Here is a 72,089-nt window from a genome sequence, read left to right as displayed (position 1 = left end):
TAGGTTGGTAGACACAATTATCCGCAAAATAATCGTGTACTAGACGTCTATGTCATTCTTCACGATCTTTGTTCAACGCCGCACGCCTGGTTGGTAGTGGAGCTGGCTCTGTCGGTAACATGTTCGTAGCATATCGGAACATCATACCCACGAACATATCATCCGCGTCGATATCATGATTGTATGGATGGAACGGATCAAAATGATCTATTTTTTAATTAAATAGAGTATTAGAAAACAAAATGAAATTGAAAAAAATAGGAATTGTTGAAAGAGTTTGTTGAGTTTTGTAGGTAAAATGAAGATAAAATTTTGTGTATTTATATTAATAGAGTTTTTTTTTTGGTTATTTGTGACCGTTTGGAAACGGTCGAAAATATGACCGTTCAAATCAAAATGGAAGATTTAGAGGGTGTTTTAACGCCGTTATTTGTGGTCCACGTCAAAAAACGCCTTTAGGCGGTGCCCGCTCCCACCCATCTAATACTATATGGAATATACGAACACGTGATAATTGTTTAATGACTGGTGCTGGTGCTCCCTCAAACACGGCACACTTCCCCAATTGTACGAAACTCGACGGATCTTCGGTCTTCACCAACCGGGGCTCCACACCCGACGCCACTCCCATCTCCTGAGTTGCCGCCGCTTTCTGCTCCACAACCGATGAACTCTCTTTCTCTCGTTCCTTTCTCCTCCTCCTGCAACTCTTCTACCCTACCAAAACTCAAACCTTTGTACACACTTCATCATCACCCTTACATAAACATCAACCAGGTCATCTCTCTCTCTCTCTCTCTCTCTCAGTTTATTTTGTTGTTGTTGGTGCTTGATTTGAGTTCTGAAACCCTAGCTATGTCCGTGTGTATCCGTTTGGGTTTTTCTTTCTATAGAAGCGGAGAATCAGAAATGGAAGATGAAGGGCGGAGTTAATTCACGATGCACCGTTCGTCGTTGCTATCGGCGTATGTGGGCTCAACTCGTGTAGGAACACTTTAGGGTTTGTTGTGGAGATCTGGATACCAACTTGGATCGTGAGAACACTTTCCGAACTGATATTTCTACCCTATGTCTGGGTTGCAAGAAATTCAGCCTAGGATAATCCAAGTGGACACTTACGATTTTAGGCACAGAAATCGTAAGCCAATTTGCTAGAAAGATTCTGTGAAAGTTTGAAGAAAACGAGAGCTAATTTTCGGATCTAACTTCACAAAAGGAAGAGTCGTTTATATAATAAACGAAAATAGGGTTTCATTAGGGTTGGGCCGTCATTAGTTGCTTTTGAAGCAAGTCAGGGTAATCCGGATTAATGAGGATTTAGGGATACCAAAACTAACGAGTTTCGTTAGTTTTACCATAATCACCCCAGCCAGGGGCTCTTCCCCTTGGACCCCGCTAGGGGCGCCGCCCCTTTGGAAACCCCGGACCCAGGGGCGCTGCCCCCGGACCCCCGACTTGTCGTCGAACCGGCTTCTAATTCGATCTTATACATGCGTGCACCCCGCACCAACCCGTACATATATTAGAGTACAAATTACGAAGCCCTTAGCTCACATGTTAGTTCCAGTTACATAAAATGACATTGTGACACTAAAATCACCAACAACTCGTTGGTATTTCCTCTCCCTGTAAGTCCCAATGACGAGGAAGATGGTGAGTCGGTGATCGATTCAGCTGATGCAAGATTCGCTGTCATGGGGATTATAAGCTTCATCCCTTCAACCGGATGGTGAGCATTACGACCTTTCTCTTGATTCCACTGCTTGATTAAGAGTTCATACTCTGTACATGATATTTTTTTGTGTTTGTTTTTGATGATTGATCGTTGTGTCTTATTGTTTGTAGAGTTGGGTTTTTGCTTGGATGGATACCGGCGATAAACGTTATGCTGTATATGCCATCATTTACTTGGCTCCATACTTAAGGTTCTTAAACTTGTCATTTACTCTTTGATTTTGTTGATTTTGAATTGAATTGCTTCATATCATTCAGAAGTGTTAATTGTTATCGATTGATATTGAGTATTTCATTCCTTTTTTTTATCAATAAAGTATCTATATTCTACAAATCCTTTTGTTGTTATCCATTTTCTGTTGGGATTAAAGATAAGATGAGTACAGATTCAATAACCATGTTGGTTGTGATTGTAGGACACACTTATCATGTCATCTGATGAAAGCTGGTTACCTATCGCAAGCATTCTTCTTTGCATTCTTCACATTCAGGTAAAAGCTCTTCAAGCTCATAGTCTCCAATCACCGTAACTACATCTCTGCCATGTTCATACTTTATAGAGCTGATAATTATACGATTGGCAGTTAGAAGCAAGCATCAAGAATGGAGATCTTCAGGGATTCCAATTATTTAATGGAGCTTCAAGGAACAAAATTCCAGAGAAAGATGTGAGAATCTCAGAACAGGTACTAACTAACTACCTGATTAATTTAATTTCAAATATTGGCGATGGGGTGAAAAGTTTTTGGTTAATTAGGGGAGAAGAAAAGATGAACAAAAGTTACTTTCTTCAAACGATGAATCAAGAAATATGATTAGTGGTTGGGGAATTCCTAAAAAGCCTGCTCAAAAAGCTGATCATTTGGATGAAGAGGGAGATGAAGGGAAAAGGCATTAGATCAGATGATTGTTTGAAGAATCAATCATTTAGGTAACATTTTATTGATCTCACCAATAGATATAAGTGGTTGTGAAAGAGTGTTTTAGTTTTCCACATTTTTTGAAAATGGTGTTGATTGCTCTCAAACTTCAATCATTATAACATTTACAATTCGAGACATGAACAAAGTTGTGTTATTTTTTTCTTATCAGGAACTTTAGATCTACCACTGTGAAAATAATTTTTTGATATTATTTTCATTCGTTTGTTTTTTATGTTGATTTTTCTTAACTTTTATCTACTTCTATCAGAACTTTAATTTGTAAAGTCTTTTTCACAATATGGAATGATTATTTCCCATAAAGTCTAAAAATGCCATATTTTAATATATAAACAAGGGGTAATGTCACTTTTTTTTGTACTTAGTTACTGTGAACTATTTAGACCTTATTTACATGATTGTTTAAGTTTTAGCAATATGGTTTCTAACAGTAGGTGTTTTACTGGTTAGTGCCTTTTCTTAAATGACATGTCATCCCAAGCTTGAAAAAAGATAAGTAACTTGAGCAAAATTTGTTACATGGCATTCATGTGGCATCCATGTCAGCTTTAATGCTTTATTTAAACAACTCTTTACAAAGGTGTTAGGCATTGGAATCGCCCAATTTTTCTTGATGATCACGTGGACCTTGTGGATACCCTCATTGGGAAAGTACATGTTCATTAACAAACAATTTCAACTAAGTAGGTTGAATAGCATCCAAAAACTTGAAAAAGACAATTTGTGAAAATTCTATATAGTTTTGAGAAAACTAAATTGTTCAGCAAACAAACATTTCTATTAAATAAACATACGATCGAAATGATCCAAACATGTTAATGTTATAGATATTAGTCTACACAAATTTTATGTACTTGGGCTCATGTAGTATCACATCTCTTCTTGTATAGCTGTCAGGCCCATTTATCTTGTAATTGTATATTCATATCCTTCTAAAGTTCTAATGAGAATCTAGTAATTTATTGGAAAATAGATTTTGTAAAATGGTATTAGTGTTGTAAAAAAAACCGCTTCCTTGCTCTTTGTTTATAAAAGAGCAATGATTTGACATATTTGCTCTTATATGTTGAAGCCATCATCTTGACCACTTCATCACCATCTCTTCCGTTGGTGCTTATGACGACCCTTAGCCGTGAATTCTCTATGACAGGTGTGGGCGTTCTTAATAACTTCCTCGACATTGCCGTCACTAAAAGACGCCATACATAAATTACTTTTTTTTAACAAGACTAAAGGAATAAACATTTTTAAGTGAAACGAAGGGTGTGAGTGAGGAAAAAACGTGCTCGTAGCCATAAATCGGAAATTTTATTACCATTGTCAACGATAATGTGTTTGTTTAACTTGCTCAAATTGAAAAAAAAAGGATATCGGTAGGAGTGTAAGGATATGGTTAACTAGTAAAAGCAGTATTTGTATTTTGCAATCGAGAACCGAACACATGGTGAGTTATTGGTGACAGGAGGAAGCGACTATGAGCCTGTTGGCAATGGGCAAGGCGGGGCGGTCTACTGATGTTGTGTCATGCTCATGATGGAAAGGGTGACTAAGACCGTGGGTAATAATTGTTGTTTTGGTTGGGGTTGTTTTGTCTATGCACACAACCACCCATATCGCGCCTAGTTTGCCTATCGTGACTATGGGAAGAGGATCTAATAATGTAAGTGGTGGTGTTACTATGTTGGTTATTAGTGTGTAGTGATGTGATGGCAACAGTGGTGATTAAGGTGGTCGGGTTATTAGAGGCGAATTTAGCCTTGTGGGTTTCTTCTAAATTTATGTTGGATTTAGCTTCATAAAACGGTGGTAAGGGTCAGACTGCTGGATCAAAGTGACAAACTCATAAAGGGTATAAAAGGTTCGGTGAGACCAAATACTAGTTTAAGCATGAGACGATGTTGGAAACCGGTGCACCAAGGTTCTCAAGTTGTTCAAACAAAATTTTAGCTCTATCAAATATGAAGAGAAGTTGGAAAATTATTCGAGACGGGTATTTGTGAATTGATGTTCAAGATAAACGACTCTGGATTTTTGTTATCTCAAAAGATATTGAAAAGACAATCACATGATTGCTTGGCAACAAAATCAAGTGTGTGATTAGTTTGGAGAAGATCAATGGATATTGTAACATCTCAAAAATCACAGTAAATTTAAACTTTTCAAAACAACTCATTTACTAAAAGAAGTGTTTCCAAAACATTATTTAAAATCAGAGTCTCCCAAGATCCAATCAGTAGTAAAACCAAGGATGTGTACGATCACGCCTTCGCCTTGCCACAACCATCTGAAGCACCTGAAACAATAAACCGAAACTGTAAGCACGAATCTTAGTGAGTTCCCCCAAAGTACCAACACAAACAGATAACATATACAAATAACAACATGTGTTGAGTCCACAACTAAAAGACTGAATTACCCTTGAGCCCACAGTATGAGTCTGGCTTTCCTATCGGACCCACAACTCATATCCGGCTTGCTCCTGAGCCCACAACATAAGTCTGGCTTGCCCTCGGGGCCCACAGCTTATGTCTGGCTTGCTCCTGAGCCCACAACATAAGTCTGGCTTGCCCTCGGGGCCCACAACTTATGCCTGGCTTGCTCCCTAGCCCCATAAGTCATCAGACTGGAATACCAATAAACAGCAGGCCCACTAAGTCATCGGACTGGAATACCCTCAAGCACTCAGTACGAGTCTATCATACCAACCGGTCCTCAGATCATATTTGGAATGCTACTGAGCCCTTAGTATGAGTTTGGCATGCCCTACCCGTCCCTCAGCTCATATCTGGAATGCTCCAGGGTTTGTTGGCTACAACACAAAGCAGTACAACCTCAACCCAACACAATATGTCGACATATAACAGATACAAACATATAAATATAATCATGCAGATAGAATCACATGTAGTCCTACATATCTACCAGACTAGCATATGCATAGTTAGCATATAACCGTGCAGGTCTAACTCATACTCATGAGGATACCGACCTAACGGATCTACACAACATAATATCATACTATCATAAAACAGGATATCCAATCCACTGGGCCGGCCTTGGTGCCCCCGACCCGTAAGTACAGTGAAGAAAACTTACCTCACAGTCTAAACAGTAGCTGATGGGGTCTCGACTCTGAATCTCAGCTCTAACCGTCACCTATCCAACCAAATGACAAATTCTCAATCACAATCCAAAATAACCAAAATACCCTTAAGTCCAATTTGGTAAACCTTGGTCAAAGTCAAATTCAAAGTCAACGGTCCATAAAGACCATATCCAACCTCACGTTGTGGCCAGACATTGTTCACGTCGTGACAACTCGATCCGATTCCCACTCGACTCGATCCAACCTAGTCAACTCAGTCAAAGAAACCACCTGAACTGGCATCACGACGTGAGCACCCATTCTCACGTCATGAGCCCCAAGGATTCTAACAGAAGTGGGGATTCTTCGAACCTCACGTCGTGAGATCTTACCTCTCACATCGTGAGAGCAGTCTGAAGCTAAAAGCTGCCATTTTAAGCCCTTATTCCATTAAGACCTTGAATCCATCTCATCTAGAAGTTAAAGGGGACCCTTAAGGTCTATAAAAATGTTTCCTTTATGGACATGCATGCACCAAGCATGATTCATCCATTTTCTAGGTTAAAAGTGAAGAAATGAGCTTCAATCTTTCATTCATGCCTAAAATCCATACCAACTTTCAGATCTGAACAAGATTATGATCTAGGGACTCTTAGAATCCATAAAGTTGCCAACTTTATGGATTCCCAACACTCTAACTCATAAGATCTTGGATAAATATGCATAAAACTTTAGATCTAGAAATAATGAAACATAAAGCTTGGATCTTGATTACTCACATTGGTCCAGAAGTGTGGCTAAAGGTTGCAAATGAAGCTTTCAAGATGCAACTATGCTTCCATGGTGTTCTCCTCTTCTTCAAACCTCCAAAACTCCATAAAAAGTTCAAGAAGCACAAGGAGAGGCTAGGGTTAGAGTTTTACCGAGTTAAGGGATGAATGAGGCTGGTTTGGAACCCTAAAATGAGGTTTATGGGGTTTAAATACGATGGAAACCCTAAAAGATTGTGGACTTGGGCTGCAACGTACCTCACGTCGTAAGACATTATTTCTCACGCCGTGAGCTCAGTTTAAATCATCATTTCTGTTTAATCACTTCTCACATCGTGAGCTCCAACTGCTCACGTCGTGAGATCAGTTTTCCCCCAAATCCTTTCCAACTTCGAACAATCATAACTTATTTGTTTCAACTCTGATTTCGACGATCTTTATATCCACATAAAGGTGTTGAGAATCTCTACAACCATATCAACTCTCCTTTTCCTTGAAATTTACCAAACTTAAACCCAAAATTTATAAAAGGCTCGAACTATCACTTTGCGGTTATACCCTTGGGCTCCAAAGCACCAATCGAACTCTCGGATCGCCTAATATACATTACCCACATCTAAAAAGGATCTAAATCTCCCTTTCCCCCAAAGCCCTAAGCCTTATGATGATCGATCTTCGGGTCACGACCCCGAATTAGGAAACGATTCAGAACAGGGTGTTACAGATATTGTACCATAGATCTCCTGTAGGACCATATCATCAAGTCGGTGACAATATTACTTAACGGCGGAGGGAGCGTTGGGTGGAAACGAGAGTAATAATATGGATAAGGAATTGGTATGCATGACAGTGGATTTTAAAGCGTTCTGACCATGACGTGTAGCAACATGTCTCCATCGCTAATGTGATCGAGATAACGTTCTAGATATTAGAAACGGTAATGGTAAGGCGAAGCAATTTTCAGCCATGAAAGATTATGAGGTGGAGAAGGGAGGTTAGGTTATGCAGAAGGTGGTTGGAGGAAGAAATACGGTGATTGCTATGACAGGGTTGAGGGTGCCATGATGAGAAAGGCAAGTAACGATGGTAGTTGTTGAGAGAGAGCCTGCGTGAGGGAAACAACACTGCTGCTTGGACGCTGAGTAGGTAACGAAACCGACCAAGGGTATCATCCACCCCTAACCACTATTTCCATCAGGAGAGAAGATGCAACTGTCATGAGAGAGAGAGAGAGAGAGAGAGAGAGACTGAGAGACTGGTGTTGTCGGGCGTTGCCTCTGTGGTTGTACGTTGGAAACATACGAATGGGCCAAATCTCACCTGGGAAACGGAGAGTGACATGATGAGTCGCTACCCGCATTTGTTTGCTGATGTGTGATTCCGGGGACGGAATCATCCTAAGGGGGAGAGAATTGTAATGCCCGTGTTTCTAGGCTAGGCATTAATATTGACATTATAGTCTAGGTTAACCTTTGTAACTCATTTTGAAGAAATGAAAAGGAATTATGTGAATATTATGTGTTTTATGCTTAATTATTAGGGTTTAATTAATAAAGAATAAAAATGAGCGTCAAAAATAAATATTAGATAAAGCCGATATCTATTAAGAAACTTGTAGTGGGCGTGACAAGGATTACGGATATATAAAGAATACCGAAATCCGAGTTATAACGAAGAAGTTATGACCTGTCGAAGTTTCGCGACAAAACCGGCACGGTGCCGAATGTCGTAAAAAGTGAGTTTTTGATAAACTACTTTTTGGCCTTAGTGATCTAAACGAAACTCGTAGTGTTCGTTAAACCGAGAGTAGGTATAAAAAGAACGCCCAAATCTGACTTCGTATGAGGAAGTTATGATTTTTCGAAGTTTCAGCTTAGCAGTAGACAGCTAAAAACTCGAAAGATCGAGTGATTTTTAGCCGACACGACCTAAACGAGAATCGAAGGTCTCGTCAATAGTAGCACAACGTTAAAAAAGACAGACGAAAACCGACGTCGGATGAAGAAGTTATGAATTTTTAACGGATTTCCTGTCCCGGTTTGTTAAAAATAATAATATAAGAATTAATGTCAAAATTAACCTACAAAGTCTAAACGAAAGTTGTAGAGCGTAATTTTACCTACGCGTGCATATAAAGAACGTCAAAAACGGAGCTCGTATGCAAAAGTTATGGATTTTAGAAGTTTTGACGCGAAAATCGAGAAATAATGTCAAAAACGAGGAATCTCGCATATGTGGACTTCGGCCACGTGTCCTCGCCTAGCATCCAACACGTGTCCGAAATTATGCAGAGTCATCCGATCTCGTGAGTCATCCGAACCGGAGAGCTAATCCGAAGTGGTCCACTAGGAGTCCGACGTGTGTCCCTTATCACGTATCCGAGTCTCGCAGGAGGTGCCACGTCCGAAGCCTCGGACTAGACCGCGGTCCAATCAGGAGGCGACACCGAGCCCCTCGCATGCGCAGACCATGTTCGAGCCACCTGCGCACCCTCGCCCAGCTGCTGCCGCGTGTCTCGCCTGCTGACTCCTCCCTTCAAAGCCGACCTCGGACCTCCTATAAATAGAGGGCTTGCGAGCCTTCTCGGATACATTTGGAAAATCACCATCTTTCACCCCTTTCTTCATATTTTCTTTATATTAACATCCCCCAAAGCCCCGGTATCGATTATAACCCCCGGAATACGCCACGAAGTGCCCTAGAAGCCCGGGAAATTTATCTTTTCGGTTTCGAAGCCCGACCCTTGCAAAGCCCGGTTTCTGAATAAAACTCCTCGTTTTATTAGAAACGAACGTCTTAGGAAACGAATTGCTGCCCGATTTTCATCAAATCAAGTGAGTGTACAGTCACCTTCATCTCACACCTAGATATGAAGTATTTTCTATAAAATACGTGCTACGTGTAATTATATTAATTGTTTAATTGAGGTGACTATTGAATTGATGTTTTATACAAGTTTTAAACTGTATATGTATTTTTATCTACAAATATGTTAGGTAAAACATTGGTAGATAGTTGACGTGTGATGAGATAAAATGATGAGAGGCCTCGATGTGATTTGTGATGATTGTGAGATGAGTGTCTTCCATATTTTAGACACAAGCACTAGTTTATTTTAGGAAAGATGCCTAAAATGCTTTTATGTGCTAAATGTTATATGTTTGCCATATATGCCATTATTAGTTCGGATCTATGGTCTGTTGCCGACCGGATCTGGAAACCTTATGTGTGTAGAATTCTAAGCGTATGACTACGAGATTAGAACTAACATGTAAACATTTCGGAGTGGTAAGGGAATTTAAATACCTATCGAGGATAAAGACCTAAATTCGCCTTATTCGGTATATATATTGTAATGGCAAGAACTCGTAGTGGAGTTGCAAATGCAAACGGAAACAGGAATCAACAACCTCAACCTCAAGTAGTTGAGCAAGTACCTGTTGTAGGAGCTGCACCTGAGCCAATGACGATGGCTGGGGTACAAGCAATGATGCAGATGATGTTAGATCGCCAGATGGAGGAGACAAGGCGATTACTACAACATAATAGGGAAGAAGCTACGATACCTGTTGAACAACCCATATTGAATGAAGGGCAATCAGTAGGAGGGAACTACAGTGGGACTCTTGGTCAAGCCAACCCACCCATAGTTAGACAAAACAACCAGGATGGAGGAGTTGATGGACGCGGATGCAAATACAAAGATTTCATGGCATCTAAACCACCATGTCTATCTGGAAGTCCGACACCGGTGGAAGTCATGAATTGGATCTCCGAAATGGAGACGATGTTTGAAAGTTGTGAGTGCAGCAACAAACAAAAGACCGCACTTGCAATTCCTCTGTTAAAGTCTGGTGTATTGAGCTAGTGGAAGTTACTAGTTGACTCGATGCCCAAGGGAGAAGCTAGCAAGATGTCTTGGGAAGACTTTGTGGTACAACTGAAATTGCAATACTGCTCTGAGCAGGATCTTCTGGAAATTAATAATGAGTTCCAGAATTTAAAGAAGGGAAAGATGAGCGTTACTGAATACGCTGCTAGTTTTACGGAAAAGATGAAGCTCGTTCCTCATCTAGTTCCAACTGAACTCTCTAAGGTCAACAAGTTTGCCCTCGGATTACCAGCGGACTTTGGTCCGATGGTTAAGCAAACAACCACTTTGAAAGCCGCCATCTGGGCTGCTAAGAATGTTGAGATTCAGATCAAAGAGAAGGGTCTGGAGAGGGCAGAAGTTGGCGAAAAGAGAAAATTTGATGGAACTTCAGGTTCCAATAAAAAGAACAAGTTCTCGAAGACTGATTCGAGAAAATTCGGAGGAGGAGCCGAAGTGAAATGGTGTGAGAAGTGCAAGAAAAAGCACTCTGGGAAATGTAGTGAGGGGGTGACTTGCTACAAATGTGGAAAGACTGGGCATTATGCCAACGTGTGTCCGTCCGACAAGAGGGTATGTTTTGAGTGCCATGAAGAAGGGCATATTTTTAAAGACTGTCCGAAGAGGAAGGATGCAGCAAAGCCCAATCTTCCACCAAAGCCGAAGGCGAGAGCCTTTCAGATGACACTTGAAGCTGCGAAAGAAGAAACCGATGTCGCTTCAGGTACCTTTCTCGTAAACGAATTGCCTACCCAAATTTTGTTTGATTCTGGAGCCAATTACTCCTTTATTTCGCTTGAATTTGGTAGAAAACTAGCTTTTCCTGTAGATAGACTAGTTAATGCTATAATAGTCGAGATTGCTAGTGGCAAGTTTGTACCTGTTAGCCATCGTATGAAAAACATCCTCATTGACTTGGATGGGAATAAGTTCCACGAGGAACTATTGCCTATCGAGTTAAATGGTTTTGACATAGTTTTAGGAATGGATTGGCTTAGCGCCAATGATGCTGAAATATTGTGTAGGAAGAAGATAGTAAAAGTAAACCCGCCAGGGAAAGAGTCGTTTATGGTGTATGGAGACAAACGCAAAGTAAACTCTGGAATCATTTCCCTAAAGAAAGCCAGAAAGTGTTTGGCCAAGGGGTGTACATCATATCTAGCGTTCGTGATCGATGCTCAGAAGGAAAAGAAGGAGGTGCAGAATATTCCGGTGGTGTGTGATTATCCGGAAGTCTTTCCCGAAGATCTTCCCGGATTGCCCCCTGATCGACAAGTAGAATTTCGTATCGACTTGTTACCAGGAACGACGCCGATAGCAAAAGCACCGTACCGATTAGCACCAACAGAGATGAAAGAACTTATGACACAACTTCAGGAGTTATTGGACAAAGGTTTCATTCGACCTAGTTCATCGCCTTGGGGAGCCCCTGTGTTGTTTGTAAAGAAGAAAGACGTGAGCATGAGAATGTGCATCGATTACAGAGAGCTGAATAAAGCGACGATAAAGAACAAGTATCCGTTGCCGAGGATCGATGACCTGTTCGACCAGGTGCAAGGTTCGAGCTATTTCTCGAAGATTGATCTTAGGTCGGGATACCATCAACTAAAGGTGAGAGAGCAGGATATCGAGAAGACTGCGTTCAGAACAATATATGGACACTATGAATTTTTGGTTATGTCGTTCGGATTAACCAATGCCCCAGCAGCTTTCATGGATTTGATGAACAGGGTTTGTAAACCATACCTTGATAAATCCGTGATAGTATTCATAGACGATATCTTGATCTATTCGAAAAGCAAGTAGGAGCATGAAAAGCATCTGCGTGAGGTGCTAGAAGTTTTGAAAAAGGAGAAGATGTATGCAAAGTTCTCCAAATGTGAATTTTAGATTCAAGAAGTCCAATTTTTAGGTCATGTGGTTAACCAAGAAGGAATAATGGTTGACCCAGCAAAGATTGAAGCTGTAATGAAGTGGGAACAACCAAAAAGTCCTACGGAGATTCGAAGCTTTTTAGGATTAGCCGGATATTATCGCCGATTTATCCAAGGCTTTTCTTCGATTGCTACTCCATTAACAGCTTTGACCCACAAAGGAGCTACTTATGCTTGGAATGAGAAGCATAAGGAAGCCTTTGAGAAGTTAAAGAAGAGATTGTGTGAAGCACCGATTCTTTCGTTACCGGAAGGAGTTGATGACTTCGCAGTCTATAGTGATGCCTCTGGAGTTGGTTTAGGATGTGTTCTGACCCAGAGGGATAAAGTGATAGCGTATGCATCGAGGCAATTGAAAGAGCATGAAAAGAACTACCCCACTCATGATCTGGAGTTGGCAGCGGTAGTATTCGCCTTAAAGATATGGAGGCACTATCTTTATGGTACTAAATGCAAACTTTTCACTGATCATAAGAGTCTTCAATATCTCTTTAATCAGAAGGAATTAAACATGAGGGAACGGCACTGGCTGGAGTTACTCAAGGACTACGACTGTGAGATACTTTACCACCCTGGTAAAGCAAATGTTGTTGCTGATGCTCTCAGTCGGAAGGTGAATCTTGAAAAGAAAAGGCCAAGAGCGTTAAAAATTGAAGTTGTCTCGACAATTGTGGAAAGTATAAAGAAAGCTCAGGAGGAAGCTTTAAAGAAAAATGGGCGGAAGGAGGAACGTTTGGGTAAAACGTTGGTGTTTGATACAAACGGTCAAGGGCTGAAGGTATTTAAAGATAGGATTTGGGTACCTAAGACGGGAGGAGTAAGAGATCTTCTGATGGAAGAAGCTCACAAGACCATGTACTCGATTCATCCCGGCAGTACGAAAATGTATAGGGATCTAAAACCATATTACTGGTGGCCGACGATGAAGCTCGATGTTGCTAAGTATGTGATGGAGTGTGTAACATGTGCTAGGGTTAAGGCACAACATCAGAAACCGTATGGGAGTTTAGAACCTTTACCTGTACCCATGGGTAAATGGGAAGACATCACCATGGATTTTGTGACTAAACTACCCAGAACAAGGAACAGTCACGACATGATTTGGGTGGTCGTTGATCGCTTCACTAAGAGTGCGCATTTCATAGCCGCTAACGAGAAATGGTGTATGGATAAACTTACGAATTCTTACGTGAAGGAAATTGTGAGGCTTCACGGTGTTCCGTTAACGATTGTATCCGATCGTGACAACCGTTTTACCTCAAGGTTTTGGAGAAGTCTACAAGAGGAATTGGGTACCAAGTTGTGTTTGAGTACAACTTCCCATCCTCAAACTGATGGTCAAAGCGAACGAACGATTCAAACATTGGAGGATATGCTGAGAGCATGTACCCTAGAGTTCCAAGGTAACTGGGATGAACACTTACCTCTAGAATTTTCCTATAATAATAGTTTCCACTCAAGCATCAAGATGGCACCTTATCACGCTTTGTATGGGGAAAAGTGTCGAACACCATCATGTTGGCTGGAAGCTGGGAAAAAGCAGTTTATGGGACCTGAAATAGTCCATCAGACTGCTGAAAAGTTGAAAGTGATAAGGGAAAGGATGTTAGCTGCTCAAGATCGACAAAAGAGTTATGCTGACAAGAAAAGACAACCCATATCCTTCGAAGTTGGAGATTCGGTTTTACTTAAAGTCTCGCCGTGGAAGGGACTTATAAGATTTGGTAAAAGGGGAAAGTTGAGTCCAAGGTTTATTGGACCATTTAAAGTTCTTCAGAGGATCGGGAATCAAGCTTACAAGCTAGAATTACCGGAAGAACCGGAGGGTATTCATAACACCTTTCATGTGTGTTATTTGAGAAAGTTCACGGGAGATGTGCCCGACATAATTCCCATTTCTGAATTAAGGTTGGATGAAAACAAGAGGTTGATTGAAGAACCTGAGGCAATCGTTGACCGTAAGACTAAGAAGTTACGATGCAAGATGGTCGATTTAGTGCTTGTACGTTGGAAACATACGAATGGGCCAAATCTCACCTGGGAAACGGAGAGTGACATGATGAGTCGCTACCCGCATTTGTTTGCTGATGTGTGATTCCGGGGACGGAATCATCCTAAGGGGGAGAGAATTGTAATGCCCGTGTTTCTAGGCTAGGCATTAATATTGACATTATAGTCTAGGTTAACCTTTGTAACTCATTTTGAAGAAATGAAAAGGAATTATGTGAATATTATGTGTTTTATGCTTAATTATTAGAGTTTAATTAATAAAAAATAAAAATGAGCGTCAAAAATAAATATTAGATAAAGCCGATATCTATTAAGAAACTTGTAGTGGGCGTGACAAGGATTACAGATATATAAAGAATACCGAAATCCGAGTTATAACGAAGAAGTTATGACCTGTCGAAGTTTCGCGACAAAACCGGCACGGTGCCGAATGTCGTAAAAAGTGAGTTTTTGATAAACTACTTTTTGGCCTTAGTGATCTAAACGAAACTCGTAGTGTTCGTTAAACCGAGAGTAGGTATAAAAAGAACGCCCAAATCTGACTTCGTATGAGGAAGTTATGATTTTTCGAAGTTTCAGCTTAGCAGTAGACAACTAAAAACTCGAATTTTAGATCGAGTGATTTTTAGCCGACACGACCTAAACGAAAATCGAAGGTCTCGTCAATAGTAGCACAACGGTAAAAAGACAGACGAAAACGGACGTCGGATGAAGAAGTTATGAATTTTTAACGGATTTCCTGTCCCGGTTTGTTAAAAATAATAATATATGAATTAAAGTCAAAACTAATTGACAAAGTCTAAACGAAAGTTGTAGAGCGTAATTTTACCTACGCGTGCATATAAAGAACGTCAAAAACGGAGCTCGTATGCAAAAGTTATGGATTTTAGAAGTTTTGACGCGAAAATCGAGAAATAATGTCAAAACCGAGGAATCTCGCATACGTGGACTTCGGCCACGTGTCCTCGCCTAGCATCCAACACGTGTCCGAAATGCTGAGTCATCTGAACCGGAGAGCTAATCCGAAGTGGTCCACTAGGAGTCCGACGTGTGTCCCTTATCACGTGTCCGAGTCTCGCAGGAGGTGCCACGTCCGAAGCCTCGGACTAGACCGCGGTCCAATCAGGAGGCGACACCGAGCCCCTCGCATGCGCAGACCATGTGCGAGCCACCTGCGCACCCTCGCCCAGCTGCTGCCGCGTGTCTCGCCTGCTGACTCCTCCCTTCTAAGCAGACCTTGGACCTCCTATAAATAGAGGGCTTGTGAGCCTTCTCGGATACATTTGGAAAATCACCATCTTTCACCCCTTTCTTCATATTTTCTTTATATTAACATCCCCCAAAGCCCCGGTATCGATTATAACCCCCGGAATACGCCACGAAGTGCCCGAGAAGCCCGAAAAATTTATCTTTTCGGTTTCGAAGCCCGACCGTCGCAGAGCCCGGTCTCTGAATAAAACTCCCGGTTTTATTAGAAACGAACGTTTTAGGAAACGAATTGTTGCCCGATTTTCATCAAATCAAGTGAGTGTACAGTCACCTTCATCTCACACCTAGATATGAAGTATTTTCTATAAAATACGTGCTACGTGTAATTATATTAATTGTTTAATTGAGGTGACTATTTAATTGATGTTTTATACAAGTTTTAAACTGTATATGTATTTTTATCTACAAATATGTTGGGTAAAACATGGGTAGATAGTTGATGTGTGATGAGATAAAATGATGAGAGGCCTCGATGTGATTTGTGATCCAGTCATCTAGCGGAGTTTGGATGACGACCACAGACTTTCTAGACAGTCCAGTGGAACGCTAGCAGGCCCGCAACCTGTAGGTGTTAATGAACTTGGGTGTTCATTCGCTGTACTCCATCCCCCTCATGGTTGCCTTTAGGACAGGTATGGCTGAGGAAACCCATTAGCGGTAGTGTCCATCCCGATGATATTCTTTAGGCTAGGTCCCTTGTGATAAGTGTTTAGGGACGTAAAGTGAGGATAACGGGAAATGGGTAATCAGGGTTATTGTTGATTGATGAACTTAATAAGTTTATTATTACTGTGGGTTGAAAACCCTATATGCTCACCAGGCTCCCAAGCCTGACCCGCTCAGCTTTTTATGTTACATGTAGTGGACCCCGAGCATAGTCGGAGGACGATGATAGATTTTTGGATTATAGACCAGTAGTTGTAAATAACTGTTGAAAGGCTTATAATGTCTTGTTTATGCTTTTGATCTGTATCGGAACATGACATCCCGAGGGTTTGATATGAAATGAAATTATATATTTCTTAAAGAAAGGTTTTGACAAACTTTTATCATATTTGGTATTGGGGACCAATTCCGCCACATCTTTTAAAAAGATTTCTCTGATTTTATTTTAAAAAGCATAAATTAAATCGGTCTTTTCTGGCCGAGAAATTAGGGGATGTCACAGTTGGTATCAGAGCATTAGTTTAAGCGAACTAAGAAATTGTAGGATTTCTAGACTTAAACTTAGAATGAACCTGTAGGTAACTGGGATGAACACTTACCTCTAGAATTTTCCTATAATAATAGTTTCCACTCAAGCATCAAGATGGCACCTTATCACGCTTTGTATGGGGAAAAGTGTCGAACACCATCATGTTGGCTGGAAGCTGGGAAAAAGCAGTTTATGGGACCTGAAATAGTCCATCAGACTGCTGAAAAGTTGAAAGTGATAAGGGAAAGGATGTTAGCTGCTCAAGATCGACAAAAGAGTTATGCTGACAAGAAAAGACAACCCATATCCTTCGAAGTTGGAGATTCGGTTTTACTTAAAGTCTCGCCGTGGAAGGGACTTATAAGATTTGGTAAAAGGGGAAAGTTGAGTCCAAGGTTTATTGGACCATTTAAAGTTCTTCAGAGGATCGGGAATCAAGCTTACAAGCTAGAATTACCGGAAGAACCGGAGGGTATTCATAACACCTTTCATGTGTGTTATTTGAGAAAGTTCACGGGAGATGTGCCCGACATAATTCCCATTTCTGAATTAAGGTTGGATGAAAACAAGAGGTTGATTGAAGAACCTGAGGCAATCGTTGACCGTAAGACTAAGAAGTTACGATGCAAGATGGTCGATTTAGTGCTTGTACGTTGGAAACATACGAATGGGCCAAATCTCACCTGGGAAACGGAGAGTGACATGATGAGTCGCTACCCGCATTTGTTTGCTGATGTGTGATTCCGGGGACGGAATCATCCTAAGGGGGAGAGAATTGTAATGCCCGTGTTTCTAGGCTAGGCATTAATATTGACATTATAGTCTAGGTTAACCTTTGTAACTCATTTTGAAGAAATGAAAAGGAATTATGTGAATATTATGTGTTTTATGCTTAATTATTAGGGTTTAATTAATAAAGAATAAAAATGAGCGTCAAAAATAAATATTAGATAAAGCCGATATCTATTAAGAAACTTGTAGTGGGCGTGACAAGGATTACAGATATATAAAGAATACCGAAATCCGAGTTATAACGAAGAAGTTATGACCTGTCGAAGTTTCGCGACAAAACCGGCACGGTGCCGAATGTCGTAAAAAGTGAGTTTTTGATAAACTACTTTTTGGCCTTAGTGATCTAAACGAAACTTGTAGTGTTCGTTAAACCGAGAGTAGGTATAAAAAGAACGCCCAAATCTGACTTCGTATGAGGAAGTTATGATTTTTCGAAGTTTCAGCTTAGCAGTAGACAGCTAAAAACTCGAATTTTAGATCGAGTGATTTTTAGCCGACACGACCTAAACGAGAATCGAAGGTATCGTCAATAGTAGCACAACGGTAAAAGACAGACGAAAACGGACGTCGGATGAAGAAGTTATGAATTTTTAACGGATTTCCTGTCCCGGTCTGTTAAAAATAATAATATAAAAATTAAGGTCAAAATTAGCCGACAAAGTCTAAACGAAAGTTGTAGAGCGTAATTTTACCTACGCGTGCATATAAAGAACGTCAAAAACGGAGCTCATATGCGAATGTTATGGATTTTAGAAGTTTCAACGCGAAAATCGAGACATAATGTCAAAACCGAGGAATCTCGCATACGTGGACTTCGGCCACGTGTCCTCGCCTCGCATGCAACACGTGTCCGAAATTATGCTGAGTCATCCGATCTCGTGAGTCATCCGAACCGGAGAGCTAATCCGAAGTGGTCCACTAGGAGTCCGACGCGTGCCCCTTATCACGTGTCCGAGTCTCGCAGGAGGTGCCACGTCCGAAGCCTCGGACTAGACCGCGGTCCAATCAGGAGGCGACACCGAGCCCCTCGCATGCGCAGACCATGTTAGAGCCAACTGCGCACCCTCGCCCAGCTGCTGCCGCGTGTCTCGCCTGCTGACTCCTCCCTTCTAAGCCGACCTCGGACCTCCTATAAATAGAGGGCTTGCGAGCCTTCTCGGATACATTTGTAAAATCACCATCTTTCACCCCTTTCTTCATATTTTCTTTATATTAACATCCCCCAAAGCCCCGGTATCGATTATAACCCCCAGAATATGCCACGAAGTGCCCGAGAAGCCCAAAAAAATTATCTTTTCGGTTTCGAAGCCCGACCCTCGCAGAGCCCGGTTTCTGAATAAAACTCCCGGTTTTATTAGAAACGAACGTTTTAGGAAACGAATTGCTGCCCGATTTTCATCAAATCAAGTGAGTGTATAGTCACCTTCATCTTACACCTAGATATGAAGTATTTTCTATAAAATACATGTTACGTGTAGTTATATTAATTGTTTAATTGAGGTGACTATTGAATTGATGTTTTATACAAGTTTTAAACTGTATATGTATTTTTATCTACAAATATGTTGGGTAAAACATGGGTAGATAGTTGATGTGTGATGAAATAAAATGATGAGAGGCCTCGATGTGATTTGTGATCTAGTCATCTAGCGGAGTTTGGATGACGACCACGAACTTTCTAGACAGTCCAGTGGAACGCTAGTAGGCCCGCAACCTGTAGGTGTTAATGAACTTGGGTGTTCATTCGCTGTACTCCACCCCCTCATGGTTGCCTTTAGGACAGGTATGGCTGAGGAAACCCCTTAGCGGTAGTGTCCATCCCGATGATATTCTTTAGGCTAGGTCCCTTGTGATAAGTGTTTAGGGACGTAAAGTGAGGATAACGGGAAATGGGTAATCAGGGTTATTGTTGATTGATGAACTTAATAAGTTTATTATTACTGTGGGTTGAAAACCCTATATACTCACCAGGCTCCTAAGCCTGACCCACTCAGGTTTTTATGTTACAGGTAGTGGACCCCAAGCATAGTTGGAGGACGATGAGAGATTTTTGGATTATAGGCCAGTAGTTGTAAATAACTGTTGAAAGGCTTATAATGTCTTGTTTATGCTTTTGATCTGTATCGGAACATGACATCCCGAGGTTTTGATATGAAATGAAATTATATATTTCTTAAAGAAAGGTTTTGACAAACTTTTATCATATTGGGGACCAATTCCGCAACATCTTTTTAAAAGATTTCTCTGATTTTATTTTAAAAAGCATAAATTAAATCGGTCTTTTCTGGCCGAGAAATTAGGGGCTGTCACAGTCTCTCCCCGAAATCACCAGCTCTCCTCCACTTGGGGTCCTAACCCAAACCAACTGCTGCTCACAGTCGATCACCGCTCCATTGGGGCTCAACCAATCCCTATCTATGATGACCTTGTATCCACGTAATGGAATGGGACCCAAATCCACGAGATAACGCTCGCCATACATCCTCAGAACACAATCCTTATAAACCTCCAAAACTCGTACGGATCGATCGTCCGCAATCTCGACCTCTAGAGGATAATCCAACATGCTCGTAGACTCAGCAAACCTCTTGCTGAGTGCAAGAGAAACGAAAGATCGGGTAGCTCCCGAGTCAAATAACACCAACACTGGGATACCGTTCACATGGAAAGATCCCGTCACCACATCTGGTGCGACATGTGCCTCATCGACGGTCAGTTGGAAGGCTCAGCTCCTCACCACTGGAGCATCTGTCTTGCCCTGTCGGCCATTTGTGATCTGCAAGGTCACTGGAGTGTCGCCGCCACTGGTGCTCCTGATACCAATCTTGGGGAGTTGGCCTTTTTATGGCCCCTCTGATTGCAATGAAAGCAAATCAGGTATGATGTCTGAATGGTGGGGGTAGGGGCAGTGCAATCCTTGCTAAAGTGCCCAGTCTTGCCGTACTTGTAGTAGCCCGATCCCCCCAGCTCTGCATACTCCCTCGTGTGGCCTGCCACATTTCCCACAGCGGCTCCGGCCCTGGTGGCCCTTCGGCCTCGAGTCGAATCCCTTGGGTTTCTTTGCCGAAACCCCAGTCGTCTGCCCAGCCTCTGCCTTCCTCTTCCTAACGTGCTCTATGTGAATCTACCTCTCTCGTGCCCTGGCTATCATGTCATCCAAAGTCGGGCACGCCGAGTAACTGACATGTTTCCGAATGTCAGCTCTCAACATGTCATGGTACCGGGTTTTCTTCATCTCATCATCACCCGTGTACTGAGGCACCAACAAGGCCCTCTCCCTGAACTTGGCGGTAATGAAACATCCCAAAAATACAGTCTAAAAATTTCGTTTTAAATCATTAATAAAACCATAATTATCTTTCAACATATAAAAATCATAAGTCGTGTATCTCAAGAATATCATAACATCTGTCAAATATATCAGAGTATAAACATCCCAGGCTAAACAAATGGTGTGTGCACTGCAAGTATCCCGAGCTCCTCTTTTGAAAGTCGAAGTTCCTGAAACCAAAACAGAAAACTGTAAGCACGAAGCTTAGTGAGTCCCCCCAAACTACCACATACCATACACATAATCATATAACTTGGGCCTAGCCAACTGCATCGGGCTCCGCCCGGCATCGGAACGTAATCCGGTACTCACATAAACATATCAACAATGCATATAACATAAACGCATAACATAAACATAACTTTGGGACACAACCCAGCTGCATTGGGACGAACTCGACATCGGACTCCTGCCCGACATCGGGCTCACCCCGGCATCGGGCTTGCCCCGTCATCGGGCTTACCCCGACATACACAACATAACATATATCATAAACATAATACATAAGCATATAACATACATCGGGCTTACCTCGGAACACATTACACATAACGTATAAGTTAATATACATCGGGCTTGCCCCGGCATCGGGCTTACCCCGGAACACATAACATATAACATATAAGCTAACATACATCGAGCTTGCCCCGACATCAGGCTTACCCCGGAACACATAACATATAAAAGATACACTAACATACATCGGGATTGCCCCGGCATCGGGATTGACCCGTAACACATAACACATAACATATAAGCTAACATATATCGGGCTTGCCCCGGAACACATAACACATAAAATGCATGAATCACAAAGACATTAAGCATACATATACTCTTCTCGGGACCGGCTCGGCATCGGACCGTAGTCCGAAACTACTAACATCTAAACGGGCCGACATTGTGGCCTTAGACCCGTTCCTACTGGAAAAGAACTCACCTCACACTGCTGAAGTCCCGCTGACAAAACCCTAGCTGCTGGATGACAGATTCCCGAATCTGTCAACATCAAAATATCACCCAATTAATAATTGGGTCCCCAACACATATTCGTAAATCCATGCTTGGGGTAAAAGACTACTTTACCCCTAACTTAGCTTGACTCAAGTCCAATGCCCAATCCAAAGGCCCAAAAGTCTAATAATGAACCAAGGCCCAACTATGGCCCAATTTTCCAAATTGGGCCCAAACCTCTACATGGTCTTGCCTTAAGGCCCAACCATTTATTCTTGGTCCAACACTTGACATTCCGATAGCCCAATATCACATAATCATCAAGGCCCAGACTATGGCCCATCTATGGCCCAATTTTCCAAATTGGGCCCAAACCCTCATATGGGCCTTACCCTAAAGCCCATCTAAATATTCTAGTCCATATGATCATTCTTGGATGGCCCATTATTGGCCCAATTACTAAAACCCAATAGAAAGGCCCAACTCAAGGCCCAAGTGAAATTAGGGTTTCACATAAAATGACGATTAGGTTTAAGTGTTTCTCACTTAACCCATTAAGGACTTAATCCATTAAGTCCATCACTCTACTAGATAAATCATATGGTGTGATTGGGCTTAATACACAATCCAATCCCAATGGTCCAAAAGTGGGCCCCAATAAGTCCAAGTCCATGATTCTAAAATAAGGGTTTTCTAAACCCTAATTAGGGTTTCCAACTCAATCATAGCCTCATAGGCCCAAAACTAAATCTTTAGGTCAATTAGGGTTTCAATAGGCCCATTAGGGTTTCACTAGTCGGGCACCACCCACTACCACCTCGGGTAGTGGTGGTCAATGGCGGCTCACGACGGCGGCCACCACCTCACGGTGGTGGTTAGGGTTTCTAGTCCACTTGTCCAAGCATCCCAAACGAATCAAACACAACAAGTACACCGCCACCCAACACGGCGGCTGGTGGCGGCAGGAGGCGGTAGCCACCACCCTACAGTGGTGGTTTTGAGTTTCTTTTCATTATTTTTTTTGCTAATTACAATTACAAAGAAAAAACCCAATTAACTCACACACACACACTAATTCAACGCACACACACACAACTACCTTGTGGTGGCCGGGGGTGGCACGTGGTGGCAGCCACCACCTCACTGTGGTGGTGGTGGCTGTTTTCAGTTTTCCTGCCAATTGAAACCACACCCAACATACTATCTATTCACAAAAGACCCCAACCACCCACCTGGTGGCATATGGCGACGGCAGCAGCAACATCATCGACGTCAGCCACCATGGCTGGCCGCCATGGTGGTTCTTCTTGGTCACCGGCCAACAAACACATGCCAACCACTGAAACACGGACCCGTAATCGAGCTGGAACACGCACCACAGCTGGTATTCAAGCTTGGGTGACAGTACTAGTGGCAGCAGCAGCTACGGCAGAAAAGGGCCCCGCTTGGTCTTCGTTGACGATGACGGAAGCAGCTGACGTCCATGGGAATGGCATTTGCGACGTCCGGTGGTGGTGGTTATATCTTCACAGAAACGGTACAACGGCTCAGCACTCCGATCATTCACGACGCATGCATCAACATCTACGTTTCTATCTTCGGCTTGTGCAGTTCTCTCTCTATACCTCTCTCTCTCTCTCTCTCTCTCTGTGGTTCACGACGTCACCGGAAGCGGATGAGGTGGTGGCCCTTGATGGCAAAGCTGCGGGCAAGGAATGGTGGCTGAACTCGTCACTGTAGCGGCGACGACTGGAGATAGGAGTAGGGTGGCGGCTGATTCCATTAGGGTTAGGGTTAGAAACGTATGGCGATGACGGGTTATAAGCCCCCGTCCCATTTCAAACTTAACTCCTTTTTTCCGCGTTCAAGCCCTCCTCCATAGAATTTTCTTCAAATTAAATCCCAATCTTACCAAACAGCCCCTGCCCTCAGAAATCTTTACAAATTGAATCCAGATTTTACTTTTTAGCCCTTGCTTCCCAAAATCTATTCACAATAAGTCCATAATTTACCAAACACACCCTGACTTCTGAAATCCGATTCAAATTAAATCCATAAGTTACTAAACAGCCCTCAGCCTTTTAAATTCTTTACAAACTAATTCAGAAATTACATTTTAACCCCCGAAACTCTAAATCATGACAATTAGCTCCTCGAGACCAACACCTTGCTATCTAATTATTTATTTTAGGGCTACTATACATCCATTAATTTATATATTTAATAAACGGGGTGTTACAAGTAATCTCCGCCACTGTCTCCGTAGTCTGTCTCATATCCAAGAACTCCTTGGCTAGCTTCTGAACTTCCACAGTTGGCGCAAACTCCGCTCGAAATCTGGTCACAAAGTCCGACCAGGTCATAGCCTCCATGTTTGGGGCTCCTAAAGTATCACCGACTGCCTCCCACCAGTCTCTATCCCGCTCCCTCAAACACCCATCAGCAAACCTGGCCTTCGACCCCTCAGGGCAGAAGCTCGTCACCTGTGCAGACTCGATGTCTACAATCCATCTCCTAGCCACAATGGGGTCCTTCACCTTGCAGAAGTCTGGTGCTCTACATCCCCTGAAGTCCTTGAAGGAGAGTGTGCGAGTCCCAGACTGGCTAGGTGTCATGTCACTCCTGAATGCCCTAAGGCGATCCTCCATCAACTCAATGATACCCTCCTTGATTGACCCGAAAATTACCGGGGCCGCCTCAAGGATGCCTCTCGTAATATCGGATGCAATGAACTCACGCAATCCATCATCTACTGGCTCGGAAGCCGTACCCGAACCTGACCCAGACCCTGAACCTCCTGCTCCGTGACGTGTCACCAACATTCTGAAACAAAACACACAATCGTCAGGGTCTTACATATCATCGGGAGGCCTCACGCACACTACAAGTTCCCTAGTTTTATCTCAGCTTTCCTTGTCTCGAGTACGGATCCTCTGCTTTCAGTAGCACGACCCCATACTATCTTCCACATCTATCCGTACTTTCCTCAAGAATTGCCTTGACTCCACCAAGTCCCTTTCACTATTACTGCTCTCTGCGCTATTCTCATCCTAGGCTTACCTCGGGGTAATCTCCGACCCACTCTCCGCCATCAGTTGCATACGAAGTCCCTGCTACCTTTCCCCAAATAGCTCGCGAATACCATTACATATTACTAAGTCCAGATAATTCTTCGAATGAGAGGTCCTACCCTACAACAGTTAGACTCAGATGAGAGTTGCGCAATAGGGCTAAACCTAACCTTCTAAAATTATTTATCCCTCGTAATATGTAACTTAGCGTATTCGTTTACTAGTTAGTTAGAGATAACTAGAACTCCTAATAGCACAAAGCAAGCAGCATTCGAGCCTTGAGTAACCAAAACCAAGCATATCCTAATCAGGCCATCATATCACTGACTAATCAGTACTAGCATGCAGTTCAATAAGCTCATACAGTAGGCATACAAGGCATTCTTCCTAAATCCTTAGCCATAATCTAGCATGCAGTTCTCATACACATACAGTAGGCATAAAAGGCATCCTTCCTAGATCCTTAGCCCTAATCTAGCATACGATTCTCATAATCATAACATATATCATCACAAACATGTATGGTTATCTTGGAGAAAACTTACTTGAGCTCGGCGGATTGCATGCATCACACTCCTTGTTCTTTCTCAAAACCCTTAATTTTAAATTTTAGAAAAAAATATTTTTTCTTGTAAAAACCTTTCAAACCCTTAATTTGAGTCCAGAAACCCATGAAAGTGTGTCCGAATCCCTCAAACCAAGGCTCTAATACCAACTTGGAACATCCCAAAATTCATGGCTAAAAATTTCATTTTAAATTAGGTAATTATAAAAAACGATAGTCTGAAAACATCAATAGCGTCATCCCATATCATAATCAAAAACCAATATCTCATAACCAAAACATGTCATAAGAAAACAACATCAGAGTACAACTCCCAAAAATCTCATGTGCGGAAAATCAAAGAAGAAGTACCTGAAACCAAAACTGAAAACCGTAAGCACGAAGCTTAGTGAGTTCCCCCATCATACCACATAATCACATATTGCAGGCATTTCTGGGTGTCCGGCCTACACTGTCAGCCATATCTGGGTGCCCGACCTACCCTGCTGAGCACACTTGGGAGCTCAACCTACCCATGTCAGGAATTTATGGGTTCCCGAACTACCCATGCCAAGTATATCTGGGTGCTCGACCTACCCTGTCAGGCATATCTGGGTACCTGACCTACCCTCCGGTTTATTCCAACCGGTTACGGTGTCTATCTCACCCCTACCACTATCACATAATAACATATCATAAACATACTGTCAGGCATATCTGGGTGCCCGGCTTACCCTCCGGTTTATCTCAACCGGCTACGGGGTCTATTCCACCCCTCCTACCACTTCCACATAATACATAGCATACAAGCATATAAATCTCTACAGATAGTGGCATACCAGACAATTATCACAAAGACAATCATCTCTACTATAAACAACTACTAGTGGGCCGGCCTTGGTGCCTTAGACCCACTGCTACCGGGAAGGTAACTCACCTCGAAAACTGGAAGTAGCTGAATAATCCCCGACTCCGGATATCAACCCAACTCAAATCCCTACACATAAAAGATTTCCTTAATTACCCTTTCATACTCATAACCCCTTAAGGGTCAACTTTGGTTAAAGTCAAAGTCAAAGTCAACACCCTGGTCAAAGTCAAAGTCAACATTCCGAGTTGACTCAACTCATCGAGTTTCCATAATCACATAATCATGATAACACGATCCAACTCGTCGAGTTCTTCCATGAACTTGTCGAGTTCTTTTTTTCAACAAAATCGGTATTCCTCAATACAACTCGTCGAGTCCTTCCGTGAACTCGTCGAGTTTTTCAATTTGTTAACACTTCTTAATGCATTAAGCCACTATTCTTTAAACCAAGGTCCTATCTTCTGGATCTAAGTTGGGAAAACGTCTTTTTAAAGTTTCCAACTTTACCCACGAAGGACCTCTCCCAAAACATAAAACTCAAACCTTAACCCCAAAATGGCTTAGATCCAACTCTAAAAGCCATCAATACTTCAAAATAGACCATGAGGTGATAGATCTGGACTCAAGGGACAATTTGGTCACGTAAAGCTCCTATCTTTACTTGCATGCATGACCTAATAGGGCTTAAAAGACCAAAAAGATGGTCTAAAAGTTGCATGGGACTTCCATGGCCATAAAGTTGGCACATTTATGCCATGAAGTCCCTCAAGACTGTATAGCTGAAGGGTTTGCCCAAATGGGACGTCCAAATCCCAACCATCAACATACTTGGACAAAAACATGAAGTAAAACATCCTAAGACTAGATCTAAGCATGCCATGGACAAGCTTGACGCTTTATACCTCACATGAATCATAAATGAAGCCCAACTTCTGGATCTACTCTCCTTCCACATGTTCTTGCCCCTCCTTCAAGCTTCCTCTTCTTCAAACTCACCAAGAATGCACAAGATCTGTTGGATTAATGTCTAAGTCCATAACTATAATTGGTAAGACTTGACCCGACCCGGCATGGTCCATTTGGGTTGCATGACATCATGCATTTGGATAGACTATAATGAGAGAAATAACACTTAAGGTTTGTTAATATATTATAAGTTATAATATATTAATAAGATTATTTAATTAGTATTGATCAAGAAGTAATCTAGAATTAATTAAGTGATCAAAAGAAGACTAATTAAATATATGGGTTGATTGTGTAAATCACCCATACTTGTATAGTGGGCTAATGCTCCATGGATTGTCAAGTTGGGCTAAAACCCATAAGATGCTCCATGGATGCTCCATGGTATGTTTGAACCCATGGATCCAAGGAAATGGAAAGCCATGACAATTAGGGTTTACCCTAATTGTCACTAACTATATAAGCATCTTATTGTTGACAACATCGGCACTAGAGTGATAATAAGGGCTAGCCGATTTTCATGAAGTGTGTATGTTCTCTAGAGTTATTCCAAGTGTATTTGGTGTTGTGTGAACCATTTGAGGTGTCACACTTGGGGCACTAGGCACTCAAGCTTCATGAAGTCATTCTACATCAAAGAGGTATGTAATTCTAACTTGATATATTCATATGAATCAATGTTATTATGCTAGTTAGGATGAATACCTTGGATATTCATATTTGCATGTATAATAGAGAAAACATAGATCTAAGGTATTTAGGGTTGCATGTACACTTAGGAGTGTTAGAATGCTCAAAACCCAACAAGATCGACTTACAATCACCAAAAATGGCTTAGGCTTTTGGACAGTGGAGGCTGGAGATGAGGCCAACACCTTGGGGTTAAGGTGTTTAAATAGGGTGCAAAACTCCGGAATTAGGGTTTCATTTCGGCCAGCCTACTTGTCAAGTTGAGGCTCCCCAACTCGTCGAGTAGGTTCCAAAACCCGCGGTCTAATTCATCTCCACTCGACGAGTTTGGGGCCTCCAACTCGTCGAGTTTCTATACAAAAGTGAATAAATTATGATTTTAAATACATAGTAGGAACCAGGCGTTACATAGTGTTGGGTACAAAGTTATCCATGTATGACTTTGTAAATGGTTTGACTTTTGTAGACCCACTTGCATGTGGTGCATTAGCCTTGTGACATGAGATAGAGAGTGAGAGAGAGACATGTAAACACCTCTATATAAGGTGGGTTCATACCACTTATGGATGTGCGCTTGAGAGATGAAAAATTGAGTGTGTAAGTGTGTGTTATTTATGTAGATTTAGATCTAGATCCCTTTTTGTAACACCATACATAATCGAATGCATCTCCTAAACACTCAAATCACCGTGTTCATTGTGTGTTCTTTAATTCCGCATGTCAAACCAATGTTCATAATTCACATCAATTTGTATCAGAGCGGGTCTTCGAAGATCAACATGATTTTTTGAAGAAACGATTTTCGGTTTGGCTAAATTCGTCACAATTGGAGCATTTATGGTGAGTCTCTCTCTATGATCTCTCTTAATATTGATGATTTGTGCGCTGCGTTCTTGAATTTTTGATCAAATTGACTCATTGGATCAAATTTTTCTTGAAAAACCCATTTGTTTTGATCCAATAATTTTTTCATTGATCAAGCCTGATCTAATCATAATTTTTGTTCGATTCGATTCTTAATTTTTTTTTCAATTGGTCATTAGAATCCGAATTTAATTCTAAATGAATTAAACAAATGTTCTGGTTACTGTTCATAATTTGTTGATCCATTTTCGAATTCTTTGTTATACACAAATCATTTTTTAGCCCAATTACATGTTAGTTGTTGTTTATGTCCAATCTTTAAGCCCATGATTTGATATTTTATCACAAGGAGCCCAACAAATCATTCAATCTGAGAGAAGAGTATTAACTGTGTTCGTTCTTTGCCGTATGCATAGAAAAGTTGTACGTTACTGAAAATCTAGACTCGTGTTTAGTTCGACATATTCTTACGTTTTTGTTCTCGATTTCATGTTTATGTTAACCGATTAAGAGTTGTTCGTTATCTAGACTTGTGAATCGATTGAATTTGAGTTGTTCCATTACAAATCGATTATGATCAAGTCAAATTTAAAAAACGTCAAATTGTATCTTTGATTTTGATAAAGTCGATCAAGAACACTTGAAGGAGATGAAGAACTGTTGTTTGAACACTTTTTGATCTGAAATTGGACATTAGATTCGTCAATTTCGTGTTTACTGATGTTTGACTTCGAAAAGTCAATCCCAGAAAAAGTCAAAATCGATTTTTATGGGTTGATTTGTTGAATTGAAAGTTGAAATCGTTTGATACAAGTTGAACATGGGATATGAATGTCGAAATCATGATTGATTTGGGGTTCAATTTTGAAAAGTGTTTGGAATTGAATTTTGATGTCGAACGGTCCATGGCTTGAGAACAATGGGCTGAAATTGGTGGTCAACAGGAAGTTTTTGAGTAATTGATGTCAAAATCGTTTTTGATTTGTATTTCTCAGCTTGATGTTGAAGGAATCATGGCCAGTTCGTTGTTGAAAAAGTGAATTCGCTTTTGGGGCCTTAGTCGTCTTTTTGTTTGGTGGTCAAAACTGAGATCGGTGACCTGATAACGAATGAAAATCGGGTTTGGTGATCGATGATTCACGATTTTGGTCGATGTCGAACGTACTAGGCTGAAAAGCGAAGGATTGGTTGGAAGGACAAACTGGGTTTGATATTGTGATTCAAAATGGGAAGGTGTTGGTTCGTGATCGACAGGAACATATATGGAGTCAGATTCTTTTTGATTTCGAAAATTTGATGTTGAGAAACGAAGATTTTGGAGCAAGTAACGGATAGAAGAAGATGTAAATGTTTTGTTAAAATGGTGATGGGATTTTGCGACTGAAATAGCGAAACGAAGGTTTTGGTGTTCCAGGACTAACGAAATTTTTTTGGAGTCACAATTTTTTTTTGGTGATGTTCGAAAATTTGGTTGTGAGAACGAATATCACCTAACGGAGATTTTTGATCTCGAAGATTTTTGTCTTACTGTCGAAAATTTGAGCATCGATGTTGACTAACGAAGTTTTGAGTTCACTGAGTAACGAATGGAGAAGATAATGGAAAAGTTTCGAAATTGGACCTTAAAGTTTCGAAAGTTTGACACCTTTTGCCCACATTCGAAATTTGGACCTAATTTCGACAGTTTTGAAGAAGAATGCAGAATTTCGAAAGCAGTCCCTGAAGTTTCGAAAATTTGGCTGTTCATACCCAATTTCGAAATTGGACTGATTTTGCTGAGAAGTTGAAGAATATGCATTTCAGGCCCCTGCAGTTTATGCGAATTGACGCTTTCTACCCAGTTTCGCAAATAGGGGAGAGTTTCACATTTTTGGTTGTTTTGGGCGCACTGGGTCACTGCAGAATTTTGAAATTGACAATTTCTACCCAATTTTAAGAAATTTTGTCAAAGGCGGTCCTTGAACGAAGCTAAAAATTGAAGATTTTTTCGGTTTTCCGGATTGAAGCAAAAAGTTTATGCCACATGTTAAGGGGGAGTTTTGACACGAAAAATTCCGAATAGAGCACGTTCTCTTTCCTTGATGGTTTTATAATCAAATTTCGATTATAAAAAGGAGGAGAAATATATATGGAAATTCGAAGTTGAATTTTTCATATTTACGCGAAGTTGAAGACCGAAGTGACCTTGAATTTTTGAAGTTTATGAAATGATGCGATTGGAGATTCGGAAGTGATTTCAGTTCGAGATGGGTTTGGACTTATTGAAGATTTTTGGGGTGTGTTTTTGTGCTCAACTTTAGGGTGATTATTTGGAGTTTGAGAAGCTCTTAATCATTCGTTGATGCTCGGTTCGTATGGTCTCACATCCTAGAACCCAATTTGAAGAATCATGGAAGAATTGAAGATTTGAAGTTCATCTTTACATGTGTCACGCTTGAGGCTCGGATCGCGTAGTTGCTCGATTTTGGAATAATTGAAGTGGGTCATCCATTCCTAACTTTGAGGGGGAGAATGTTGGGTACAAAGTTATCCATGTATGACTTTGTAAATGGTTTGACTTTTGTAGACCCACTTGCATGTGGTGCATTAGCCTTGTGACATGAGATAGAGAGTGAGAGAGAGAGACATGTAAACACCTCTACATAAGGTGGGTTCATACCACTTATGGAGGTGTGCTTGAGAGATGTAAAATTGAGTGTGTAAGTGTGTGTTATTTATGTAGATTTAGATCTAGATCCCTTTTTGTAACACCATACATAATCGAATGCATCTCTTAACCACCCAAATCACCATGTTCATTGTGTGTTCTTTAATTCCGCAAGACAAACCAAAGCTCATAATTCACATCACATAGCCCATTAATCTTGTATTGTTTTTATATGACAAAACTGCAAGATTGGTGTCTGTGGTATTCAAAAATCTTTTGATAGGATCCAAAAAGTTTTTCACTTGCATAGAAGGCTCAAATCAAGATTTTTCTGTGATTTTGGTCCCTAGTAAAGTTGAAAAGACTATTATGCCCTGTTAATTTATGTTTTCCAATTTTTATATTTATGTTAATACTTTTTTAATTTAAAAAAGGAAATTAACTACCTCTCTCTATCTCTCTCCCGTGTGTATGTGTGTGTGTGTGTTTGTGTCTAAATCGGTGATCCTAAAACCATTAGAACATATAAAGCTAAGTTAATGGTGTTATCTAAGTTATAGAGGAAATAAACAGGTGATTGTTGATTTGTTTTCTTCTTTTTTGTTTTTGTTCTAGAGTCCGATAATCCAAGGTATGTGTGTGTATATCTATGTTTAAATCTACCGTGTGTAGGTGTGTGTTAAATAAAATTGATTATTCGATTTATCCCTTAATCAGAGAGTACCTAGTCAATTTATCCCATAATTTGAACCCTAAGAAGCAATTTCCTCCAAGAGTTATTTGGTTTGTGGGCAAGTTGAAGGAAGTGTTGAGAAGTGATATCCATGAATGCTTCTGCAAAAACAACTCCTTTTCCATTATAGTCAACCTGAAGAGAATCTATGGAACTTTTGATCATTGATATTAGAGAGAAAAATAATGTGATTTGGGGTGGGGTGGTGTTGTTGGGTTTGATCAAACTTGACTGCTTCTATGATATTCGATAACACCCGATTCCCTTTCAACAACCCACCACCCCATTATCTTACCCACGAATGGATTTCAAAGAAACCTCGATACTGAATAGATTCACTCTCAAAGAAATTCAGATTGATGATGTTCGAAAGGATACCACATACCAAACCCATTTAGAAGTTGGTGCTTCGTCAAATATTGTTGTATTTGACCAATTCGATTGATGGGTGCTTTTAGTTTTGTGTCTTTGATTCATATATTATCTGGGTTTTCTTTCTTTTGGAGAATCGAAATAGTGTTAAAGAGGAAACGGGTTTGGTTGTGTTTTGATCCACCTTGATCGATTTGTTCAAGATCTCAGAATTTGTGTTAAAATAAAATAAAATCAGTAACTTCCATGGTGAGGAAGAAGCATTATAACCCAAGTGTTTTTGTGTTCGTCTGTGTGAGGTTGGATTTGCAGGTGTAGGGTAAGGAAGAAGGAGAGAGAGAGAGAGAGAGAGAGAGAGAGAATGAAGTGGGGTAGTTAATTTCTTTTTTTTTTAAATTAAAAAATTTATTAACATAAATATAAAAAATGGAAAATAGAAATTAAAAGGGCATAACCGTCTTTTCAAGTTTTTTTGACTAAATTCATAGAAATTTCTTGATTTTGAACCTTCGATGATTATGGAAAAGTTTTTAGACCTCATCCAAATTTTTTTTGAATACCATAGGGAAAAATCTTGCAGTTTTGTCTTTTTATATAGTTGGTGGAATACAATTTTGAGTTTTAGGAAAATCATTTGATTATAGAAAAAGAAGGGGTTTAAAGATTTTTATCTCTTTGATACCATAAAATACTTTAATTGTCTTGCTTGTTGATAGCTTATTTTATTTCCTTATTTTTATTAGTTTATTTTAGTATTTTTAGCTCTTTTTATTAGTATTGCATTGTATATTCTTTATTTTTCTTTATCATGGACCATATCGTGGACTTTCTATTTTGCATGAGAAATTTTGTAGGGTTTTGGAGCTCATTGCGGTTGCGGTTTGAATGGAGTTGGGCTTTGTGGGCTTTCGAGGCATTATTGGGCTTTGCGGATCCATTAATGGTGATTTGGCTTGCCATTTACCTTGGGGGTTGGATCTTTCAGCTATCACTTCGATTTTACACCATTATAGACCAAAGGAGGCGATTTTTGGAGCTTGGATACATATTCTTCTTATCTTCCAAAGTAATTGTTAGTTTCTTAATGCAATTAGACTTTTATGATTGTTATTCTATTGCCATGAGTGGCTAAATTCTCTATTTTGGTTAACTTTGGCTAAAATCTTTGAATGTTTGTGGGTTTTTGAAGGATTCATGTTTATTTATCATTTATCTTATGTTTATGATTCTAGTTCATATTTGTTATGCTTGTTTAATACTTTGATCATGAGTTGGTACTTGAATGAGCAATTGTTGGTTTATTTCTTTGGTTTAGAATTGAATCATTGAATTTACTTAGAACAAGAGCTTTATGATGGTAGAAATCATCTCTAGCTTATGAATCATAGCTCCTTTATGGATGTGTAAGCATTGACATCCTCTAGGAATTGGGGATTCCTTCATTCTTAAGGCTAATCAACTTATTGGGTTCAATTGCTTCAATTGGATCTTTGATTTTGATTAAAAAGGTGTGTTGTGGGATTCCCCAACCTCCATACTACCTATGAGGAATCTTGGCATATCATGCTTAATGATTGCTATAACCAATTTGGGATGAATGATAAGCTTCATGTTGAATCCTAATGATAAACACACAAATGTTCATTGTGTTGAATTGTCTTGGTTAACCAATTATCTCCAATATTTGAGCATCTCATCATCTTGCTTAATTGCAAGCTTTTTAGTTATTCAATTATTTTAGTTTTCAAGCAATCACAACACCCCCCTTTTTAGTTTAATTGTAGTTAGTTAGTTTATTTACACTAGTTCTATTGGATTGCATTGGTGATTGAATACAACCATTTCCCCGAGGATCGATACCCCTTTTTACCATTATATTAAGTTTTATTTGCAAACAAAGGGTGTAATTTGCTTGGTGGACTTGACATCCCATAAAGTTTTGGCTCCGTTGCCGGGGAAACTGGTTATTGTTATTTTATTGTTTATGCCTAGGTCTACAAGAACCGGTGAACTACTCTACAATCCGGAGATTGAAAAAGAAGCAAAAAGGTTGAAAAAGTTAGCCAAACAAGCAAAGCAACAACAACTCGTTCAAGCTTCTTCCTCTTCTCCACTAATCCACATAAAAGATCAAGTTCATACTTCAAGTGATACCGACACCGAACCGAGTTCTCCAATTGTTGGTCATTCCTTTGAAGACATTCCGTTTGAAAACTACATAGCCATGAATCACACTCCACCTCACAATACCAACCCAAACCCAAACAATCAAGATGCCAATACCCCACCCCAACAACCAAGACAACAACAAAACCAAGAACCTCTCATAGATATGCCACCTTAGAATCAAGCCCCTCCTCAACCAAATCAACCCAATTATCAACAACCACAACCACAAAACCAAAACTTCCATCAAAACAACCAACCTCAAAACAATGCTTTTTAAGTTCAACAACCACAAGCACATCAACCAAATCAACCTCATTACCCACAACCTCTAATGTACCAACAACCAATGTACCCCCAACAACAACCTCCCTACAACCAATACCCTAACTACCAACCTTATCCACCACAAATGTACAATCACCAACAATACCCATACCCACCTTACCAACAACATCCCAATTACATGCAACAATATCCTAATATCCCCAATCCACCCAATCCCCCTCAAGAGTTGACACTTAGACAAATGATGGAGACGATTGTTACTCACACACCCCTTGGTATTGTTTATCCCGCAAACCGCCGAGGGATTCAATTGAAGTCAAGTTTCATACATCAACTAACCAAGTTCCATGGTTTAGATAGAGAGGATCCTCAAAGGCATTTGAAGTTATTTCATATGATATGTGTTAGCATGTTGCCCGAACATGTGACATTGGATGATTTCAAGCTCACCGCCTTTCCGCTCACCTTGGAAGATAAAACTAGAGAGTGGTGATTTAACTTACCACCGGGATCTATTCACACATGGGAAGAGTTACTCAAAGCCTTCAATAACAAATTTTATCCCACCTCCCGGATATCAAATCAAAGAAGTGACATTTTGGGGATTCGTCAAGGGTAGAATGAGACTTTTCATGATTTTTGGGAGCGATTCAACAACTTGTGTACAAGTTTTCCTCAACACAACATACCCGAGCAACTACTTCTTCAACAATTTTATGAGGGTATGAATGAAAAAGATTGAAGGATGATTGATGCTTCAAGTGGTGGTGACATCTTCAACAAGACACCTCAAGAGATACTATCACTTTTTGGAACCATTTCTCAAAATCAAAGGAACTTTGGGACTCGAAATGAAATGAAGAGAAATTCTCCACAAGTGGTTGGTGAAGTTAGCAACACCCAACACTTGGAATCAAAGCTCTTGGATTTGACTAATGTGTTAAGTCAAATGGTGGTGGGAAGTGGTCAACAATTAATGGTGTGTGGTATTTGTGCAATGACGGGGCATTATACGGATAAGTGTCCCTCACTTGGTAGTGAACCGGAGGATGTTAATGCAATGGGAGGATATGAAGGTCAACCAAGACCCATGGGGTTTCAAAACAACTATAACCCAAATTGGAGGAATAACCCAACCAACCCATACCCACCAAAGCAAAACCCACCACACGTTATGATGCGACCCCAATTTTCTCAATACCCATCACAAAAACCTTCATATCCCCAAAAATCTCATCCCACTCCAAATTACCACACGTTATGACGTGACCTCCACAACAAGGCCAATAAAGTGGTAACCACCAAATGAGCCTTCAAGAACTTGTTACTTCTCTTGCTCAAAGCCAAACCCAATTTCAACAAGAGACCAAGAACACCTTCTCCAACATTCAAGCACAAATTGGAGACTTGACTACCGCTCTCAACAAGATGGAACAAAGGGGTAAACTTCATTCTCAAACCGAGAAGTACCCCAATGTGAGTGCAATGACCTTGAGAAGTGGGAAAACACTTGGAAAAAGCAACCCTAAAAGAGTTTCAAGAGAAGAAGAAGATGAAGTTATTACTGTTGAACCTCCGAAAGTTGTAGCTAATCCAAAGGACCCAATTGTGCCAAAAATTGACCAAACCGACTCTTCCAACAAGCCCATCAAGCCATTGGTCATACCACCACCTTCTCCCTCCCGGTTGGCTCCCTCAAAGAAACAAGAGGAAGAGAAAGAGTTTCTTGAGACTTTCCGCAAGGTCCAAATCAATATTCCATTATTGGATGCCATAAAGCAAATTCCACGCTATGCCAAGTTTCTTAAGGATTTTTGCACCAATAAGAGGAAATTCAAGGCGAATGAAAAGATCCAAGTCAATGCAAATGTGTCCGCGGTCATCCAAAAGAAGTTACCACCCAAATGCAAGGACCCGAGAATGTTTGCTATCCCTTGCACTATTGGTGATTTGCATTTTGAAAGTGCAATGCTAGATCTTGGAGCCTCGATCAATGTGATGCCATACTCGGTTTTTCAACCTCTCAATGTTGGACCTTTGGAAGAAACCGGAGTAATCATTCAATTAGCGGACAAGTCAAGTGTATTTCCAAGAGGCGTTTTGGAGGATGTACTAGTGCAAGTCAATCAACTAGTATTTCTCGCGGACTTCTATGTCATTGACCTTAAAGAGAAGACTCTGTTGGATTAGTGTCTAAGTCCATAACTATATTTGGTATGTACTTGACTCGATTGGCATGGTCCATTTGGGTTGCATGGCATCACGCATTTGGATAGACTAAAATGAGAGAAATAACACTTAAGGTTTATTAATATATTATAAGTTCTAATATATTAATAAGATTATTTAATTATTATTGATCAAGAATTAATTTGGAATTAATTAAGTGATCAAAAGGAGACTAATTAAAGATATGGGTTGATTGTGTAAATCATCCATACTTGTATAGTGGGCTAATGCTCCATGGATTATCAAGTTGGGCTAAAACCCATAGGATGCTCCATGGTGTTTTTGTACCCATGGATCATGGAAATGAAAGGCCATGACAATTAGGGTTTACATGGTGTAACCCTAATTGTGACACACTATATAAGCATCTTATTCTTCCCAAAAATTGGTTACTATGAAGGAATGGTGAGGGCTAGCCGATTTCATGAAGTGCCTCATTTCTCTCAAGTTATTCTAAGTGTATTTGATATTGTGTGAACCATTTGAGGTGTCACACTTGAGACATTAGGCTCTTGAGCTCCATGAAATTCTATATATGGGTCCATTATTTGCGTTCTAAAATTCGATTATGATTACGGCATCCCTTTTCATAATCTGAATTATGAGAACTTGGCAAATAGAAATAGAAATATTATAGCAAAAAGACTGGTCTAGTATCATGTCTTTATGTGAGACATCATGAATCGTGTCCCATATGCTTCGGATATAGGATCGATTGCATGTGCTATAATATTCATCCTTTCTAAATTTTCCAAATGCTCAGGGCATTAAGAGGGGAAAAAGTCTAGAATTGGATATGGCTAATTTGATTAAGCAATTGTCGAGAACAATCTAAGGTTTACCAAAGATTGGTTGCTCAGGGACAGTTGGAAGTATAGTGTAAATTTTTGGAAAGGACCATTTTGACATATTCTGAAAAGAGGCAACTCTTGTTCAGAAGTGATAGTCAAAATGAGAATATGGAAATATTCCCATAGGTGGAAGTTATTCATTAAAATTTGTGTAAGATTAGGAAACTTAATGCAAGAAGGATGTTCAAAGCAATATACTTTGAATTTGAGACTTCGTTTCCATGGAATGATCTCCATTGGAATACTCTATAATGTCTGTTGACAAGTCTTTGTGACTTTATGCATAATCATTACAAGAGGATCAATGCATATAAGTTTAGAATCTAACAGATTTAGGTAAATGGTAGGAATTTGGAATTCTTGCATTTGCGATAAGGATTTGGGATTGTGAAATGAGTATCATTGGAATTATGTTCAATCGATCTATTTCACAAAGTAAAAGATCATAGACAAACTTAGTGTGCATACTTGGTGTATGGCATAACTAATGTTTAGACAAACATAGTGTGCATACTTGGTGTATGGCATGACTAGTGTTTAGAAACCATAGTGTACATGCTTGGAGCATGGGACAACTATTGTTTTAATTCAAGTATAAAGTTGATAGTTTGAAACAATATGCAATGAATAATGTGTAATCAATATGGTGATAAATAAAAGGTGTTTTATTTATATTCATAAGTTCTGAGACCATATTGGATTCGATTATTCTTGTGTTTCAGTTTGCATGTTTTGACTTCCAGAATAACTAGGTCGTTCTTCCAGAATGACTAAGTTATTCAAACTATCCACAGTCGGTCATATGTTGGAAGTAGATATGAATCAAGACTGTCATGAAGCTGGATTGTAGATGTCCAAGGTATGGGACATAGCAAGTGGTGCTACACCATTCATGAGTACTCATAAGTTCTGAGTATTGGATTCAACCCACACTCATTGGAATCACTTCATGGATTTTATCACAAGTGATCATGAGACGATAATATCTTATATTCTTCAAACCTAGAGATATGACTTGTTGCCTATGAGTTGGTTATACATTGATTGCACGAAAACGCCTTTGGTAACTCGGTGTTATAAAACGTGCCTTTGTGTATGATTCAGCAAGTAGTAGAACAAACATATGAGTCGAAGTTTATCCATTCCTTTTACCCTTAAAAGGATAAAAGCGATATTTGTGGGCCCCTCGATGATTTAGTGATGACACCCTGAAGTGCTTGGCCAAGCCAGGACTGATTTGATTTGTTCAATTAGTCGGTCGTCATAAATCGGAAATCGGGAAACAACAAATGGACAGAGAGAATGATTATAATCCATGTCTCAGTCCATATGATATCTAGAATGGAGGAATATATGATCCCTTATCTGATGGACGCGTCATTGATTTGTTCAGAGTTCGACGGCAACAGCTTTTAAGAGATACGATTGCTAGTCGGGTTTTGAAGTCATACGCAATAATAGTTTTAGACTTATCCAAGTGGGAGACTGTTGGATTAGTGTCTAAGTCCATAACTATATTTGGTATGTACTTGACTCGATTGGCATGGTCCATTTGGGTTGCATGGCATCATGCATTTGGATAGACTAAAATGAGAGAAATAACACTTAAGGTTTATTAATATATTATAAGTTCTAATATATTAATAAGATTATTTAATTAGTATTGATCAAGAATTAATTTGGAATTAATTAAGTGATCAAAAGGAGACTAATTAAATATATGGGTTGATTGTGTAAATCATCCATACTTGTATAGTGGGCTAATGCTCCATGGATTATCAAGTTGGGCTAAAACCCATAGGATGCTCCATGGATGCTCCATGGTGTTTTTGTACCCATGGATCATGGAAATGAAAGGCCATGACAATTAGGGTTTACATAGTGTAACCCTAATTGTGACACACTATATAAGCATCTTATTCTTCCCAAAAATCGGTTACTATGAAGGAATGGTGAGGGCTAGCCGATTTCATGAAGTGTCTCATTTCTCTCAAGTTATTCTAAGTGTATTTGATGTTGTGTGAACCATTTGAGGTGTCACACTTGAGGCACTAGGCTCTTGAGCTCCATGGAATCAAGCTACAACAAGAGGTATGTAATTCTACTAGATTTTATATTACATGTACCTTATATTATGCTAGTTAGAACAATACCTTGGAATATTCATATTTGCATGTATAATAGAGAAAACATAGATCCAAGGTATTTAGGGTTGCATGTACACTTAGGAGTGTTAGAATGCTCAAAACCCAACAGACTCCTTCCAAGTTATCTATGATCCTTCTTGGAAGACCCTTCATGAATACTGCTCACACGTTTATTGATATTCATAATGGAAAGATCACCATGGAGTTTGATGGAGAGACCATTCACTTCAACATCTTTAAAGCAATGTGATACCCTAGCAACATTTCTCCATTGTATCGGGTTGATGTGATTGATGATGGGTTTTATGCATAAGAACAATTCTATGTGCTCATACAAACCCTAATGCTTGGATCTAGGTTTCTCTATTGTACATGCATTGAATCCAAGACTTGCAAACCCTAAACTAGCATACATAATTTGAAAATTAACTTAATACATCAGATCCAGATGTTTACCTCTTCAAATATTGGCTTAGATCTTCTTTTCTTCTTCTCTTGAGCTTAGAGTCACAATTGTAACTCCTCTAATGGATCACAAACACCTCAAGCAAGAAGGCAACTTTGAGAGAGGAGGGAGGATGCTAATTTTCGGCCCTAGGGTTTCTCTTGGAAGCAAGTGGTCGAAAATTGGAGCCTTGGGGTCTTATTTATAGTGCAGGCTGCTAGGGTTTCAGTCTAAACCCTAATAGATATCTTAGCCACCAAGTAGCCCAAGGAACCTTCTGGAATAAGGCCCTTGGATGAAAATATGATGGATCCCCATCATAATTTCGTTCCCCCTTTAGTCCATTAGGTTTCCCAGCCCAAAACTCAACTATCACACATTTGACAGTTTATACCCCTTTATTTAATTAATCTCTTTTAGTCACCAAATTAATTCCTAATTAATTTATGACTAATACTAATTAAATAAATATGATTTCTCCTTTAATATATTATTCTTATAATATATTAATAAACCATATTATCCTCTCTCTTTCCTCAAATTACCTTGTCAAGTTGCTTTGGTGAAGGCAACCCAAAAGGACCATGCATAACCGGGTCAAGTACATACCAAATATAGTTATGGGCTTAGACACTAATCCAACAGTCTCCCACTTGGATAAGTCTAGTAACTATATCTCACATATGACTTTAGAATCCGGTTAGCAATCGTAGCTCTTATACGCTTCTGTCAACTCTGATCAAAATCCTGTCCTTCAGATAAGGGATCGTATAATCCTCTGTTCCAGATATCATGCTGACAATACTTGTTGTCCAGCATTTTGTTTCTCGATCTCTGATTTATTCGACATAGAATTTTTTTGAACACATCAACTTCATTCTGACCGGGCCCGGCACATAAGTCAAACTAAATCATCGAGTGGTCAAGATATCGCTTTTATTCTCTTAGAGTAAAAGGTACAGAAAAACTTCGACTTATATGCTTTTATCATTTACTAGCTAAGTCACACACAATAACGCGTTTTATAACATCAAGTTAATGATGCATTTTCGTATTATCAATGCATAATCAACTAGCAAACAACAACCATATCTCTAGGTTTAAAGATTATATGATATTATCATCTTGCGATCACTTGTGATAACTTTCATGAAGTGATACTAGCAAGTGCGGGTTTATTCCAATGCTCAAAACATATTTCATAAGCACTCATAAACTTTGTAGCAAACCTTTGCTATGTCTAAAACCTTTTAGACAATCTACAAACTAATTTATGACAATCTTCTTTCATATCTACTTCCAACATATGAGCGATGGTGGACCGTTTGAATAATCTTATTATTCAGGAAGTTAAAACATGCAAAATTTGAAACAATAGATAAATAATCAACACAAGATAGTAACTTTCTTATAAATAACACACCTTTATTTAATCATCAAATGTTGAATACAAAATTATCCATTACAAGTTTCCTACCTATCTAATCTAAACTAATATCGTCCTTTAGCCCAACGCTCCTAGCGTGCTTCAAATGCTTGACCCTACTCAGTCCCTTCGTAAGGGGATCTGCTGGGTTATCTTCTGACGATACCCTCTTCACAACGAGGAGTCCCTCTTCTACCCGATGTCTAATAAAATGGTATTTCCTGTCGATATGTCGAGATCTGCCATGATCTCTTGGTTCCATGGTCAAGGCAACCGCTCCTTCATTATCACAGAAAATTTCCATGGGCTCCTTTATGGATGGCACAACTCCAAGGTCTCCAATGAAGTTCTTCAACCATATAGCCTCTTTTGACGCCTCGCTTGCCGCAATGTACTCTGATTCGCATGTTGAATCAGCTACGGTCTCTTTCTTGGAACTTTTCCAAGTCACTGCTCCTCCGTTCAGGGTAAAGACCCAGCCCGACTGTGATCGGTAATTATCCCGATCCGTCTGGAAGCTAGCGTCACTGTACCCTCGCACCCTTAAGTCATCACTCCCACCGAGGACTAGAAACCATTCCTTGGTCCTTCGTAGGTACTTAAGAACATTCTTGACAGCAATCCGATGTGCTCTACCAGGGTTCCCTTGATATCTGTTGAGCATGCTCAAAGCGAAGGCCACATCAGGGCGGGTACAGGTCATAGCATACATAATCGAGCCAACTGCGGAAGCGTAAGGTACTCGGCTCATATCAGTTATCTCTGCCTCTGTACTCGGGCTCTGAGTCTTACTCAGTTTGGTATTGCATTGACTTGGCAACTCCCCTTTCTTGGAATTTTCCATACTAAAACGTTTTAGTACCTTTTCCAAGTATGTATCCTGACTGAGTCCTATCAGTCTCTTACTTCTGTCTCTCACTATCCTTATTCCCAGAATATACGCAACCTCTCCGAGGTCCTTCATAGCAAAAAACTTCCCAAGCCAGGATTTGACCTCCTGCAAGGTTGGGATGTCGTTTCCTATGAGCAGTATGTCATCGACATACAATACGAGGAAGCTCACTATACTCCCACTGGCCTTGACATACACACATGACTCATCTTCATTTCGCAGAAAGCCAAACTCTTTGACCTTCTCGTCAAAACAAAGATTCCATCTGCGATACGCTTGCTTCAATCCATAAATGGATTTCTCAAGCTTGCACACCCTATTGGGATGCTTCGCATCGACAAAACCCTTTGGTTGATTCATGTAAACATCCTCAGCCAACTTTCCATTTAGGAAAGCGGTTTTTACGTCCATCTGCCAAATTTCATAATCATGAAACGCAGCTATTGCGAGCATTACCCTAATAGACTTTATTTTAGCAACTGGCGAGAAGGTCTCATCATAGTCAACTCCAGGAGTTTGAGTAAAGACCTTCGCGACCAATCGCGCTTTATAAGTGTGCACTTTCCCATCCATGTGTGTCTTCTTTTTGAAGATCCACTTGCACCCGAATGTCTTACGACCTGGTACATTATCAACCAAATTCCAAACTTGGTTGTCATACATGGACTGAATCTCGCTGTCCATTGCCTCTTTCCATTTAGCAGACTTTGGGCCTGCCATGGCTTCCTTGTAGCTATTAGGTTCGTCCAGATTTACTAGTGTACTATCACTAATAAACGTATCCCCGTCAGTAGTAATATGGAAACCATAAAACTGGGGTGGAACAATAACTCTACTCGAACGTCTAAGAGGTAAGGACTGGTCAATTGGTTCAACAGGAGTTTCCTCCTCAGGTTGAGCGCCAGTGTTAGAGGTTCCTTCATCTCCTGACTCTTGAAGCTCTTCAAGGTCAATCTGACTCCCACTATCTCCTTGACTTATGAGTTCTCTCTCTCTGAAAACACATCTCCTAGAAACAAAAACAACATTGTCACTTGGTCTATAGAAGAGATAGCCAAAAGACTTATGTGGATAGCCGATGAAATAGCACTTCTCACTACGAGGTTCTAGCTTGTCGCGAGTCTCTCGTCTTACGAAAGCTTCACAACTCCAAACCTTGATATATGCTAACCAGGGAGCTTTCCCTGTCCACATTTCGTGAGGTGTTTTGGCAACCTTCTTGGTGGGAACTAAGTTAAGGATATGGGCGACAGTCTCTAAGGCATACCCCCAGAATGAGATTGATAACGAAACACGACTCATCATAGAACGAACCATGTCCAACAAGGTTCGATTACGTCTCTCGGCCACACCATTCAATTGTGGCGTTCTAGAAAGGAACAAAGTTTGATTAGAAATGAATCCCCAATTAAACACCCAAATGAGAAATTAGGGCTAGGATCCAACAACATTATTTACAACTTAGAAAAGGGATGCCGTAATCTAAAAGTAAACAATTTGAAGGTAAGTGAATGACGATTCACTAATTTTCACCATGAAAAACGAAAAGAGATTAAGTTTTAGATGTATTTGAAAATTCCTAGATTTCTTTTGAGATTCATTGAACATTTTAATGGCATGTTTAAATCTCGATATGCACTTCAAATTTGCGACTGGGATGCCGAGGATCGCAAACAAGTTTGTGAATAACCATGCGAATCGACATGGTGCACTCAATGTCTTTATCACGTAATCAATGTGTTGGTTAGCCACGCACGCTCCATTGATCTATGATAAACATCGAGCCACCCTTCGCTGCCAATGTCAATTCCAAATTAGTGTGCCGGTTAGCCACGCACGCTCCACTAACGTTTGACAAGGGTACAAAGTGTAATTCCATGGGATAGCATCAATTTTCACATTTTACCCTAAAGTAACTAAGATTGGGAATTTAAAAACATTGTAGTTACTTTGCAATATTCATTATACTTATAATGAGGAATTAAGTGCTCTATCCTATCCGTTCGGCTAACGACCCTCCACCAGTCAAGCAAGCGGTGGATGTGAGTGTACACCCATTAAGCGTCATTTTATAGGCAACAACCTTATACCACCTTATAGACTGGCTTCGTGAATGAGGCCTACTAGCGATAAGACTAGCTTATTCTTATACATATATATTAATTAATCTTGTAATAATATAATAGTATAAGGTTGAATTTTAAACTTGTAAAATTCTAAGGATTTGAAATTTAAATCATTCAAAATTAAACTTTTAATCATAAAATTTAAATTTCAAAACTTGAGGACAAGTTTTGAACTTTTCAAAACACAAGGGATCAAATAACAAATAATATAAATTAAACAATTTATTTTATGATTATCTATATTTGACCTAATCCAATTTTAGTCACAAGTTAATTACCAAATAATTTAAATAATCCATATTTATCATATAAAGAAACTATTATTCAAAAGATTTGAAATTATCTTTTGTTTTGGCAGGGATAATCATTCAAATATAATAAAATTCGGATTTTATCTTCAAAAAACGATTTAGGCATTAATCCCATGACAAAACAGCAACAAAATCCTGAAATATCCTCTGCCTGATGCACAGACTCGCCGAGTCAGTCCTGGACTCGCCGAGTCGGGCCAACTCGCCGAGTCCAGATACTGACTCGCCGAGTTGAGTCGGGCAGAGGCAAGAAAAAATGATTTTCAGCAATTAAACAGTTAAAGCATCACATACAACAGAAACCAATCAAGGCTCTGATACCACTGATGGGTTTTATACATAAGAACAATCCTATGTGCTCATACAAACCCTAATGCTTGGATCTAGGTTTCTCTATTGTACATGCATTGAATCCAAGACTTCCAAACCCTAAATTAGCATACATAATTCAAAAATTAACTTAATACATCAGATCTAGATGTTTACCTCTTCAAAGATTGGCTTAGATCTTCTTTTCTTCTTCTCTTGAGCTTAGAGTCACAATTGTAACTCCTCTAATGGATCACAAACACCTCAAGCAAGAAGGAAACTTTGAGAGAGGAGGGAGGATGCTAATTTTCGGCCCTAGGGTTTCTCTTGGAAGCAAGTGGTCGAAAATTGGAGCCTTGGGGTCTTATTTATAGTGCAGGCTACTAGGGTTTCAGTCTAAACCCTAATGGATACCTTAGCCACCAAGTAGCCCAAGGAACCTTCTGGAATAAGGCCCTTGGACGAAAATATGATGGATCCCCATCATAATTTCGTTCCCTCTTTAGTCCATTAGGTTTCCCAGCCCAAAACTCAACTATCACACATTTGACAGTTTATACCCCTTTATTTAATTAATCTCTTTTAGTCACCAAATTAATTCCTAATTAATTTATGACTAATACTAATTAAATAAATATGATTTCTCCTTTAATATATTATTCTTATAATGTATTAATAAACCATATTATCCTCTCTCTTTCCTCAAATTACCTTGTCAATTTCTTTGGTGAAGGCAACCCAAAAGGACCATGCATAACCGGGTCAAGTACATACTAAATATAGTTACGGGCTTAGACACTAATCCAACAATTGAGCCAATCACCCAAGAACTATTCGAGTTATCACATGGAGACATTTTGAAGATGGTGCTCAACATGAGTCTCGATTGTGAAAGTTTGAAAAAAACATTGGATATGTATACATTGGACTCCGAAGTTGAAGAGATTGTGAAGACTTTAGAAGTTAACAATTCAACAAAGAAGGATGTTTCTCAAGTTGCCTTATCTCATTCTCCAAACAAGATGCCCCCTTCCATAATCCAACCACCCACACTTTAATTAAAAGTCTTACCTAGCCATTTGAAGCATGCTTATCTAGTTAAAGACGAAACTCTCCCGGTGATCATCTTCTTTCAATTGAAAGACTTTGAAGAAAACCAATTGGTTGAAGTTTTGAAAGATCATAAAGAGGCCATGGGGTGGACAATAGCGGATATCAATGGGATAAGTCCTAATGTATGCACTCACAAAATCCTCATGGAAGACGATTGTAAGCCTAGGAGGGAAGCTAAGAGACGATTAAATCCCCCTATGATGGACGTTGTCAAGAAAGAGATAATCAAGCTCCTTGATGCGGACATGATTTACTCTATTTCCGACTCCAAATGGGTTAGTCCGGTTCAAGTGGTTCCCAAGAAAACGGGAATCACGGTTATTGAGAATAACAAAGGCGTCATGGTTCCCACTCGAGTTCAAAATGGATGAAGAGTGTGCATTGATTATCGAAAGTTGAATTCAAGCACACTAAAAGACCATTTTCCTCTTCCTTTCATCGACCAAATGCTCGAAAGATTGGTGGGAAAATCGCATTATTGTTGCCTCGATGGATACTCGGGTTTTCACCAAATACCCATTGCCCCCGAAGATCAAGACAAGACGACTTTTACATGCACTTTCGGCATGTTTGCCTACAAGCGGATGCCATTTGGATTATGCAATGCCCCCGCCACATTCCAACAATGTATGGTGAGCATCTTCTCTGAATATGTTGAGAATATAATTAAAGTGTTCATGGATGATTTCACCGTGTATGGCAATTCGTTTGATGAATGATTGGATAACGTTAAGAAGATTTTGAAACGGTGCATTGAGAAAAAGTTGGTGTTAAACTTTGATAAGTGCCACTTCATGGTCAATCAAGGCATCATCTTGGGACACATCGTCTCCAAAAAGGGAATTGAAGTTGATAAAGCTAAAATTGATGTCATACAAACCCTTCCTTACCCAAAATGTGTTAGAGAAGTGAGATCTTTCTTGGGCCATGCGAGATTCTATAGAAGATTTATCAAAGATTTCTTGAAGATCACGAGACCGATGTGCCTCCTTCTCCAAAAAGATGTTGATTTTGACTTCAATGTAGCATGTCAAGAGGCCTTTGACAAACTTAAAGACTTGCTCACCTCCGCTCCAATAATCCAACCTCCAAATTGGGAGCTTCCTTTTGAAATTATGTGTGATGCAAGAAATTTTTCCATTGGAGTGGTTTTAGGTCAAAAGGAGGGCAAAGCATCACATGTCATCTATTATGCCTCCAAAACCTTGGATAATGCTCAAGCCAATTATTCCACCACCGAGAAGGAACTTCTAGCTATTGTCTTCGCCTTGGAGAAATTCCGACAATACCTTCTCGGGACAAAAGTGATTGTATACTTCGACCATGCGGCCTTGAAGTATCTAATGATCAAGAAAGATGCCAAGCCACGGTTAATTCAATGGATTCTTCTTTTACATGAGTTCGATCTTGAGATAAAGGACAAAAGTGGTGCCGAAAACCTAGTTGCGGATCATTTAAGTCGGTTGAATATTGGTGGTTCTTCTTCTTCCATTTGCAACAACGTAAAAATTTAGAACAATTTTTCATTTTTAGAAACAACCATAACTCATACAATAGTTCTCAAAATCTCATAATGTCAAATGTCTTAATAATAACAAATCCCAGAATCTCCAACAACTCTTCTTCCAGTGTGTACAGATCATGCCGGCGCCTTCCCGCGATCCTCACTAGTACCTGAAACACATATCACACACACGGTAAGCATAAAAGCTTAGTGAGTTCCCCAGAATACCACATTCATATCGATTAGCCACTCGAGGCTATAGATCTATGATGCCTTCCGACCAATGTGTCTCAGTGGACCTTCCGACTCCACAACTCGGGTAGACCTTCCGACCCTACCCTGATGACCTTCCGGTCCTCGTCATCTTGACCTTCCGGTCCATACACTGTTGACCTTCTGGTCCATACCATATTATTCAAAACATACATAGCACATACATATCATATAACAGCATACATCGCATTCTACTCATAGCACATAAGACCTTCCGGTCACACATAATTACCACTCTAGGTAAAGTATAGTGAGAAGACTCACCTCGTACGATGTCGGATAACCTCTCGTGCTTGATAACCCGACCTAGCCTCCTATTATTAACATAATAACATTTCTAATCAATACCTTCTCATGTCTTTACTTCTAAAGGATGGGTAGAAGACCATTCTACCCCTCCCTGATCTCTCATGAACCAGCTTGACCAAAACCCTAAGGTCAACTGAAGTCAACTCCAGTCAACGGTCAAACTTTGACCCGACTCGTCGAGTGCACTCGGGTGACTCGGCGAGTCCAAGCGTGTCCTCCGAATCCTTCTAAGGCTTCACTCGACTCGTCGAGTGAACCTTCCACTCAACGGGTTACCTCTGGTCATGAATCGCGGGGCAACCCCGACTCGACTCGTCGAGTTCTCTTATGGACTCGGCGAGTTCCTTCCATAGCCATACTCAAATGACCTTCTGAGGTCAGATCTGCTTCTCTAACTAATAGATCTGACCTTTAAACACTCGAAAGTCACGTAAAGGTCTGACCTTTATACTCATGCAACACTCTTAAGGCTCTTTTTGGTGAAATAGCTCCTAAAATGGCAACCTAGGTTCAAAACTCCATTGGAAATACATAAAGCTGGATGCTTGGGACTCCCTGGACCCAAAAGGGTCCATATCTCTAACACAACTCGAATGAGGGGGGGTTTGAGGCATCTAAAACCCCAAAAGGAATGATTCAAGCCCTAACCCCAAATAATGAAATCCATACAATAGAGAGAAAGAGGAGTCTGATTTGGTACCTCAAGTTGAAACTTCTTGCTTGGCTAACTCAGAATAGCAACCTCCTTTGACCCTTCTTGCCGGAGCTCCTTTCCTTTCTTGCAAAATCACACTAAAAGCTCAAATGGCCTTCTCTCTCTCGCTCTACACACTCAAGCTCGATGGGGGTTCTCTCTCTGGAATGGTAGCCGCAAATGAAAGCCATAAGTGCCTTTAAATAGGGCTCAGACCCGAAGATTTAGTGTTTCTGTCCACAGCGCGGACTCGTCGAGTCGAATCACCGACTCGTCGAGTCCATTCATTAAATCTAGTCAGCAATCGCGATCCTACTCGACGAGTCTAGGCGTCAACTCGTCGAGTCCCTCTTCTTGACACAAACTAATTAATTAAAATATGATACCTGGAATTCCGGATGTTACACCATTCTTGATGAATTTCCGGATGAACACCTCTTCTACATTTCAAACACCATTCCTTGGTATGCGGATATTGTAAATTACTTGGTTACTAAAGAAATTCCACATGCATTTACCAAGTACCAAAAGGCCAAGTTGAAGAGTGATTCCAAATACTACGTGTGGGACGACCCTTATCTTTGGAAACATTGTCCGGATCAACTAATACGGCGGTGTGTTCATCAAAATGTGGTCGAATCAATTCTGAAGTTTTGTCATGAGTATCCATGCGGAGGACATTTTGGTCAAAACAAAACCATGCGAAAGGTGATCGAATTTGGACTATATTGGCCAACAATGTCAAGAGATACCTATCTATTTTGCAAGAGTTGTGGTAGATGTCAAAGAATGGGAACCGTATCCATGAAGAACGAAATGATTCAAAGCCCTATCCTCATTTGTGAGATCTTTGATGTATGGGGAACCGATTTCATGGGCCCATTCGACGTCTCTTTCGGTTATACTTATATACTCTTGGCGGTTGACTACGTCTCAAAGTGGGTAGAAGAAAAGGCTACAAGACATGATGATTCTAAAACTGTAATTGACTTCTTGAAGTCAAACGTTTTTGCAAGATATGGTGTACCGAGAGCCTTGGTGAGTGATAGGGTCACTCGTTTTTGCAATAAAATGATGGAAGCCATGATGAAGAGATATGGTGTCACACACTGGATTTCGACCGCCTACCATCCACAAACAAATGGCCAAGCCGAAGTATCAAATCGAGAAGTCAAACAAATTCTTGAAAAGACGGTCAACACCACACGAAAAGATTGGAGCTTGAAGTTAGAAGATGCATCGTGGGCGTATCGGACCGCCTATAAAACTCCAATTGGCATGTCTCCATTCCGCCTCGTCTATGGAAAGTCTTGTCATTTACCAGTGGAATTGGAACACAAGGCATATTGGGCGATTAAAAAGTGTAATTTCAATATTGAAGAAACCGGGAAGCACCGCAACATGCAACTTCAAGAAATCGAAGAGTTGAGGAACGAGTCTTATGAAAATGCAAGCATCTACAAAAACAAGACAAAAGCGTTTCACGACAAGCACATCACTTGAAAACATTTTATTCTGGGCCAAAAAATTCTTCTTTATCATTCACGCTTAAAGCTATTCCCGGGAAAGTTGCGATCTTGATGGCACAGACCTTTTATCGTTATAAAAGTGTTTTATCACGGTGCGGTTGAAATTAAGAGTTTGGAAACGAATCAAATATTCAAAGTGAATGGGCACCGTTTGAAACCATTTTATGAAGGCTTTGACACGGGAGAATTCGATAACGTAACATTGGAAACTCCGATTTACGAAAGTTGACGGAAGCGGAGCTATGTCTTGGAAAAGACGTTAAATAAATGCATAATAAAAAAATAATCTCCGTTTGAAATTTTGGTGTTTCTAAGCTTGAAGTTAGTCAAAAAAAAGTTGTGCGGGTGCCTACGCAAGCGTTGTGCGACCCAGACCCAGCCGTGCAAATTTTGAGCTCCAAATTACCCCCACATGGGGTTCCATCTGATTAGTGCGCGCGGCCAACCTCCACCCTCCCAGCTCCTTGCGCGGTCAAGACCAAAATTCCATTCCCCATTGCGCGACCCACCAATCCACCCTTATTGCTTCGACCCACAGCCCATACCCGGTCCACTGGCCATACTGGTAGCCCATTTGAGGCCGAAGACCATTATGACCTCCCAATCCAAAAATTGTCGCCACCCTCTTATGCTCAGCCTTCGGGAGCACACTTCGAGCCATAACATGAGTACCAGTTCTATCAACAACACAAATAGCCCGAGCCCGAACCCGAGTATCCTCTTGATATATACAGTCAGCTTGCCGCCTTGCGCCTTCAGGGCAACCAGAACACAGCAGCCATTCGGCGCATCGAGGAGCAGCAAGCTCGCACCAACAACTACATGGAGGATCTTTGGCATCCTTTTCAGCCCGAAGGCGGTTACCGTCCTCGCTGGCCTCCTCCACCTTGATCCCGGTATGATCCTTCCTTACTCTCATCCTAAGCATTGAGGACAATGCTTAACTTTAAGCTTGGGGTGAGGTATTCTTATATTTTATTTTTAATTTCATTTAGGTTGTATATTTTTGCATTTAGAGTAAGTCATTTAGGTCATTCATAAAAATTGCATAAAAAAAATCCAAAAATATTGCATATTTTATTTCTTTCTTTTCTAATTTTCATACTTTTTAGATGCATTATAGTTTAAGTTCATGCATTTTTGTTCTCTCTTGTTTTCTCATCCCTACAGGTACCATAAAGTCGAGTCATAACTATTGAATCATAGATTGGTCCCGGGTCTTGATATGGAATTCCTTGTATTGGATAAATGGGACACGTTTTGAGCCTCACAGACCACTTTGAGACCGCTTGTGTGGGGGTCAGATGCAGGTAGCTTGATTGGTTTAGGTGCGGAGGGATGTGGTTGGTCAAACCGATGTGTGCGAGCAAAGATTAGCCCGGTAAGGTATTTTGAAGACATTGAAGACTCGCATCTTGGTTTTAGGGGGAGTACCCCTTAGTAATCCCGAGTCTCGTCCGAGCCGTACTTAGTTAGATTCTCACCACCTTTTTAAGATAAGTCATCATTTTTTTTAGGGGTCTAGAATAGATAGTTAGATAGATTTTGTTTATCACACCTTGCATTGAGGTGCTTGATGAACTTTGAAGTGGGTCCCCAATTCACATCTTTTGGGACCAAGTTTTTTCGGTAACACCCATTTTTGAGTCATATCCCACCCCTTTTTAGTTGATCTTGGCACATTGTCAATGATCATTAGGTGTTCATGTTAGCCTCCATCCTATGTTACATGGTGAAATTCCTTAGACCTTCCAAGAAGAAAACACAAAAAAATGAAGAAATTGGAAAAGTGAAGACAAAAAAAAAACAATGAAGAAGATTAAAGAAAAGCAACAAAAACAAAGAAGAAAAATGAAGAAAAAGAACAACACAAAAAGAAGAACAAGAATCCAAGTTCAAGACTTTCTTTCTTTCAAAAAAAAATAATAAAATAATAAAATAATAAAAGAGAGAAGATCGAGCTACAAAGAGGCTGAAGACCAAATAACAGAAGTTCAAGATTGAAGATTTAAGCTGTTAGGTTTAGATTTAGGATAAGTAGAATTTTTATTATTTTATTTTTATTTTTTATTTTTGGTGAGAAAAGGCTATGACGATGAGACGGTAAACTGTAAAGGACAGTACAATGGAGAAGCCTTTGAAACCGGATGTTTGCCCGGAGGCCGTGCTACAAAACCCTATTCCGTACTATACACTTTAGCCTGACAAATGTAGGAATCATAGTGTGTGAAGAGGCGCCTTTCCTTTATGCATTATGGTCTACATTGGTGATTTAAAGTGCCCCCACTGGACGCATCCTCTGTTTCCTTTGTCTTGTACACCTCGACTACATCTAACCGTGATCTATTCGCCCATCAAGTGGTTGAGAATGTGGTTTATGGCTCTAAAGCGGGGAACATTGTGAAGATACGTAGGGTCCATGAAAGACTGATTATGACCATATTGACTGATGTTGACCAAGTTCTATGGTATCTTTCTTTTTCCATTTTAGTTTAGCTCATCCCGAGCTCATTTTAGTCTTGTTCTAACTTAAGGACAAGTTAGGTTTAAGCTTGGGGTGATTTGATAGCTTATTTTATTTCCTTATTTTTATTAGTTTATTTTAGTATTTTTAGCTCTTTTTATTAGTATTGCATTATATATTTTTTATTTTCCTTTATCATGGATCGTATCGGAGACTTTCTATTTTGCATGAGAAATTTTGTAGGGTTTTGGAGCTCATTGCGGTTGCGGTTTGAATAGAGTTGGGCTTTGTGGGCTTTCGAGACATTATTGACTTTGCTTCCTCTGCCGTGAATTCTGGCAAACGGCCACCTCTAACATATTTTATCATTGTGTCCGGGTATTTTCCACTAAATAATGGCTCCATGAACCTGATTTTTTTTTAACATATAGTTATCATAGAATAATTAACAATTCTCCACATCATAATTATATATATATATATATATATATATATATATATATATATATATATATATATATATATATATATATATATATATATATATAAAATACAAATGGACTCACCATCCAAACATGAAGTCTATGGCTCTGAGGGTTGCATCCTTGTCTTCTTGTTTCTCAAGATTAAGTGGCTCGCAAAATACTGCGTTTAGTGTAATCCCAATCTTACCTCCTTGTTTTTTCTGAAAAGATTTCGGTCCCAAATGGATAAGAAATATAGATATGTTGATGCTCATGGTTAAACATGAAACTAGTTCATATATATTCATTTTGTGGGTCAATCTTTTTAATCTTTCCATAATAAGAATAACCGTAATGCATAGTTTAATACAAGAGTTGAAATATTTGATAAAAGAGTTGAATACGGTGTAATGTCTATCTGATATTGCATAAATTAATTTCAACCATAGTCAGATGTTATGTTGGTGTTCAACAGATACCATCCAACTCTTTAATGGGAAAAATGAAAAATACACGCAACCCACATAACAAATACATACAACCAAAAACAATAACCAAGATGAATGATATATATATTACTTGAAATATTTGTCGGTATAAATTGACAACAGAAGCATGAGAAAGGAGTAAGTTTTTTGCTACTATATACGGCTCAGTGCCAGGATTCCCAACACCGTCTTTTCCCCGGCCAGGCGCAAATGTACCATCAGCGTATCCAGAAGAAGCATAAGAATGTGGTTCGTTTATTGTGATCCAATTCTTCACTCGATCACCAAACTCTCGGAAGCAAAATCCCGCATAACTCGTAAAATCATATCTAATAATCAAATATGCACAATAATATAATATCCTGATGAGGTTGCAATTTGTTTTTCAAATTATTGAAGAGCGGTATATATATTTTCTTTTTAAGTGTTACTTACATAATTTTTTCACTTAGGAAGCCCATGTATTCTACTTCCAGGGTTTCAGGAGTGTCCCAATGAAAGAGAGTGACATACGGAGTAATTCCACAAAGTATGAGTTCATTGATTAGGTTATTGTAGTAGATAATACCTTCCTTGTTGACGCCGTTACTTGGTCTTCCACCTAAAAATTGAACACAAAGTTACAGCTTTAACTAAACAAAATTCATATACATAATTTTTTTTCGTTATTCACTTGGAAATATTCTAGTCCATGAAATTGAGAATCTATAGGCATTTAGATCCATTTTCTTCATCATTTGCACATCCTCCTGTTTTTAAATCACAAAACAAAAAGCGGTTTGTATTAATGAAATGTTGAAAATTGATGTAAGAGTACAAAAAGGTAAAGCATGATTACCTTGTATTTAAAATAAGCATTAGTACCGTTGTTTCCATTATCACCATTAACAATGGCATCTGCACCAAATCAAAGCAAATTAAATTCTCATGAAGTTAATTAAAGAAAATGAGCATTGTGATCGTCTTCACAAAAAAAAAAATGAAAATGAGAAAGACCGACCAGATGGTTGTGGCAGAAGACATCCCAAATGCTTTCACCTCTACAACCTCTAGATGTGGCACCTTCAATCTATATCAATTATCAAACAAGAATGTGATACTCGAAACTTGGATTGAAATTGCACATGTCTTTCGGTAAAAATGAAAGAAGACATCTTTAGTTACCACTTATCAGTTTAAACTTTAAAAAAAAAACAAAAACATTTCAGCAAAATATTAAAATTGAATTAACATTTTTTTGTGAAATAAAATATTGAAGATGTTTTTGAGTTATCAACAAAACCAAGAAATGTTATATTTTAGTTTATAAAATGGTTATTAAAATTGGGTTAACATTTTTTTGAGAAATAAAATATTGAAGATGTTTTTGAGTTATCAACAAAACCAAGAAATGTTATATTTTAGTTTATAAAATGGTAACGAAACTCAGAGTTATTTCCACATGCTCTAACATGGTATTAACTAGTCACATTTCAGTCTTGCACTTTTAAAGTTCTGTTACGAATATGATCTATTCTATTTTAAATTCATCTCAAAATTAGTTTTTTTCATTGAAAAGTTACTTTTTTCAACTATTTTTAAAAAAATTTGTGCGTTCATACAAAGTTTTTTAAAAATTTGTAAAAACGTTTAAGTAGTGGTTGTAAAAAGTATATATATATATATATATATATATATATATATATATATATATATATATATATATATATATATATATATAAAGAAGAAGGATTAGAAAGGTTTAAAGAAATGTTGTAAAGTATAAAAGTTTAAAATTTGATATAACTTGGCATACAGGGTATAGATCTGATTTCTGTGTTATGTCATTTGTGTTCTACTAAGATTGAAGAGTCATGTGATGTGGTAAAAGAAATTTGGGACAAAGTGATTAAGTGGCTTGATCTCTCTTTCCTTTGTGTGTGAATGTCCCATAAATTATGGATTGCGTGGATGACATTTCTTTGATATCGTTGAAAAGAAGAAAGTTTGGAGTAATAATTATCATCACTACGATTTTGGTTATCTGGTCTTACAAAAATAATGAGGTGTTCAAGACGTACAACATGAGGAAAAGTCATATATTTAAAAGTATTGTGTAACGCCCCATTCCTGGTATGTAATTTAAATATTGAATTTCCTTTCTTAGGGTTACTCGACGAGTCAGTAGCCCCGACTCGTCGAGTAGAAGCGGGAATGCACGTGGACTTAGTGGGGCGACTCGACGAGTCCATTCCCGACTCGGCGAGTCTGCCAGTCTGGATGAAACCCTAATTCTTAGGGTTTGTACCCTATTTAAACGTCCTTATAGCCCCCATCCCAGCCTCCAGCACCTCTAGAGTGTTCTCCCTCAAAACCCTAGCCCTCCATTGGTGAGTTGAGTGATTCCTTCTTGATTTTGAGTGTTTTGGTGTATTCTTGGAAGTGTAGAAGAGAAGGAAGGAGAGAAGCTGCAAAGGAGAAGAAGGAGATCCAGAAACTAGCTTCCATTTGCTACTTCATCTGGTAATAAAGCCTCTACCTTGTTTATTTTCCTAGTAGATCTTCATATATGCTTGTTTGGCCACTCTTGGGACATTTCAAGGTCCAAACTCGAGATTGGAGCTCCCTTAGGGTAGCGAACTATAGATCTGGACATCATTGAGCTCCAGGAGCTCAAAGTAGCTACCTTTATGCAAAGCAAGGCCTTGTTCCAAACCCTAGGTTCCCATTTCTAGCTTATTTTGGTGTTTTAGCTTCATACCTCTATGCATGTACGTAAAGTTGGCAACTTTACGTGTTATATCGGCTCTAGAAGCTCAGATCTATGAATTTGATGCACTGGAATCGATTAGAATCAACTGTTTATTGAAGACATGCATAGGACTCGACGAGTCGTTCATTGGACTCGGCGAGTAGGAGTGCAAACTCCCGATTTCTCCGATTTCTCCGAGTCGCGAGTTAGAGAATTGTAAGTTAGGGAACTCGGCGAGTCCATAGTAGGACTCAGTGAGTAGAGTCAACCTAGAAGTTGACTTTGACCAGGACTTTGACTCTGACCAGGGGGTAAATTGGTCATTTACTCCATGAGGAATCATCAGTTGATTCAGAATGTTATGTGATTGTAGCCGGGGAGTCGCCGGAGCAGCGGACAGGGAATTCTCACTCGGGATATCAGCAGCCAGTTATACTAGGTGAGTTCTCCTTCAGTAGGAACGGGTCTACGGCACCAAGGTCGGCCCGTAGTGTGAAATGATAGTAGCTGAGTGTAGGCGGGGCCCGTATCCTATCCTAGCAGAGCATGGGCGAGGCCCGTATCTCATAATAGTAGTTAAATATGATGTATGAGCAGTAGATTAGCTTTACATGTTGTCTGTGTGATACTTGTATGTTGAGTGTGGGCGAGGCCTGTACCTCATCATAGTCAAGTGTGGGCGAGGCCCGTATCTCGAAGTAGCTGAGCATGGGCGAGGCTCGTACCTCAGAGATAGTGGAGTGTGGGCGAGGCTCGTATCTCCTAGACAGTGGAGTGTGGGCAAGGCCCGTATCTCCTAGATAGCGGAGTGTGGGCGAGGCCCATATCTCCTAGTTGCATGCTATGTGTAGATGGTATGTGGTAGATTGGGGAGACTCACTAAGCTTTGTGCTTACTGTTTTCAGTTTTGGTTCCAGGTACTTCCACTAGCACTGGGAAGGGCTCGGGATGATCGCATGGCACACACCACAGTCTTCAGCCTGGGAGCTAGACTCTGATATTTGGATATGAGATTTGATTTGAGACAGATACTATGATGTTTATGATACACGATTATGATTTTTCTTATGATTTTGGATGGTTGATTGCTTTAATAATGTTTTGAAAACGAAATTTTTGGGTTGTATTTTTGGGACGTTACAAGTTGGTATCAGAGCCTTGGTTGAAGGATTCAGGCACGCTTTTCGGGTGTGTCTGAACTCAAACTAAGGAAATGGTATAAGGTTTTCAAAAGGAGATCATTTTCGAAAAGAATTTTTGAAAAAGAAACTTAAAAAGAGAAAAGAGTTTTGAGAAAAAAATAAGAGAAAAGGGTGTGGTGCATGCAATCAGCCGAGCTCAAGTAAGTACTCCCAATTTACCCATACAAGTTTATGTTATGATTATCAGTTTTAGTAGAACAGCATGCTAGATTAGGGCTAAGGATCTAGGAGGATGCCTTATGTGCCTGCTATATGTGTTTCAGCTTTATGAGAACTGCATGCTAGTACAGATTAGACAGGAGGATAGCCTGAGTAGTATATGCTTGATTATGTGCACTCGATGTCCGAATGCTGCTTGCTTTGTGCTTTTAGGAGTTCTAGTTGTCTTTCGCTAGCTAGTAAACAAATATGTTAAGTTACATATTGCTAGGACTAAATAATTCCAGAAGGTTAGGTCTAGCCCTATTTCGCAGCTCTTGTTTGAGTCCAACCGTTGTAGGGTAGGATCTCTCATTCGAAGAATTATCTAGTCTGAGTGATATGTAATAGTATTTGTGTCACAACTAGCATTCTAGCTAGGAAATCCTGTACTCTTGTAAACATTATCTACTGTAAACTCGTAACCCTAATTCATGCTATGCTTGAAGTTCAACCTATGGAAACACATTAAAACCTAGATTCATCAAGTAAAGTTGAAAACCCTAGAAATCCCGGTTTAAGTCCTATATGGACTAGGGTTTCCTTATTGGGCCTAATGGGCCAATAAGCTTCCAATTTGACTATTTTGGGCTTAGAACTGTTAAATGGGCTCTCATTGGACCCACTCTCATAAGACTTAACCTTTTTGGGCCTTATAAGCCTAAAATGGACTAATTTATCTTTAATGGGCCTTATTGGGCCATAACTAATCCAATTAGCTTTAATGGACTCAAATCCATTCTCTTATACAAAAATTGGGCCGTGAGCTACCCTAAGGGCCCAATAGGCCGTAAGTTTTCCTTATGGGCCTCATGAACTCGAGCCAAGGCAAGAATGGGCCAAAGTGATTCCTTCCTCCTTCCTTAGCCCATTTCGGCCCAAGTAAAACAAAAAAAATATATAAAAGAATGGATAAATGAGGGTTGACAATTGTAGTGCCACCTCATAAATATACATAGGGTATCCATGCACCATTCTCATGTTTCCATGCATGTCAACTCATCTCACTCTCTCCCCTCTCCCCTCTTCTTGTTTCGGCCGAAGACACACAACACACACACACTACACAAAAATTATCTCCATGTCTCTCTAAGGCCATCTCCTTCCTTCCTTCAAGGAATTCTCGAAAATTTGGCTTGGATTCAAGAGTCTTCATCAAGTGTTGTCAATCTTTGGTAAGTCTTTACACATCCAAGCTTCATAACTTCACTCTCTTGTTAGATCATTCCTTTACACAAAGTTTTTGGTGTTTATACTCTTAGAAATCTTCTTGAGTTCGAGATCTACTCAAGGAAGTTGCTAGGACCAAACTCTTCCATTTCTTTCTTCAAAACCGAACCCACAAACCTAAGGTGAGTTCATACCCCTCTATTTTCGGTTTTCATATGATTTATGGGGGAGAATACAAGTCAAATGTGAAGATCTATGTGTATTTGTATGTTATGTGTGATTTCTTGTGTTTTTGTGGTAAATATGTACTAAAAATGAAAGATATTTCGAGATCTATAGTTCAAGAAGGAAAAATATGTGATCTAGGTCATATTTCCCCAACATGTCAAGATAAACTACTATACAAGCTTTAAAATAAACACACTACAACATAAAATTTGTTATTGGACCATTTTTGATAAATAAACAAAAGATGGGGAAAAAGATATCATTCACGGTTTCTACAAAGATCAAAAGGTCAAAACAGCTAAAATAAGAGTTTTTATAAATATTAGGCTTTTTAAAGGACTAAAAATGTAAATTTTAGCCTAATGGGCTAAAATTTGGGCTTTTCGACTATTTAGGCCCAAAAATACGAAAAATCAAATTTAAGGGGCTGAAATGGAAAGTTTTCTCAAAACAGGGGCTATAAACGTATATAAACCTATTTCAGGGGTTAAAATGGCCTTATTTATCAAAAGGGACTAAAAATGCAAAGATTTTGGATTTTGGGTAAAAATTGTAAAAATTGCAAAAAGTGTGGATTTAAATGCAAATCTTTTAACTAAGGGGCTGAAACTGTCCTAAATAAAATTTTGGGCTTAAAACATCATTTAATTAAGTGTTTAGGTCAAAAATGTCAAGAAAAATAGTTCAAGGACCTAATACGTCATTTTTCATAAAAAGGGCTCAAAATTACCAACTTTACCAAAATAAGGGGCTGAATTGGTCAAACTAATATTTTTAGTCAATTATGTTAATAATAAAATAATTGGGTCAAAATATACAAAACTTTATAACTTATGGGTTTTAAATAAAAAAATAACTATTTTTATAAATCTATGAATCGTTATAAAACAAATTGGTGATTATTACGACATATCGATTAAACAACTTCGCAACACTAATACTATACAAAACAAGTAAACATTCTAATTGTTGGGCTTGAAAGATTCTAATCATGCTTATTGGGCCTTCGTGACCCATTAACATGACTTTTGGGCCCAACATAAATAATACATGTTATTGGGCCTCCTGTGACCCAATTACATGCTTAAGGGACCCTCAATGGCTTTTACATACTATTGGGCCTCAGTGGCCCATTAGCATTGCTAGTAAGGTCCAAATAAATCTTATGCGAAATGGGCCAACGCGCCTTTCGTATACTCGACAGCCTTAAATAACATACGTAATTAGTAGGGCCTAGTAGTCCTCTTCTCCTCGTCTGTTAGGCTTACCTTCTCTTCAAGTAAACTAAAATCAGGTCATTAATCAAGGTTAATCAAATTCATTTGGATTAAGTGAGTAATAACGGGCGACACCAATAAGTGTCGGTCGTAGTCTGTAGTTGTAATCAAAGTCTCCGGGAGGGAGAGCGAGAGTTTGTGTATAGATCTATACGGGGGTGACTCCCCCACACCTAAGCTGTTTGCTACAGTTAGACTCGGCCAGTCTAGGGTGACAAAATCTTAAGATCAATTCCGGTGTTCATTAGAATGCCAAGACAGACGAACTAGTCATTATCATGCATGGTTATAACGACTCACATAGAGATCCAATACCATCTAAGTAATCAGGGGAAATCATATTCATTCGCTGTGACGATACAATAATACAAAACAATCATAATATTTTATCGGAAAACATCGGGTTTTCTGGGGAAACCAATCTTACTCACTTGTACTTTCAAAAACCATAATGCAAAACTTCTCATTTATACACGTTTTGAAATCATTCACGCATATACTTACAGGATCATCACAACATTTTCATGAAAAGTCTTATTACAGAAAATATCGGATTTTCTGGGTTTTACGAACGACATAAACTATTTTACATCAAACATACTTATGAACTCACCAACATTATATATGTTGACCGTTTTCAAAATAACTTGGATTCTCAGGTAATCGTTAGAACTAGGAAGCATCCAGTGTGTTGAAAGTTTCTTTTGTAGTTGCTAATCACCAAACACTTTATATTTTGGGATCATGTAATGTAAACCATGTACTTGATGTAAACAATGCCAGTTGTACTATGTAATGTTTGGTGATGAATGTGTTATGTTTCATGTATATTCATTGTGATGATATTTCAATTTAAGTCACGCGAGCCCTCAGACGTTTCCGCCGTCTGGTTCGGGGGTGTGACAATTTGCGAGCTAGTTAGGGGAAGAAAGCAGGGACTTCTTACGCAGCTGATGGCGGAGAGTGGGTTGGAGATTTCCCTAGGGCAAGCCTAGGAAGAGCGTAGCAGAGATCAGTAGCAGTAGAAGGGACTTGGTGGAGTCAAGGCAGTTCTTGAGGAAAGTACGGGTAGATGTGGAAGGTAGTATGGGCCCGTGCTATTGAAAGCAGAGGATCCGTACTCGAATCGAGGAAGGCTGAGGCAAAACCAGGAAACTTGTGGTAGATGTGATCCCTCTAGTTATATCAGTGTTTCTGATGATTGTCATTATGTGTTTCAGAATGGTGGTTTTACGCCCTAGACCAGCAGTCGGCAGTTCAGGTGCCGGAGAGGGATCAGGTTCAGGCTCGGGAGCCGAGCATTTGGATGAGCAGACCAAAGAGTTCATCTCTTCAGAGGTCACACGTAGCATACTTGAGCAGACTCATGTGATCTTTGGATCGGTCAAGGAGGGTATTCTTGAGCTGTTGGATGAGAGGTTGAGTGCGTTCCGCGCTGAGATGGTGACTATGATGGGGTCACGTACTTTGACCTTCAGGGAGTTCCGGGCTTGTAAAGCTCCAGATTACCAGGGGGCCCGAGACCCCATTACGAGTACCAGATGGTTGGCTGATGTGGCCAACGCCTTCCGCACTAGCAGATGTCCCGAGGGGGATAAGGTCCGACTTGCATCCTGTCTTCTGAAGGGCAGGGCACGCGATTGGTGGGAGGAGGTCGGACATGTCATTGGGGATGATGCAGCCCTTGATGCTATGACCTGGACGGATTTTGTGGCCCGGTTCAGGGCCGAGTTTGCACCTGTCATAGAGGTGCAGCAGCTTGCTAGGGAGTTCCAGGATCTCCAGCAGACGACGGAGACAGTGGCAGAGATTACCGCCAAGTTCAGGGAGAGGGCTCTTCTCGTTCCTCAGTACGCGGCAGATAAGGAGATGAAGAAGGCCCGGTATCATGAGATGTTGAGGAGTGATATCAGACAGTTTGTGAGCCGGTCCAGCTGTAAAACGTTGGATGACATGATTGCGAGGGCTCGTGAGAGGGAGATTGATCTTGAGATGGAGAGAAAGAGGAAACCAGAGGTAATGTCTGGTTCAGATAGTTCGGGCAAAAGGCCCAAGACAGATTCCCGAGGGAAGGGCCAGCAGGGCCGAGGCCGCTGCGGCAAGTGTGGTAGGTCGCACGATGGGGCGTGCAGGGCAGGGAGTTCGGGCTGCTTCAAATGCGGCCGAATAGGTCATATGAGCAGGGATTGTACTGCTACTTCTACCGTTACTACCACGTCACTTTCTGACCTGATTTGCTTTCAGTGCAATCAGAGGGGCCATAAGAGGTCCCAGTGTCCGAGCTTAGCAGCAGCAGGGAAGTGGCGACACCTACCCCTGCTACATTGAGGATTACAGACGGCCGTCAGGGTCGGTCCAAGGAGCCAGTGGCGAAGAGTAGAGCCTTTCAGCTAACAGCAGAGGAGGCGCGAGCGACTCCTGATGTGGTGACGGGTATGTATTTTCCTCTTATCTCTGTTTTTTATATAGTTTGTTTCTCATGATTATGTGTTTGTGTATAGGGTCGTTCTTAGTGAACGGCATTTCAGCTACGGTATTGTTTGATTCGGGGGCTACCCGATCATTCGTTTCGCTCGCATTTAGCAAGCGATTTAGCAGAGCTCCAGGGGAGCTGGATTGTCCATTTGATGTTGAGATAGCCAATGACAGGACCGTCAGGGTCGCGAGAGTCCATAGGGGATGTACATTACGGCTGTATGACGAGCAGTTCAGGGTGGATTTGGTTCCCATTCCCTTACGAGGGAATAAAGTTATAGTAGGTATGGATTGGTTGAGCCCGAACGGGGCAATGATTGAATGTGAGTGCCAGTTGGTGAGGGTTCGCACTCCTAGCGGGGGAGAGTTAGTGATTCAGGGCGAAAGGCCGCAGCGCGGACCGATTCTTTGCTCAGCAGCGAGGGCGAGGCGCTATTTCCAGCAGGGATGCGCAGGATACGTCGCCTATGTTATGGATACCCGGAAAAAGGGTAAGGCGACAGTTGATGATGTACCAGTAGTGCGAGAGTACCCGGACGTATTCCCAGAGGATTTACCTGGGATACCCCCGGAGAGACAGGTTGAGTTTAGGATTGATCTGGTTCCTGGTGTGGATCCAATAGCCAAGGCACCATACCGGTTGGCTCCTCCCGAGATGCAGGAGTTGTCTACGCAGCTGCAGGAGCTGCTAGACAAGGGGTTTATCAGACCGAGCAGTTCACCATGGGGAGCCCCGATCCTGTTTGTGAAGAAGAAGGACGGGGTCACACCGTATGTGTATTGATTACCGGGAGCTGAATAAGGTAACGGTGAAGAACCGTTACCCACTCCCGAGGATAGATGATTTGTTCGATCAGCTGCAGGGGGCATCTTGGTTTTCCAAGATTGATCTACGGTCCGGATATCACCAGATGCGGGTCAGAGATGATGATGTGCAGAAGACTGCTTTTAGGACGCGCTATGGTCATTATGAGTTTGTGGTGATGTCGTTTGGGCTCACCAATGCTCCAGCCGCGTTCATGTATCTCATGAACCGCGTATGCAGGCCGATGCTGGATCGGTCTGTGATAGTGTTTATTGACGACATCTTGGTTTACTCCAAGACTCAGGAGCAACACGAGGAGCACCTGAGAGAGGTGCTAGAGACACTTAGGAGGGAGAGAATTTTCGCAAAGTTCTCCAAGTGTGAGTTCTGGTTGCGCGAGGTGCAGTTTCTGGGACACCTCGTCAACCAGAAGGGTATATTAGTCGATCCCGCCAAGATAGAGGCCGTGATGTAGTGGGAGGTCCCGAAGTCTCCATCTGAGATTCGGAGCTTCCTGGGCTTGGCAGGGTACTACAGGAGATTCATCCAGGATTTCTCCAAGATAGCAGTACCGCTCACTCGACTGACCAAGAATTTGGTTGCGTATCGCTGGGGTCCTGAGCAGCAAGCAGCCTTCGAGACGCTCAGGCAGCGATTGTGCGAGGCACCGATTCTCACCCTGCCAGAGGAAGTAGATGATTTTGTGGTCTACTGTGACGCTTCGATCACAGGCATGGGAGCAGTGTTGATGCAGCGAGGCCATGTGATAGCTTATGCCTCTAGACAGTTGAAGCCTCACGAGGCTAACTATCCGACGCATGACTTAGAGTTGGGGGCCGTTGTGTTCACCCTCAAGATTTGGTGGCCTTACCTCTATGGGGTCCGATGTACTATTTACACGGATCACAAGAGTCTGAGGTACCTCATGGATCAGCCAAATCTGAACATGAGGCAGCGTCGATGGTTAGATGTGGTTAAGGATTACGATTGTGAGATCCTTTACCACCCGGGCAAGGCCAACGTAGTGGCCGATGCCCTGAGCCGCAAGGTGGTGGCGGCCCCGATACGAGACATCTGTTTGAGGATGACAGTGAAGACTCCATTGCTGGAGCAGATTAGAGAGGCACATGTTGAGGGCCTGAAGGAGGAGAGGCAGAAGTGTGAGAGGATCGTGGGTCGGGTGACTTCTTTTGATTATGATAGCCGAGGACTGTTGACCCTACATGGGAGGGTCTAGGTACCGTACTGGGGCGGAGTACGGCATGTATTGATGGATGAGGCCCACAAGTCTCGATTCTCCATTCACCCAGGGGCGACGAAGATGTACAGAGATCTTCGACCCGATTACTGGTGGCCCTGCATGAAGCGGGACGTAGCTTGGTATGTGGAGAGATGCCTGACCTGCAGGAAGGTCAAGGCAGAGCACCAGAGGCCCCACGGCAAGATGCAGCCGCTGGACATTCCCGTGTGGAAATGGGAGGATATCACCATGGATTTCATTACTAAGCTTCCCAGGACCGCACGTGGGGTAGATTCGATTTGGGTCATCGTGGATCGGTTGACCAAAAGTGTGCATTTCATACCGATCCAGGAGAGCATCTCAGCCGAAAAACTGGCTGATATTTATGTGCGAGAGGTGGTGGCACGTCATGGAGTGCCTGTCTCAGTGGTATCAGACAGAGACGTCTGTTTTACTTCCAGGGTTTGGAAGCGGTTTCACGACGAGATGGGTACTCGTCTCCATTTCAGCACCGCTTTCCACCCTCAGACGGACGGACAGAGCGAGAGGATGATCCAGACTCTCGAGGACATGCTTCGGGCATGTGTGTTAGATTTCGGTGGCAGTTGGGATACGTATCTTCCGTTAGCGGAATTTTCGTATAACAACAGTTATCACTCCAGTATAGACCGGCCTCCCTTCGAGATGCTCTACGGGAGGAAATATAGGACCCCAATCTGTTGGGGTGAGGTTGGTCAGCGAGTCATGGGGAGTACAGAGGTGGTACTCAAGACTACGGAGCAGATTCAGCAAGTCCGGAGCAGACTCCAAACTGCTCAGAGCCGGCAGAAGAGTTACGCCGACAAGCGGCGTTCGGACATGGAGTTTCAGGTGGGCGATATGGTCCTCCTGAAAGTGTCACCCTGGAAGGGTGTTATCAGATTTCGGAAGCGGGGCAAGCTGGGCCCCATATTCATTGGTCCGTTTAGGGTTTTGGCCCGGGTGGGTCGGGTTGCTTATCGGTTAGACCTTACAGCAGAGCTCAGCCAGATCCACAGCACGTTCCATGTTTCTCAGTTGCGGAAGTGCTTAGTGGATGATTCAGCAGTGGTACCCCTGGAGGACATTCAGGTTGATGACAGTCTGAACTATATCGAGAGACCAGTCGCGATTCTAGAACGCAAGGTGAAAGAGCTGAGGAACAAGAGAGTAGAGTTGGTGAAGGTGCAGTGGCAGCACGGCAAGGGTTCGGAGTGGACATGGGAGCCCGAGGAAGAGATGAGGGAGCACTACCCAGAGTTGTTTCCAAAGACAGCAGACTTCGAGGACGAAGTCTAAGATAAGTGGGGAAGAATTGTAACGCCCCATTCCAGGTATGTAATTTAAATATTGAATTTCCTTTCTTAGGGTTACTCGACGAGTCAGTAGCCCCGACTCGTCGAGTAGAAGCGGGAATGCACGTGGACTTAGTGGGGCGACTCGGCGAGTCTTCCAGTCTGGATGAAACCCTAATTCTTAGGGTTTGTACCCTATTTAAACGTCCTTATAGCCCCCATCCCAGCCTCCAGCACCTCTAGAGCGTTCCCCCTCAAAACCCTAGCCCTCCATTTGGTGAGTTGAGTGATTCCTTCTTGATTTTGAGTATTTTGGTGTATTCTTGGAAGTGTAGAAGAGAAGGAAGGTGAGAAGGTTCAAATGAGAAGAAGGAGATCCAGAAACTAGCTTCCATTTGCTGCTTCATCTGGTAATAAAGCCTCTACCTTGTTTATTTTCCTAGTAGATCTTCATATATGCTTGTTTTGCCATTCTTGGGACATTTCAAGATCCAAACTCGAGATTGGAGCTCCCTTAGGGTAGCGAACTGTAGATCTGGACATCATTGAGCTCCAGGAGCTCAAAGTAGCTACCTTTATGCAAAGCAAGGCCTTGTTCCAAACCCTAGGTTCCCATTTCTAGCTTATTTTGGTGTTTTAGCTTCATACCTCTATGCATGTACGTAAAGTTGGCAACTTTACGTGTTATATCGGCCCTAGAAGCTCAGATCTATGAATTTGATGCACTGGAATCGATTAGAATCAACTGTTTATTGAAGACATGCATAGGACTCGACGAGTCGTTCATTGGACTCGGCGAGTAGGAGTGCAAACTCCCGATTTCTCTGATTTGAGAGTTGCAAGTTGAATCAGTGAGTGGAAGATGACTAAGTGAGTTAGAACAAGGATCTGAAAGTAGAAGGATTCGACGAGTCTACGCCCCAACTCGGCGAGTCGAGTCGCGAGTTAGAGAATTGTGAGTTAGGGAACTCGGCGAGTCCATAGTAGGACTCGACGAGTAGAGTCAACCTGGAAGTTGACTCTGACCAGGACTTTGACTCTGACCAGGGGGGTAAATTGGTCATTTACTCCATGAGGAATCATCAGTTTGATTCAGAATGTTATGTGATTGTAGCCGGGGAGTCGTCGGAGCAGCGGACAGGGAATTCTCACTCGGGATATCAACATCTAGTTATACGAGGTGAGTTCTCCTTCAGTAGGAACGGGTCTACGGCACCAAGGCCGGCCCGTAGTGTGAAATGATAGTAGATGAGTGTGGGCGGGGCTCGTATCCTATCCTAGCAGAGCATGGGCGAGGCCCGTATCTCATAGTAGTAGTTAAATATGATGTATGAGCAGTAGATTAGCTTTACATGTTGTCTGTGTGATACCTGTATGTTGGGTATAGTAGTTGAGTGTGGGCGAGGACCATACCTCATCATAGTCAAGTGTGGGCGAGGCCCGTATCTCGAAGTAGCTGAGCATGGGCGAGGCCCGTACCTCAGAGATAGTGGAGTGTGGGCGAGGCCCGTATCTCCTAGACAGTGGAGTGTGGGCAAGGCCCGTATCTCCTAGATAGCGGAGTGTGGGCGAGGCCCGTATCTCCTAGTTGCATGCTATGTGTAGATGGTATGTGGTAGATTGGGGAGACTCACTAAGCTTTGTGCTTACTGTTTTCAGTTTTGGTTCCAGGTACTTCCACTAGCACTGGGAAGGGCTCGGGATGATCGCATGGCACACACCACAGTCTTCAGCCTGGGAGCTAGACTCTGATATTTGGATATGAGATTTGATTTGAGACAGATACTATGATGTTTATGATACACGATTATGATTTTTCTTATGATTTTGGATGGTTGATGGCTTTAATAATGTTTTGAAAACGAAATTTTTGGGTTGTATTTTTGGGACGTTACATATTGTTATTTATTCTTTTAATTGTGTTCTAGTAGAAGTAACAAAAGTAGCATAATTTGGACCCGGTGGTTGAAAAATCATCTTCTTTATAACTATTTGTAATTGGTTTTTTCTCTAGCTTCTTGTTAGTACTTTTATAAAATGTGTCGGTTCAAAAAACTAGTTTTGAGTCGAATTTATATATAAAAAAAGTTTGGACTATATATATAACAAAATTTAAAGCTTGGACCAATTTCACAAGTCATAACAAAAATTTTAACCTTGGCCAAATATATAAGATTGAAATATGGCTTGTTATGTCTGGTATACCATGTGGAAATAAAATTAATATTCCGACTTTATAATGTTTTTATAATATTTTCTTGGGTTTTTGGCAGCTTAAAAGACATTTCTAATATATGATAAATTTTCTAAAAATAGTGTTAACTTTTTAATATTTGACATATTAGTTTATTTGACTTACATTCTACTTTTTAACTATCAATGATATGAAACATGATCATGAATCAAGAAATCTGGACTAAAAACAAATCATATGTTAGGATCGAGACACTTAACACACGACTCTAAACACACACACAGCTCACGAAAAACAAGAACACAAGGATGAACATGAGGGATTTAACGTGGTTCGGTCCTTCTCTGACCTACGTCCACCGGTAACTAGGAATTTACATTTCTTGATGCTAATCTGCACTCTTTCTGTGTTACACTAGATACAAGTTTTACAAATGAAAAGAAGAAGCCTATTTATAATATTTTGAGTCGTAAGCCTTTTCTTCCATTCACATACATGTGAAATTGATAAGGCCACCATTGTTGAAATTCTGCAGCCGTAACAATTTTTCCATGTTCACATGAGAGTCCTTGTTTCCTGCCACTTCTTTTGACTAACCCAATGGCTTCACACTCAACAATCTCCCACTTGAAGCCACGAAACAATCTTCACCATTGCTTCAACTGTGCATCTGTATTTCTGTAAAAACTTTTGATCTTGACTCCTTCCTAGTTACCCTGGCCTTCTCTTCAATTTACCTGAAGGCTAGTTGAAGCTTCCGTTAGCTCCAATACATCAGTCATGGCTAAGTCTGCCACTGAACTGTTCTCTGTCTCCACCGGCTCCCACTGAAATGAACTGCCCGATCCTGGAACATCCTGAGAACAAACGACACTCTCCATGTGAAGCAGATAATCTGGAGAGACTTTTACAGATGGAATACTGGTTCTCTTAACCCACTGTGTTCTGGTATTCTAGCTGAAGCACAGCCCTTGCTCCCACTGCTATGAATGCCCTTGACTGGTTTTTCTGAACCGTTCCAAACACGTTCAACCTGAATCTGACCTGTGACTCTGGGTTTGCCATCTGCAAAGCAAACCTTCTTCTGTCCACGAGACTCTATGAACCGGATTTTGTTTTTCTTCTGAACTGGGACGGTTACTCCCTCAGACGGTAAACTGACCATATATAATGAACCCCTCTTATGTCCACGAGCTATCACAAGATTTCCTTTGACAACCTTCCACTGCCCATTCCTGAACTTAACCTCGTGTCCCTGTTCATCCAACTGCCCAACATAAATCAACTGTTTCTTCAGACTTGGAATTACCCGGACATCCTTCAAAGTCCATGGACCGACTGGAGTCTTCAGATCTAAGTCACCTATGCTCGTCACATCAAGAACCTCATCGTTCGCCAGTCTTACCTTACCAAAATCCCCTTCTTTCAGATTCCGCAGTGCTTCACGGCTGTGGGTAGCGAGAAATGAAGCACCCGAATCCATAACCCAGGAATCCACATTGCTCTCCACACTACATATCAAAAACATCATCATCTGAATGGTCTACTGCAACGTTAACTTCTTTCTTGTCTTTTGGACATTGATTCCTGAAATGTCAAACCTCTTTACAGTTCTAACAAGTCACATCATTTCGAGTCCTCGACTGACTCCTTCTCCTGTTCCCGCTCCCACTACCTCTGTTATTTCTTCTACCTCTGACCGCATTCAATTATTCACTTGATGATTCCCCGGAATTTCTTCGTCTGACGTCTTCGCCTAGAATTAAATCCCGAATTCCCTCAAAAGTGAGCTCTTTCGATCCTGCGGAACTAGTAACGGCTGTAACTGTTCCGGACCAACTGTCAGGTAATGATGATAACAGTAGTAAAGCTTGAACTTCGTCCTCAAATTTTATTCCCACTGACCCAAGTCTGGATAAAATCGAGTTCAAATTGTTGATGTGTACTGTAACTGAACTTCCTTCCCTCATCCTCGTGTTGACTAGTTCCCGAATCAGGAAGACTTTATTTGCTGCCGACGGCTTCTCGTACATATTAGACAATGCCTTCATGATTCCCTTTGCCGAGGTCTCCTTCAAAATGTTGAAGGCAACATCCTTTGACAACGTCAGTCTAATAAATGCCTTGGCCTTCTTATCCAAAGTCTCCCAGTTTGCCTGTGTCATCGCCTCCGGTTTTTCACCTAAAACTGCGTCCAAGTCTTTCTGTACGAGCAAATCTTCAATTTGCATCTTCCACCAACCAAAATCTTTCCCATCAAACTTCTCAATCTGAAGCTTATTGCTTTCTGCCATTTTCTGAAAGAACAATGACCTATTTTGCAATTTTCTGGAAATTCAGGGGCCAAATTGCAAATTTTCAAATCTGCTACAGTGTCGCTACAGTGCCTGCTACAGTGTCTGCTGACGTCACCGCTGACGGCGTGCTACAGTGTCTGCTGACGTCACCGCTGACGTCGTGCTACAGTGTCTGCTGACGTCACCGCTGACGTTGTGCTACAGTACATCTACAGTACCGCTACAGTGTCGTCTTCTCCGGCAGAACTTCGGTGCTACAGTGTCGTCTTCTCCGGCAAGTTCAGGCG

At 40.7% G+C, this 72,089-nt stretch overlaps 1 pseudogene; it reads right to left on the bottom strand.

Annotated features, from left to right (window-relative positions):
* Positions 1-54,318: 54,318 nt before the first annotated feature.
* Positions 54,319-55,557, bottom strand: LOC145163380 (beta-glucosidase 12-like; annotated as a pseudogene).
* Between the last annotated feature and the right edge of the window lie 16,532 nt (positions 55,558-72,089).

Source organism: Lactuca virosa, chromosome 3 (genome assembly GCF_052849685.1).
Source record: "Lactuca virosa cultivar CGN04683 chromosome 3, Lactuca_virosa_CGN04683_v6, whole genome shotgun sequence".
Classification (NCBI taxonomy): Eukaryota; Viridiplantae; Streptophyta; class Magnoliopsida; order Asterales; family Asteraceae; genus Lactuca; species Lactuca virosa.
This window is presented reverse-complemented; position numbering and strand designations above follow the sequence as displayed.